Source organism: Lolium rigidum, chromosome 3, assembly GCF_022539505.1.
Source record: "Lolium rigidum isolate FL_2022 chromosome 3, APGP_CSIRO_Lrig_0.1, whole genome shotgun sequence".
NCBI classification, from domain to species: Eukaryota; Viridiplantae; Streptophyta; class Magnoliopsida; order Poales; family Poaceae; genus Lolium; species Lolium rigidum.
Window position 1 is genome coordinate 133523548 of NC_061510.1, and position 72089 is coordinate 133595636.

Here is a 72089-nt window from a genome sequence, read left to right on the forward strand (position 1 = left end):
GTCCAATAACAGCACCTACTGCAAAATCACTAGCATCACACATAATTTCAAAAGGTAAATTCCAATCAGGTGGTTGAACAATAGGAGCAGTTGTTAAAGCTTTCTTTAAAGTTTCAAAGGCTTCCTTACAATCATCATCAAAAACAAAAGGGACATCCTTTTGCAGAAGATTAGTAAGAGGCTTTGAAATTTTAGAGAAATCTTTAATAAATCTTCTATAAAAACCAGCATGACCAAGAATACTACAAATACCTTTAACATTCCTGGGATAGGGCATCTTCTCAATTGCCTCCACTTTGGCTCGATCAACTTCAATACCTCTTTCAGAAATTTTATGCCCAAGACCAATTCCTTCATTAACCATAAAGTGGCACTTCTCCCAATTAAGAACAAGATTAGTTTCTTCACATCTCTGCAAAACTTTATCAAGATTGTGCAAACAATAATCAAAGGAGGTTCCATAGACGGAGAAATCGTCCATGAATACCTCCACAATTTCTTCACAAAACCATGAAAAATAGCAGACATGCATCTTTGAAATGTAGCAGCAGCATTGCACAAACCAAAAGGCATACGTCTATAAGCATAAGTTCCATAAGGACAAGTAAAAGTGGTTTTCTCCTGATCTTGCTCTTTAACCGCAATTTGAGTAAACCCAGAATAACCATCAAGAAAAAAAAGTGAGTCGTTTTAGACAACCTTTCTAGCACTTGATCAATAAAAGGCAAAGTATGATGATTCTTCTTAGTAACTCTGTTGATTTTTCTAAAATCAATGCACATTCTATAACCAACAATAATTTGCTGAGGAATAAGCTCATCATTATCATTCGGAACAACAGTAACGCCTACTTTCTTAGGAACACAATGCACAGGACTAACCCATCTACTATCAGCAATAGGATAAATGATGCCAGCTTCAAGGAGTTTTAATACTTTAAATAATCTTTCTTCTTCATATCCTTACCACTTCCTTCATCTTAGGAATTAAACGGCGTTGATGTTCCACTACTGGCTTTGCATCGGGCTCCAAATTAATAGCATGCTGACATATAGTTGGAGAAATTCCCTTCAAGTCATCAAGAGTATATCCCATAGTTGCATGATGCTTCCTTAATACTTTCAATAATCTTTCTTCTTCATATCCTCAAAGTTTAGAGCTAATAATAACAAGATATATTTTCTTATCATCTATATAAGCATATTTAAGATCCTCAGGTAAAGGCTTTAAATCAAAAACTGGATCCTCTTTAGGAGGCATAGTGGTACCCAAATCCTCCACAGGTAGATCGTGTTTAAGTATCAACGGTTGACGAAGAAATATATCATCGATCTCATTTCTTTCCTGCATAAAAACATCACTCACATGCTCCTCCATGTATTGCTGCAAGGCATTGTTAGGAGCAAGAGCAATAGAAGCAAGTTGTTTAACTTTAAAATCTTCATTAGGTAAATCGACTTCCAAAGGAACTTTAGTAAACGTGGAAAAATTAAACTCATAAGACTCTCCATTAAATTTAGTATGAATTTTCTCTTTCCTGCAGTCTATAATAGCACCGTAAGTGATCAAGAAAGGTCTACCAAATATAATAGGGCAATACTTACTAGAAGCCTTCCCAAGCACAAGAAAATCAGCGGGATATTTAACCTTACCACATAAGACTTCCACATCTCTCACAATACCAATTGGATAAATAATTTCCCTGTTGGCGAGCTGAATAGCCACATCAATATCTTCCAGTTCACACGGTCCAATTTCATGCCTAATCTCCTTGTAAAGATCATAAGGGATAGCACTGGAGCTCTCTCCAATATCACATAATCCATAATAACAATGATCACCTATCTATCTATCTATTATATAATTAAAACACAAGACAAATAATGACTGGGATTAGCTCGGACTAAGCAGAAAACAGTTATCGGTCCTGATTAGCTTGGCCAAAAAATAAAAAAATGCATAATCGTAACCATTTTGGAGATATAACAACTAAACGTGTGAAAATAGAAGTCCTTACTATATAGTTCCCCCGTCCCGCACGACGAAAGAAGAAGAGACGCCACACATGGTACGTCTATCCCGATCTGGCTTGCTGCGGCGCCGCCGTTAACCGTCCCCTATGGCGGTCGAGCCCTTCTGCTCAACCCCTCTCTCGCTGCTAATCAAGTCTCAGGTAGCCAGAATAGTGGGGCTGGAAAATAGCAATGTCTGAGATCTGTTGAGTCAGGCCTAGATCGGATGATCGGTGCTGGAGACGCGCGCGACGCGCGGCGGATTTGCGCCGGCCAGGGAGGGCACGTCATGTAGTGTACCCAATCGCTCTCTGCGTCATCTGAGTCCCGCGCCCGCAACCCCATGGTGCTCCCAGCCAACTTCTGCCTCCGAGAGTCAAATTTTATTGCTGAAGCATTCTATCGGAGACAACGCACAAAAGAAAGATGGAAAGATGGCAATGCTGCTTTGAAGCGTCCATGTCCCGGGGATGGTCAGCTCGCCGGCGTTGCCGAATCCATCGCTCCCAGCCAACTTCTGCCTCCGGGAGTCAAATTTTATTGCTGAAGCATTGTATCGGAGACAACGCATAAAACCAAGATGGAAAGATGCAATGCTGCTGTGAAGCGTCGATGTCCCGGGGATGGGCAGCTCGCCAGCGTTGAGTGAGGTGTTGCATGCTGATCTGAACATGAGAGAAGGGTTCCTGCCCTGGCATTACATAGTTGGAGCCTGTCGGCAGTGAACACAAGTTAATCGATCATAGGAGGTGGACAGCATTGTGTTTATATCTAAATGACAGTACTTGCTGAATCCAAGAAAGGAAGAGTTTGTAATACAGGTAACTTTATCTTGGTCCTTTAAAAATGGAACGCTGAGTCGCCGACTGAGTACTTTCCAACGCAATTTTGATACAGGAATAGCTTCACAGATCGAAAGGCCAGTTTTACTTCATCCAATCGATGGCGCGCACAGGTCCTTCCATACATATCTCTTTTCTGATCCGGCAGCTGCTGCGCCGAGCATCATGCGCCCCACGAGAGGACAGGCCCTGTCGCAAAGCTCCAGCCTCCGCAGGTACAAACTCGATTTATTTACTTAAACGATTCTGGCGATTTAAGACCTCATTGTAAACTTCAGGATGCCAGCGAACTCAACACATCATGGGGCGACAGTGTTTTTACTAATAATTAGTGCTTTTACAGAAAAAAACATCCATCAATTTGAGTTGCAAGAAGAGCGATCCGACGGTTATATATGCATTTTTTGTGTTGTTCATCCTCCACAATACTAACAGTGACGCTGGAGGCTGCCTTGGACCTATGGAGGATGAAGAAAAATACAATCAATAACCGTTGAATAAATAAATGGTTATCCGACAGGGCTACCTGAAGAGTTCTGCTTATTAAACTAAGGTGTGTCACCGATGTAAGCGAGCAATAAGCGCGCTAGATCCTGAGAAAGAAAGGATAAAAAAAAAAAAAATCCTGAGAAAGAAGGATAGGTTAGCCGGTTGATTAAATTGGTATGTGCTCAAAATCTACAATTTTTTGAAGTAAAGTATCAATACGAAGGAGAACTAAATCGCATAACACCTTAGAGGAAAACAACATCATTAACTAAGTTTTCAAGGCAACACCATTTCAGAACATTGTTGCGATAAAGAGTTGAACTGTATCTTTACTATTAAAGTAAAATATGCAATGTCACACTTCACTTGATGTCACATTTCACTTGATGTCACACTTCCTCCTATTTCTTTACTATTAAAGTGAAAGATGCAATGTCACAATTCACTTGATGTCACATTTCACTTGATGTCACACTTCCTCCTATTTACAGATAAAAAGCTACCGCACAACTATATCCTTAAAAGTAGCCACCGCACCTTAAAAGTAGCCACGACGCTAGCTTCGAAACAAATTGCCTAACAACCAGCCTTAAAAAATTAGCGCACAATCAAAAGAAATCAGCGCGCAAGTCAAATAGCCAGCGTCAAAAAAGGAACAATAATCTCTACACGGATTGCACGCGTCAAATACGGAACAACCATCTCTATCTATACCTACCTAATAATAAAGAAAATAAGGTTTCTTGTTCGTCCGTCCTTACTTTTACCGTTTTACCCTCCCACCAAACTACATAATACCACCAAATTGCCACCTACCGGTTCGCTCTTCTTTTCTCTATTCACCCTGGAAAAATCCCCTTGTGCAGACTCCCAAGGACCTGCCAGGGCGACCGCGGTTGTGACGCTCGGCATCCAAGCCTCCCGTCGTCCTACCGGCTACCGCCGCCACGGTGTTCCTGCTCGTGGTCGGGCGGGCCTGGCCTAACGTATCCCGTCACGCGCCTGCCCTAGCACAGCCCGTCAAGCTGCTTGGCTGCCTGGTTGTGCTCCACGCTGACGTCGTGCATTGAGGGGAAAGATCAGGCGTGCGGTTTGATTACGATGCGGGGGTCGTAAAAGTTTGCTGCGCGTGCCTCTTGCAGTCATATGGTTGATATTTCAGTTCGTGGCCGCCATAAGTGGACTACCGAGTTTGCACCTCTTACCAAATTCGTGTTCCACGTAGCATCATCTTTAGATTACTTCATCTTCCTCCTAGCATTAACATGAATCGACTTTGGCCTTCGTGAGCTCAGTGGCTGACCTGGGGCTCTACATGCCAGTTGTGTATTTGTTTCAGATGTGAGGAGATAGAGACAGGTGGGGTGTGCGATTGACCTTGGAAGTTGCTGTGAAAGGTCTCTTATGTTGTGGCTCACGTCCTGGCCCTCGCCGGCAGCCTGCAGCTCGGACCTTCCTCCCAGCGGTACTATTCTCCTGGTGATTTTTTGTTGTGCCTGGTGAATTAATTGACATCCGTTTCGATGAATAAGACGCTTTGAAGATGAACTTTGACCGAAACAATTGAGCAACTAAACTTTGATTATATTATATGTAATTAGTCTCATTGGATTCGTAGTAAAAACACTTTCTAAGGATGTCAATTCTATATCAACAATATTTATATATTTTGAGTAATTTCTAATAAAAAATACATAAAATAGGACGCCTTGTTCATTTGAATGGAGGGAGTATTACTGTCCGTTGTGGTGAAAGAATCATGCATGGTTCATGCAAACCGAAAACAAAAAATACCATAACAATTTGGGTTGATCCGGTTAATTCTCATCCTGGATCCTTTGAGAAAATTTATCCCTTCGTTTAAGGTGAGGTGATGATCGCAGCGGGTGGCCAGGCTTAGCAGCGGGTAGACTAGGCTAAGAGCATCCCCACTCGTCTCCCCGAAAAGGCCCCCGAGCGCCGTTTTTCTCATCCGGCCGGCGAAATTCGGCCCAGTCGCGCCCCCGATTCCTCGTTTTCCCCGGATTTGGGCCTAAATCCATCCGGCGAGCCCACGCCATCCCCGGTCCCCCGAGGTGCGCTCGGGGACTCCGGACGAAGCGAAAGCACGCGAAACGCCGAGAATTCTCTCCCGCGCTTTCGCTTCGGCTTCGCCGCAGAGATGGACCCGGCCAGTCAGCGGCACACGCATCGTCTTCCGCGCGCAATAAGGGCTGCCGCCGGTCAGCTCGCAGCGGACGCGTAGCATCCACGCGGCATTTAATCGCCCAGTCCAGTCCCGCCTACATAACTCGCCGCGACGCGTAGCACCACCGAAACCCCAGCCAGAGACGAACCCTATCAGCCACTGCTCCATCGACGAGATCCATGGCGTTCAACGAGGAAGACGGCATGGCCAACAATGGCTTCCCCCGCTGGTCGCTCCACGCGTGGGAGGGGCACCTCCTCCACCAGGCGGGGTACCCCTGCCCGCCGGACACGAGGCCTCCCGGCGGCGGGTGGCGGCTAAGTGCGGGCGCCGTGCCAATCCCGCCGCCGCCCCAGGGACACGCCCTCGACATCGCCATCGAGGAGGTCCGGCTGACCGTGTTGGACCAGGACCGCGCCGAGCCACAGTTCCACCCCGACAACTACACGGCGTGGAATTCCTTCTTCCTACGGCGGTCGGAATGGGAGCTCGCCTCCTACGACGGACCGCCGCCTCCGCCTCCACGCAACAACGCCGCTGGGCGCCGGCGTTGGTGGAGCGCGCCAGGTCGGACGCTTGAGGCCGTCCTAGAACACATCGAGGGCGGCAACTATCCCGTTCTGACGATGCCCCCGCTGTCGAGGGTATCGGCCAGCCGTCACCGGGGAAGCAGTTGGCAGCCACGGCGCATGGCTGCCAGCTCGTCATTGTCCGGCTCGGCGTCGAGGTCCACGCCGATCTCCAGGTCGGCGCCATCATGGGCGCCGGTGAAAACGGAGCGGCCTTCCCCGCCGAGCAACCGCGCGCGCAGCATCGGCGGCGGGATCGTCATCCGCGAGACGTCGACGCCATGTGGCCACCTCCGCCTGGTTCGCCCCAAGAGCGAACCAGGCACCTCCAACGAGCGGAAGCGCAACCCGGCGAAGGTGAAGGTGGAGGAGGTCAACGACGCCGAGGACGCCGAAATCCTCGAGGCCGTCATGGCGAGGTCCCTCCAGGACCTCGTCCCCGCCGACAACGCCATGCCCCTCGACCAGGCCTGCGCCTGGTCGAGGGAGCAGTGGGAGAAGGAGGAGGCGGAGCGGCATGCTCGGCTCCTCGAGCAGGCCGCTCGCTACCTCCAGCCTGCGACTCCTCCATCTGGTGCCCCCGTCCCCGTCATCGACCTCGAGGAGTCCGACGACGAGTGGTACAAGCCATCGCCGTCCCCGCCGTGCAACGGTGGCCGGTGGGGAGACCCCGGCTAGGGCACCAGCAGCCAGGCGGCGGCGGCGCCGCCGCGTTTCGATGACGATGGCTCCGACGATGATGGCGGCGACGGCGACGGCGACTACACGGTGTTCTACCGCCATTTCGGCATGTGGAGCGCCGTGATTTAATATTTAAAGTTGTATTCCCCGGCCGAATTCGAAATATATTAGAATTCAGCCTCTATGTATGAACTTCGCCCTCTATATAGTAAATATCATTAAATTCAGTCTAAATTCAAACGTTTTTAGTCGTATTTCGTCAAGCTTTCATTTTTCGAAATTAGATCGGCGTCTTCGCCTGAGATCGCAGCTGGGAAACTGGTTCTCCCCACGCCAATTTTATATCCAATCCGGACGAAATTTACCTCGGATTTCGGCGTGGGGAGGCCAAATGAGTGAAGATGCTCTAAGGCAGCGCAACTGACCAGGGGACGCGTTGTGGGTGCGATGAAGTTGGTTGGTTTATGCATATCGTGGTTGTTCTAACGAAATCTTACTTTGTGTGTTCCACGGAAAATGTTCCTTTCCTTACCCGATGCAACGCACGGGCATTTTTCCTAGTCTTAGTTCAACAAGAATTCAAAATTCCACCGTTTCTGCGTCCGCCCGCTGCTTCTAGCTGCTGCTCCTATCGAGTTGCTCGACGTGCTGCTTTCTTCAGTAGAACTAGCTGGGTGGCCCACGCAAATTGCGCGGCTAGCAATAAAATTGTTTGAATCTTGACGTCTAATATATTTAAGTTCCTCTTTGTACCACTTTTTTTTGGAACATTTGAAGAGAAATAAGAAGTGAAAATAAATTAAGAATATGTATGATTTATGATACACAATTTGCACAGAAGTTCCTTACTGCTGACTTTTCCGTGTTTATTGGATAGCTTAGTATGAATAAGCCTGTAAAATAATGTGTAGCTAATGATCTATGAAAGTTTGACATGATTGAGCAAGGGGGAAAATCAAGAAGTAAACTCTATCCGACATCTGCGCAAATGATTTTCTTAAAATTATATTGCAATGTGTTCCACAAACCACCTTCTTAAAGGATCTGAAACCTGCAAAAGTGAAAAAGATATGAAATGCTATAAAAAAATAATGTATTGTTTTACATGAACTGAGCCAGTAGGCAGATGGCAAGCATAGTGGCAGCAATTTGGTTCTTGTGAAAAAAGAGATCGGTGGTAGTTTCCACTCAGCCCTCTGCAAGAAAGGGATCTTTATGTGCAATATATATACTAATAAAAAGTATGGTTGTTTTTATCAATGGAGTGATCTAAAAAAGTTAAAATAATATGTAATAAGTAGACAAAGAACAGATCAATTACACTTTATGGTGAACCCATATAGCTTCTGGTTATGATCTTCTAGCGTGCATCATGTCCACCCAACTCACCATGACTCATGTGAGTGTACATCAGATAGAAACTCAATAGTCAAGAAAAAGGTTTCGTTTTAATTAACTTATCGTGCTATCCATCTAGTCCTTGCATATAGTCAAGACAAAACATGTTATGCAAAAGTAAAATTTATTACTCCAACTGTTTATATTCAAAGTAAAACTTTGTGCAATTTTCTTGCCCATATTTTGAGATGTGCACCTGAATTGTTAATCTGTACTTGATTCCATGAATCATGAATGTACTTGGACCCATCGTTTGTGTTTGGGGGCCTTCTTATAGGAGAATGAAGTAAGTTGATGTCAAAGATTGAATATTTCCGCATGGCCATCAGCCCAACACGCTAGCTATGATGTTCGCCGTTCAACTGAAGACATGAACATCTCCGCGAGTGAGCCTCCTGAATGTTATGCTGCGTTCACCGAATCCTGCCTACTTACATATCATATATCCCCTTTCTTTTTTCCTGTCGAAGCAGAAATTTTATGTTGTCATATTCATCTACAAAAACCCATCTGGTCTTTTCTTAACGATTGAGGTTTGTTAGATTTGTGGTCGGATCTTCCAACGGGCCTTGAATCTGTTTCCTTTTCTATATATATTTTGTTACATTTCTTATTCTTCAATATAGACACTTTTTTTATGATAAAGACTCTCAGGTCTAACGAAGTCTGAACTTCTGGTTAAGTCAGGAAATCTTAACAGTGGGAAGTCTACTACTTCAGACCCACGCAGTTCGGTGGCTGGCACTGGCTATAGGAAGTTGTTGCATGATGGCTTTTAACTGAAGATTATGGCGTTTAACTGATTATATTGTTTCATGATAATGCGAAAAATCAAAATCAAAAGCACCATTTTAGGGGTGTTCTAGAGTAAGGTAATTTATCAAATTAATTTAATAATGAGGGAAATTGTTGAATGACATGATAAGTGCGTGAAAAGTGTAGAGTTGGGGAGCCATTAACATGGGATCGAGAGGGTATGTTGGCCAGAATTAGTACTGCATCAATCAAGCATAAATGTGAAAAAATGAAATCAATGGCATGTTTGACTTTTGTTTATATCAACTAAATTTGGGTGGCATTCTTAATAACCGTTCATCTGCCCCGATCTAACTGTGATAATTAGACGGAACCAAACTGACGGAACAAAAATTGCGGGACCGGAACCAAATTTGGTGGGACCGGAACCTCAAATATATTTTGCAAATATTATAAAAGACAAACGTCCTTTTAAGCGGCCAAATCATCTAATGATACTACACAAATCTTAAAACAAAAAATTGATCATATATGCACCTAGCAGCAGCAAGCAAGCGATCAGAGTATCAAATAATAGTGGTCATCATATATATGTTCTTTGCCTCCTATCAGCGAGACTTATTTGAGGGCCGGCGGATGGCTGTAACAGAGAATAGCCGGCAGTCGCGCATGCCCCGGATATGCAACAGCTGATTCTCCATTGATCCTGTTATCACCAGAATTTGACCGAGTCAGAGGTGGGCCGCGATCAAGATGGGTTTGAAGAATATACATGGAAGAATATACGTGAATCGGCCTTATATGCAAAGTTTGGGCTAGTTTGCCCGTGTATCTGTAATATAGTAGGATACGTATCGATTAGTTAGAGTTTGGCTCGTGCCCGGTTGGGATTATTCCCACGTTAGAAAGTCTACGGACTATAAATATGTATCTAGGGTTTATGAAATAAACAACAATCACGTTCACCACAAACCAATCTAGGCGCATCGCCAACTCCCTTGTCTCGAGGGTTTCTTCCGGGTAAGCATCATGTTGCCTAGATCGCATCTTGCGATCTAGGCAGTATAAGTTTATTCGTTGTTCATGCGTTGCTCGTACTTTGTTCATCGTATCATATGCTATCGTCGTGCAACCCTTAGACATCTAGCCGCCCTTACGCCTATCTTAGGTGTAAGGGCGGCACCCCGCTTGATCATTATTTAGTAGATCCGATCCGTCACGGTTGCTCCTTGTTCTTCAAGGATTAGTTTAATATCTGCATAGTTAGGCCTTACAAACGGGTTGAAGGATCCAGTGGCGCGTAGGGTGTAGTTTGCTAGCCCTAGACAGGATGTTCCGGGGATCAACCTCGTGTTGGTTTTTAGGCCTTGCCTAGGATTGGTTTACGATCACCGTGCGTAGCCGCCAGGCTCAATCACGAGTAGGATGTTCCGATTATGTGGTGAAAACCCTAAATCGTAGTAGGTCGTTTTAGCTTTATTCTGATCAAGCAGGACCACCATATATTCGTACACCTCGTGCGAATCATGGGTGGATCGGCTCTTTGAGCCGATTCACGGGACAACCCGAGAGCCGATCGAGGCTCGTATTTAATGTTTACGTGTATGCCATGCAGGAAACTAAGCGAGGCACATCCATCACCTTCCCGACCAGGTATAGGTCAGGTGGCACGCCCTTGCACCAAGCATCGGACGTGCGTGCCGAGTCTTTGCGGGCCGTCGCTCGGAGGGACCAGGGCCAGCCGCAGTCCTGGGAGCCTCCCGGCTCTACTGTGTTGCCCGTCGCTGCTCGCCGGTAGGTTTCTGACCGCAACACATTCTGGCACGCCCGGTGGGACGATCTTCGACATCAGCCGCATCGCCATCTACATCCGAGATGGTGGAAGGCACTCCCGTCACGTACGAGGATTTGACCGAGGAGCTCAAGAAGAAGTATGACGAGGTCAAAGCGATCCTCGTAGCCGACCTCATCGGCTCTTTTCACAGAACCCGCTCACATGGCGTCAGGTGGAAAGGGTTCTCACCTGAAGGCGCGCTCGATGGAGTGGACCTATCCGCCCCGTCAGAAGAACGCACCAGGTCTCTGCGTCAGGAGATTAACTTCATGGTAGCTCATTCGCTACACCGCCATTCTGAGAGCCTGGTGAACACTTTGGAGCGTGTCGCTCTTCGGGTGATCCAGGAGATCATGAGGCATCAGTACTCTCCGTCAGGACCAGCTCTCGGGACTTACCAAGGAGAGATGCCACTCCAGTCCCGTCCGCCGCTGCCATTCGCGTTGGCAGCACCAGAAGTGCCGAATTCACCGGCATACGTCGTCTACAAGATCGGTGGTGACCCTAGTGACTACCAGTTCTTGCATGAGGCGCCTAAGGAGATCCCTCACGGATCCCCGGCCGAATTCGAAATATATTAGAATTCAGCCTCTATGTATGAACTTCGCCCTCTATATAGTAAATATCATTAAATTCAGTCTAAATTCAAACGTTTTTAGTCGTATTTCGTCAAGCTTTCATTTTTCGAAATTAGATCGGCGTCTTCGCCTGAGATCGCAGCTGGGAAACTGGTTCTCCCCACGCCAATTTTATATCCAATCCGGACGAAATTTACCTCGGATTTCGGTGTGGGGAGGCCAAATGAGTGAAGATGCTCTAAGGCAGCGCAACTGACCAGGGGACGCGTTGTGGGTGCGATGAAGTTGGTTGGTTTATGCATATCGTGGTTGTTCTAACGAAATCTTACTTTGTGTGTTCCACGGAAAATGTTCCTTTCCTTACCCGATGCAACGCACGGGCATTTTTCCTAGTGACTACCAGTTCTTGCATGAGGCGCCTAAGGAGATCCCTCACGGATACACGTGCACATACGTGCCAGACTGCAGTAACTGGGCACTCACAAACCAGACTGCAACAGCAGGGACTTCTGGAACAACAGGATGAACTTCAGGAACAGATCTTGAGAAGCAGACGTGGCTAGCTAAGTATGCCACTCCGACAAACCTCCAGAGCTCAGCTCCTGCAGTTGGCTCAGAGCTGGAAAAGCAAGCATGGCTGGCTAAGTATGCCACTCCGGCGAATCTTCAAAGTTCGACTCCTACAGCCAGCACCGCGGATCATATCAGTACAATCCTGAGAGACCAGTTCGGCATGGTGCCGAAAAGGAGGACAATCGGCTATTCCAAGCCGTACCCCAACGAGTACGAGTTGATCCCGCTACCACCCAAATATCGGCTCCCTGATTTCTCCAAATTTAATGGATCAGATGGTTCCAGCTCCATCGAGCATGTGAGCCGATATTTGGCACAGCTGGGCACGATCTCAGCATCAGATCCACTACGCGTGAGGTTCTTCGCACAGTCCCTCACAGGATCGGCTTTCGGGTGGTACACTTCGTTGCCACCAGACTCGATCCGGACTTGGAAGCAGTTGGAAGAACAGTTCCACATGCAGTATCACAACTGCTTCCGAGTCTGGCATTGCCGATTTAGCACAAGTACGTCAGAAGCGCGGAGAAACAGTGTCAGAATACATCCAGCGCTTCAGGACCGTGAGGAACCGATGTTATTCGGCTCGTTTGACCGAAAAGGAAGCAGTCGAGTTGGCGGTGGTGGGTCTCGCATCACCGATCAAGGATATGGCTTCCCAAGCAGACTACCCTTCACTGGCGCACATGGTTCAGAAACTGTCATTATATGAGCAGCGCCACCCAGAGCTGTACCAGGACAAATTCAAGTGTGCGGTAGTCTTGGTTGAAGCAGATGAAGATGAAGGGTCCGCGGGAGATCAAGAGGTAGCAGTGGCTGAATGGACTCGGGGGGGCAACCCCCATAGCCTGCAAATGGGTTAAGCCATGATAGGTCTCCGACGTATCGATAATTTCTTATGTTCCATGCCACATTATTGATGTTATCTACATGTTTTATGCACACTTTATATCATATTCGTGCATTTTCTGGAACTAACCTATTAACAAGATGCCGAAGTGCCGCTTGTCGTTTTCTGCTGTTTTTGGTTTCAGAAATCCTAGTAACGAAATATTCTCGGAATTGGACGAAATCAACGCCCAGGGTCCTATTTTGCCACGAAGCTTCCAGAAGTCCAAAGAGGAGACGAAGTGGGGCCACGAGGTGGCCACACCCTAGGGCGGTGCGGCCCCCCCTTGGCCGCGCGGCCCTGTGGTGTGGGCCCCTCATGCCGCCTCTTGACCTGCCCTTCCGCCTACTTAAAGCCTCCGTTGCGAAACCCCCGCACCGAGAGCCACGATACGGAAAACCTTACGAGACGCCGCCGCCGCCGATCCCATCTCGGGGGATCCAGGAGATCGCCTCCGGCACCCTCGCCGAGAGGGGAATCATCTCCCGGAGGACTCTACGCCGCCATGGTCGCCTCCGGAGTGATGTGTGAGTAGTCTACCCCCGGACTATGGGTCCATAGCAGTAGCTAGATGGTTGTCTTCTCCCCATTGTGCTTCATTGTCGGATCTTGTGAGCTGCCTAACATGATCAAGATCATCTATCTGTAATTCTATATGTTACGTTTGTTGGGATCCGATGAATAGAGAATACTTGTTATGTTGATTATCAAAGTTATGTCTATGTGTTGTTTATGATCTTGCATGCTCTCCGTTACTAGTAGATGCTCTGGCCAAGTAGATGCTTGTAACTCCAAGAGGGAGTATTTATGCTCGATAGTGGGTTCATGCCTGCATTGACACCGGGACAGTGACGAGAAAGTTCTAAGGTTGTGTTGTGCTTGTTGCCACTAGGGATAAAACATTGATGCTATGTCTAAGGATGTAGTTGTTGATTACATTACGCACCATACTTAATGCAATTGTCCGTTGCTTTGCAACTTAATACTCGGAGGGGGTTCGGATGATAACCTCGAAGGTGGACTTTTTAGGCATAGATGCATGTTGGATGGCGGTCTATGTACTTTGTCGTAATGCCCAATTAAATCTCACTATACTCATCATAATATGTATGTGCATGGTCATGCCCTCTTTATTTGTCAATTGCCCAACTGTAATTTGTTCACCCAACATGCTCGTTTATCTTATGGGAGAGACACCTCTAGTGAACTGTGGACCCCGGTCCAATTCTCTATACTCGAAATACAATCTACTCGCAATACTTGTTCTTTACTGTTTTCTTGCAAACAATCATCTTCCACACAATACGGTCAATCCTTTGTTACAGCAAGCCGGTGAGATTGACAACCTCACCGTTTCGTTGGGGCAAAGTACTTTGGTTGTGTTGTGCAGGTTCCACGTTGGCGCCGGAATCTCTGGTGTTGCGCCGCACTACATTCCGCCGCCATCAACCTTCAACGTGCTTCTTGACTCCTACTGGTTCGATTAAACCTTGGTTTCTTACTGAGGGAAACTTGCCGCTGTGCGCATCACACCTTCCTCTTGGGGTTCCCAACGGACGTGTCAACCACACGCATCAAGCAAATTTCCGGCGCCGTTGCCGGGGAGATCAAGACACGCTGCAAGGGGAGTCTCCACTTCTCAATCTCTTTACTTTGTTTTTGTCTTGCTTAGTTTTATTTACTACTTTGTTTGCTGCACTAAATCAAAATACAAAAAAAATTAGTTGCTAGTTTTACTTTATTTGCTATCTTGTTTGCTATATCAAAAACACACAAAAAATTAGTTACTTGCATTTACTTTATCTAGTTTGCTTTATTTATTGTTGCTAAAATGGCCAACCCTGAAAATACTAAGTTGTGTGACTTCACAACCACAAATAATAATGATTTCTTATGCACACCTATTGCTCCACCTGCTACTACAGCAGAATTCTTTAAAATTAAACCTGCTTTACTGAATCTTGTTATGCGAGAGCAATTTTCCGGTGTTAGTTCTGATGATGCTGCTGCCCATCTCAATAATTTTGTTGAATTATGTGAAATGCAAAAGTATAAGGATGTAGATGGTGACATTATAAAATTAAAATTGTTCCCTTTCTCATTAAGAGGAAGAGCTAAAGATTGGTTGCTATCTCTGCCTAAGAATAGTATTGATTCATGGACTAAATGCAAGGATGCTTTTATTGGTAGATATTATCCCCCTGCTAAAATTATATCTTTGAAGAGTAGCATAATGAATTTTAAACAATTAGATACTGAACATGTTGCTCAAGCTTGGGAAAGAATGAAATCTTTGGTTAAAAATTGCCCAACACATGGACAGACTACTTGGATGATCATCCAAACCTTCTATGCAGGACTAAATTTTTCTTCGCGGAATTTATTGGATTCAGCTGTTGGAGGTACCTTTATGTCCATCACTCTTGGTGAAGCAACAAAGCTTCTTGATAATATGATGATCAACTACTCTGAATGGCACACGGAAAGAGCTCCACAAGGTAAGAAGGTAAATTCTGTCGAAGAAACCTCTTCCTTGAGTGATAAGATTGATGCTATTATGTCTATGCTTGTGAATGGTAGGCCTAATGTTAATTCTAATAATGTTCCGTTAGCGTCATTGGTTGCTCAAAAAGAATATGTTGATATGAATTTCATTAAAAATAACAATCACAATGATTCTAGGCCATATCCTGCTAATGATAACTCTTATGGTAGATATGTTTCACCTAATGAAGAAACAATGCTAGAAATTGAAAGATCCACCAAGAGCTTTATGCAATCACAATATGAGCAAAATAAATTGTTTACTAAAACTATGGATGAGCAATCTACCTTGTTGAAGAATATAGGGAATCAACTTGAAAATCTGAATAGGGAGATCTCGGGGTTGCAAACTAAACTTGCTAATGCTGAAAACCGAATCTCATACATGCCTGCATCACAATCTTCTTTAATTAATAAAATGGCTGCTAAACCTGAGGATTTAGATGATAAAATTGCTACTAAATCAAATGCCATCCAAGTTAGAATTAATGAGAATATAAGATTAATGGCTGAACTGCGTGCTAGGTGGGATAGAGAAGAAAATGAAAAACTAGCTAAAAAGAAGAATGTAGCTAAAGTTTGGACTATTACCACCACTAGTAATGCTAATGCTACACATGTTGCTGCACCTCCTACTATTAATAATAAAAGAATTGGTGTTAGCAATGTTTCCACTGCTAAAACTGCTGAAACTGCCTGTGATAAAGCTGCTGAAATTTTTTCCAACATTGGGGATGATGATCCCATTGCTTTAGATTATAATGGTTTGAATTTTGATGATTGCCACATCTATGAAGTTATAAAGTTCTTGCAAAAACTTGCTAAAAGTCCTAATGCTAGTGCTATAAATTTGGCTTTCACGCAACATATTACAAATGCTCTCATAAAAGCTAGAGAAGAGAAACTAGAGCGCGAAGCCTCTATTCCTAAAAAGCTAGAGGATGGTTGGGAGCCCATCATTAAGATGAAGGTTAAAGATTTTGATTGTAATGCTTTATGTGATCTTGGTGCAAGTATTTCTGTTATGCCTAAGAAAATTTATGATATGCTTGACTTGCCATCGCTGAAAAATTGTTATTTGGATGTTAATCTTGCTGATCATTCTACAAAGAAACCTTTGGGGAAAGTTGATAATGTTCGCATTACCGTTAACAATAACCTTGTCCCCGTTGATTTTGTTGTCTTGGATATTGAATGCAATGCATCTTGTCCCATTATATTGGGAAGACCTTTTCTTCGAACTATTGGTGCTATCATTGATATGAAGGAAGGTAATATAAAATATCAATTCCCTCTCAAGAAAGGTATGGAACACTTCCCTAGAAAGAGAATGAAGTTACCTTTTGATTCTATTATGAGAACAAATTATGATGTTGACACTTCGTCTCTTGATAATACTTGATACACACTTTCTGCGCCTAGCTGAAAGGCGTTAAAGAAAAGCGCTTATGGGAGACAACCCATGTTTTTACCTACAGTACTTTGTTTTTATTTTGTGTCTTGGAAGTTGTTTACTACTGTAGCAACCTCTCCTTATCTTAGTTTTGTGTTTTGTTGTGCCAAGTAAAGTCGTTGATAGAAAAGTTCATACTAGATTTGGATTACTGCTCAGTTTCAGATTTCTTTGCTGTCACGAATTCCGACCTGCCTCCCTGTAGGTAGCTCAGAAAATTATGCCAATTTACGTGCGTGATCCTCAGATATGTACGCAACTTTCATTCAATTTGAGCATTTTCATTTGAGCAAGTCTGGTGCCTCGATAAAATTCATCAATACGAACTGTTCTGTTTTGACAGATTCTGCCTTTTATTTCGCATTGCCTCTTTTGCTATGTTGGATGAATTTCTTTGATCCATTAATGTCCAGTAGCTTTATGCAATGTCCAGAAGTGTTAAGAATGATTGTGTCACCTCTGAACATGTTAATTTTTATTGTCACTAACCCTCTAATGAGTTGTTCTAAGTTTGGTGTGGAGGAAGTTTTCAAGGATCAAGAGAGGAGTATGATGCAACATGATCAAGGAGAGTGAAAGCTCTAAGCTTGGGGATGCCCCGGTGGTTCACCCCTGCATATATCAAGAAGACTCAAGCGTCTAAGCTTGGGGATGCCCAAGGCATCCCCTTCTTCATCGACAACATTATCAGGTTCCTCCCCTGAAACTATATTTTTATTCCATCACATCTTATGTGCTTTGCTTGGAGCGTCGGTTTGTTTTTGTTTTTTGTTTTGTTTGAATAAAATGGATCCTAGCATTCACTTTATGGGAGAGAGACACGCTCTGCTGTAGCATATGGACAAGTATGTCCTTAGCTTCTACTCATAGTATTCATGGCGAAGTTTCTTCTTCGTTAAATTGTTATATGGTTGGAATTGGAAAATGATACATGTAGTAATTTGCTATAATGTCTTGGGTAATGTGATACTTGGCAATTATTGTGCTCATGTTTAAGCTCTTGCATCATATGCTTTGCACCCATTAATGAAGAAATACATAGAGCATGCTAAAATTTGGTTTGCATATTTGGTTTCTCTAAGGTCTAGATAATTTCTAGTATTGAGTTTGAACAACAAGGAAGATGGTGTAGAGTTTTATAATGTTTACAATATGTCTTTTATGTGAGTTTTGCTGCACCGGTTCATCCTTGTGTTTGTTTCAAATAACTTTGCTAGCCTAAACCTTGTATCGAGAGGGAATACTTCTCATGCATCCAAAATACTTGAGCCAACTACTATGCCATTTGTGTCCACCATACCTGCCTACTACATGGTATTTCTCCGCCATTCCAAAGTAAATTGCTTGAGTGCTACCTTTAAAATTCCATCATTCACCTTTGCAATATATAGCTCATGGGACAAATAGCTTAAAAACTATAGTGGTATTGAATATGTAATTATGCACTTTATCTCTTATTAAGTTGCTTGTTGTGCGATAACCATGTTCACTGGGGACGCCATCAACTACTTTTTGTTGAATTTCATGTGAGTTGCTATGCATGTTCGTCTTGTCTGAAGTAAGAGCGATCTACCACCTTATGGTTAAGCATGCATATTGTTAGAGAAGAGCATTGGGCCGCTAACTAAAGCCATGATCCATGGTGGAAGTTTCAGTTTTGGACATATATCCTCAATCTCAAATGAGAAAATTATTAATTGTTGTTACATGCTTATGCATAAAAGAGGAGTCCATTATCCGTTGTCTATGTTGTCCCGGTATGGATGTCTAAGTTGAGAATAATCAATAGCGAGAAATCCAATGCGAGCTTTCTCCTTAGACCTTTGTACAGGCGGCATAGAGGTACCCCTTTGTGACACTTGGTTAAAACATGTGCATTGTGATGATCCGGTAGTCCAAGCTAATTAGGACAAGGTGCGGGCACTATTTGTATACTATGCATGAGGCTTGCAACTTGTAAGATATAATTTACATGATACATATGCTTTATTACTACCGTTGACAAAATTGTTTCATGTTTTCAAAATCAAAGCTCTAGCACAAATATAGCAATCGATGCTTTTCCTCTATGGAGGACCATTCTTTTACTTTTATTGTTGAGTCGGTTCACCTATTTCTCTCCACCTCAAGAAGCAAACACTTGTGTGAACTGTGCATTGATTCCTACATACTTGCTTATTGCACTTATTATATTACTCTATGTTGACAATATCCATGAGATATACATGTTACAAGTTGAAAGCAACCGCTGAAACTTAATCTTCTTTTGTGTTGCTTCAATGCTTTTACTATGAATTATTGCTTTATGAGTTAACTCTTATGCAAGACTTATTGATGCTAGTCTTGAAGTGCTATTCATGAAAATTCTTTGCTATATGATTCACTTGTTTACTCATGTCATATACATTGTTTTGATCGCTGCATTCACTACATATGCTTTACAAATAGTATGATCAAGGTTATGATGGCATGTCACTCCAGAAATTATCTGTGTTATCGTTTTACCTGCTCGGGACGAGCAGAACTAAGCTTGGGGATGCTCATACGTCTCCGACGTATCGATAATTTCTTATGTTCCATGCCACATTATTGATGTTATCTACATGTTTTATGCACACTTTATATCATATTCGTGCATTTTCTGGAACTAACCTATTAACAAGATGCCGAAGTGCCAGTTGCTGTTTTCTGCTGTTTTTGGTTTCAGAAATCCTAGTAACGAAATATTCTCGGAATTGGACGAAATCAACGCCCAGGGTCCTATTTTGCCACGAAGCTTCCAGAAGTCCGAAGAGGAGACGAAGTGGGGCCACGAGGTGGCCACACCCTAGGGCGGCACGGCCCCCCTCTTGGCCGCGCGGCCCTGTGGTGTGGGCCCCTCGTGCCGCCTCTTGACCTGCCCTTCCGCCTACTTAAAGCCTCCGTTGCGAAACCCCCAGTACCGAGAGCCACGATACGGAAAACCTTACGGAGACGCCGCCGCCGCCGATCCCATCTCGGGGGATCCAGGAGATCGCCTCCGGCACCCTGCCGGAGAGGGGAATCATCTCCCGGAGGACTCTACGCCGCCATGGTTGCCTCCGGAGTGATGTGTGAGTAGTCTACCCCTGGACTATGGGTCCATAGCAGTAGCTAGATGGTTGTCTTCTCCCCATTGTGCTTCATTGTCGGATCTTGTGAGCTGCCTAACATGATCAAGATCATCTATCCGTAATTCTATATGTTGCGTTTGTTGGGATCCGATGAATAGAGAATACTTGTTATGTTGATTATCAAAGTTATGTCTATGTGTTGTTTATGATCTTGCATGCTCTCTGTTACTAGTAGATGCTCTGGCCAAGTAGATGGTTGTAACTCCAAGAGGGAGTATTTATGCTCGATAGTGGGTTCATGCCTGCATTGACACCTGGGACGATGGATGAAAGTTCTAAGGTTGTGTTGTGCTATTGCCACTAGGGATAAAACATTGATGCTATGTCTAAGGATGTAGTTGTTGATTACATTACGCACCATACTTAATGCAATTGTCCGTTGCTTTGCAACTTAATACTGGAGGGGTTCGGATGATAACCTGAAGGTGGACTTTTTAGGCATAGATGCATGTCTGGATGGCGGTCTATGTACTTTGTCGTAATGCCCAATTAAATCTCACTATACTCATCATAATATGTATGTGCATGGTCATGCCCTCTTTATTTGTCAATTGCCCAACTGTAATTTGTTCACCCAACATGCTGTTTATCTTATGGGAGAGACACCTCTAGTGAACTGTGGACCCCGGTCCAATTCTCTATACCGAAATACAATCTACTGCAATACTTGTTCTACTGTTTTCTGCAAACAATCATCTTCCACACAATACGGTTAATCCTTTGTTACAGCAAGCCGGTGAGATTGACAACCTCACTGTTTCGTTGGGGCAAAGTACTTTGGTTGTGTTGTGAAGGTTCCACGTTGGCGCCGGAATCTCTGGTGTTGCGCCGCACTACATCCCGCCGCCATCAACCTTCAACGTGCTTCTTGACTCCTACTGGTTCGATTAAACCTTGGTTTCTTACTGAGGGAAACTTGCCGCTGTGCGCATCACACCTTCCTCTTGGGGTTCCCAACGGACGTGTCAACCACACGCATCAAGCCACCAGGTCCGCCCAGAGGGTTTGATTTCGACGTAACTAAAACTGAGCAAATTTTTGACCTCTTACTTAAGGAGAAGCAGTTGAAGTTACCCGAAGGCCTCAAAATCCCCTCGGTACAGGAGCTGAATGGAAAGCCATACTGCAAATGGCATAACTCGTTCTCCCATACCACCAACGACTGCAGGGTGTGGCGTCAGCAGATCCAAATGGCGATAGAACAAGGACGTCTAATTTTCAACCAGTACGCCATGAAAGTCGACACTCACCCCTTCCCCGCCGTTAACATGGTGGAGTGCACTTACCCTGGAGGGTGCCAGCCAGGATTCTCGTTCAGCATCAACATGGTAGGACCTGGACACCACTCGGGTAAGGACGGAGACGAGGGCAGCTGCTCTCATAGCAAGGACACAGAGGAAGCCATTCCACACGACCGGCTCCATCGCGATGGCAAGCGCTACATCACAGAGGGAGAAGTAAGGAATGTGAGATATCAGCGACCTCTCTCTGATCACCTCCTCAACAAGTATATGAGTCAATATGACCAACGCCGACGACCCAACGACGATGGCGAAAGAGATCGTCTGGCTAGGGACGCCAGGAGGCATCGTCGGCATGATCGCGATGAGGAGGAGTACGAGCGCCATGCCAAGGAAAAGTCAAGGTAGCAAGACGACAAGGATAGGCACTGAGACTGTCCCTTCTTCAGACACTGCTGGGATTCAGGAATGAGCCGATTGCCTACAATCGGCAACTGCCCAGAATGTAAACAGAAGAAGAAGGATGCAGCTAATGTGTCCGTGTTCAAACGTCTAGGGCCTCTCCCGCCTCGGAACAAGCACGCTGAGTCCTCTCGGGTGGAAGATCTCGAGGAATTGGAAGACGATGATGAAGAGGAAGATAAGTACCACCGGCCAAGGTGGTGCCCTGATGGACTCAGCCGTTCCCAAAAGCGTAGGGTTCAGCGACTACGTGGCTTGGAGGAAGCCGAAAGGTTATACCTGCACACGCTAAGGAAGGCGCGGCCTGATCTGGCCGCGAAAATTCAACGAACCCTGGATGAAGAGGGTCGACCACAAAAAATGGAGTGGCGCCCCAAGCAAAGGAAAGCCGATGATGAAACATCGGCTGGCACAAACATGGTGTTCATCCTTCCGACGGAGTTTAGCGCTCCAGGATTAGACGAAGCACCCGTGGCACAACTTGACTGCGGCCCAATGCCAGTTATCTTTGAGAAGCCACGAGAAAGAAGCTACAGACATCTGAAGGCCCTGTACTTGCGAGGTTATATCAATGGGCAGCCAGTCAACAAGATGTTGGTGGACACCGGAGCGGCAGTCAACATTATGCCATACTCCATGCTACGTCGGTTGGGACGCTCTAGCTCGGAAGGAAAACCATCCCTACGACGTTCTTTATTGTCGATAGCAAGAGCACCTATGTTGTCCTGCTAGGAAGAGATTGGATCCACGCCAACTGTTGCATTCCCTCCACGATGCACCAATGCGTAATACAATGGGATGGAGATGAGGTAGAGGTCGTCCATGCAGATGACTCAGCCGAGATTTTAACGGCTGGCATGAACGCTTGGGAAACAGCAGGCCAAGAGCCACTCTCAGGCATCAATTTGGATGACTGTGAGCGCATCGACGTGACAAAGGATGGGGTTAGGCTGGTCTTATCCACCGGCCTGACCGTGTAGCAAGAACAAACCTATGGACAAATGTGGCGAGGCCGATCCTTGGGATCGGCCCCAAAGATCTATGGAGGAACATTACAAAACCTTCATTGAGCGATTCAATCGACATGGAGGCCGATTCCAGCAATCGGCCAAAATTATCTTCACCACACATTCTGCCTGTATTCAACGTCGATCTAATGGGCAGCGGTTTTACGTCGGCTGATGAGAGTCAACATTAGTCCTAACGGAGCCGACGTTCAAATACAGTGCCTTGGCTAACTACGAGCCGATATCCGCAGCTACTCGACAGATTCGGCTCGGGGGCACCTAATCGGATGAACATGTGCGATACATGTGCAGTGAAATATTGGGGGCCGATAGAAAAATCGGCCAGTAAAAAAAATTCTCATGGTATAAAGCCGATGCACAGCCATCGACTCTAGTACAATTACACAGGATCTATCCACTGCGTATTCAAGACGCGGATTTTCACCAAGTCGGCCTTCAGTCCAGCTGTGAGGCCTTCTGCTTCCTCGAGGGAGTGAACGATGAGAGCTTCCTCAGCTGCAATGAGCCGATTTTGGTGCCCGAACCTTCTCTTCGAGGACTTCCAACCCTTTGCGCCAGTTCAGCAGTACTGTCAGAAGCGTCAGTTGTGGCATACAAGGCAGCCTTTTGTTCATTAAGCCGTTGGTGTTTCGTCTACAATATCGGCTTGCAACGGAAGAAAAGGCGATCGATGGGGGCAAGTTTGGCTGACTCTGCATGGTGGCTGTCTCGGAATTACTTGGGTTCAAAGCCCTTTGTCTGATCTGTGCATCCTCACCGCTATTCTCGCCTTGACTCAGGCTCGGGGGGCAGCTGGCCTGGTAGATGCTCTGTTTTTAGGAGCCGATTGGGGTGTCATCGGCTGATCCTTCGTCGCAACCTTCTTCAAAAAATGGTGAGTTCTTGCAGAAGAGGATCACTGGACCTGGTGGGAGGAATTTAAGGACTCTCTTGAAGACTCCACATTATCCACCAGATCTCAAAGCCATCAGTTGAAGAATTGAAGGATGGATTGTGAAGAACCGAGGCGTTGCTATCGGCTCATTGAGCATTGGCTAAGTTAACAATCGACAAAATCAGTATGAGGGGAAATCGGCTGAATTAGCTTAAAGGAAATCGGCAAAATCAAATTGGGGGAAATTCTTCATTGCTAAGCAGGATTTCTTACATAAAGAGCTGATTACTCTCAAAAGGAAGTACTAGGGGATACATTGCCCCATCTACCACTACTGATCCTATGCTAAGGGTCCTATCTACGGGCCGTGGCTGCCCTCGTCATCGCCGTCATCACCGCTGTCGGCGCTACTCCCGGCGGGCTCGTCGTCGCTGCTGCAGCGGCCGCCGGCAGGGCCCTCGTTGTCCTCGTCCTCCTCGTCAGCGTCGTCGTCGTCGCTGTCGAAGTCGCTAAGGTTCCCCGGCCAGGGGCAGAAGCGCTTGGCTGGCGGTTCGTCGTCGGAGGTGTCGTCCTCCTCCTCCTTCTCCTCCTCCTCCTCCTTGGGGGAGGTGAAGTCATCGCAGGAGAAGCGATCGTCATCGCTCTCCTCCTCTGTTTCCCCATCGGCGAGGAAGCGGAGGTCACTTTCCCCGTCGGTCGAGGACTTGTCGTCCTCAGACCAGCCGGAGAAGTCGTGACTGGACTCCTCCCCGGCTTCGATGGCACGGCGGATGTTGGCCGCATGGTCCTCCTCCGGGTTCCACTCCGACGTCGGCTCGCGGGAGGAGGAGGATTGGGTGGAAAGACCTGATGAGGCAGAGGAAGAAGAAGACATGGTGGCGCAGGAGGGCTTTTGGAGTGCTAATGCGAAGGGGATGAAGAAGCAAACTGTTTGGAGCGGTTAAATAAAAGGGGATATAGTGGAAATTCAATGCCACAGCAGTTTCCGAGGAAGAGGTGCCCAATAAAAAAAACAAGAATTTTGCCAGGACACGCGGAAGTGGAAGAGGCAAGGCATCATGATGAAGGATACTGCGACGGTTCTACCACGACATGACCCGACGAAGAAAAGCAGAGTGATTTTGGAATTATAAATTCCAAAACCAGGGGGGCATGTGTTATCACCAGAATTTGACCGAGTCAGAGGTGGGCCGCGATCAAGATGGGCTTGAAGAATATACATGGAAGAATATACGTGAATCGGCCTTATATGCAAAGTTTGGGCTAGTTTGCCCGTGTATCTGTAATATAGTAGGATACGTATCGATTAGTTAGAGTTTGGCTCGTGCCCGGTTGGGATTATTCCCACGTTAGAAAGTCTACTGACTATAAATATGTATCTAGGGTTTATGAAATAAACAACAATCACGTTCACCACAAACCAATCTAGGCGCATCGTCAACTCCCTTGTCTCGAGGGTTTCTTCCGGGTAAGCATCATGCTGCCTAGATCGCATCTTGCGATCTAGGCGATATAAGTTTATTCGTTGTTCATGCGTTGCTCGTACTGAAGCCTTTTTGATGGCGAGCAACGTAGTTATCTTAGATGTGTTAGGGTTAGCATTGTTCATCGTATCATATGCTATCGTCGTGCAACCCTTAGACATCTAGCCGCCCTTACGCCTATCTTAGGTGTAAGGGCGGCACCCCGCTTGATCATTATTTAGAAGATCCGATCCATCACGGTTGCTCCTTGTTCTTCAAGGATTAGTTTAATATCTGCATAGTTAGGCCTTACAAAAGGGTTGAAGGATCCAGTGGCGCGTAGGGTGTAGTTTGCTAGCCCTAGACAGGATGTTCCGGGGATCAACCTCGTGTTGGTTTTTAGGCCTTGCCTAGGATTGGTTTACGATCACCGTGCGTAGCCGCCAGGCTCAATCACGAGTAGGATGTTCCGATTATGTGGTGAAAACCCTAAATCGTAGTAGGTCGTTTTAGCTTTATTCTGATCAAGCAGGACCACCATATATTCGTACACCTCGTGCGAATCATGGGTGGATCGGCTCTTTGAGCCGATTCACAGGACAACCTGAGAGCCGATCGGGGCTCGTATTTAATGTTTACGTGTATGCCATGCAGGAAACTAAGCGAGGCACATCCATCACCTTCCTGACCAGGTATAGGTCAGGTGGCACGCCCTTGCACCAGCATCGGACGTGCGTGCCGAGTCTTTGCGGGCCGTCGCTCGGAGGGACCAGGGCCAGCCGCAGTCCTGGGAGCCTCCCGGCTCTACTGTGTTGCCCGTCGCTGCTCGCCGGTGGGTTTCTGACCGCAACACAAACAGAATCAGGACGGTAGTTTGTTAGATAGAGAATTAGGCGTTGATTTTCAGAGTAGATCCTTGGTCTCGGTGGCGAGGCTGTTTGTGCCCGTAGACGCCGATTTCCCCTTGTCCGGCTCCAATCACTCTCGTCCTTGTTAGACGACATAGCTGCCTGATCTCCTCGCTGGACACGCGCTCGGAATCGCGACTGCATCAGGTACGAATCAGCGGCGCGGATTGGGGATGCTCAGAATCGCTGCTGCATCTAACACGAATCGCTTGACGGTTTCCAGACGGCGCACAGATGAATTGCCAAAAGAGGATAAGTTTTCGGACGATACATGAACGAACATGACGACGGATGAAAAGAAACAACAAAGAAGGAACATGGAATAGATAGATATATATTATGATTTGATGAGTTGACCTTCAAAACGTTCGTTTAGAATTGTTAAAGTATTATAAAAATTACACATAGATTTAATCAACGGCTACACAAAAAATACATTAGACGGAACCCAGATTCAATTAGACGGAGCCAAAGTTCCGTGCCAATCACTGTAAAAGAGCTCTAACATTAAATAATTTTACGGTAAAACATGGGATACTAAGTACATGTCTGATGTTGAATCTGAGCATAGATTAACAGTTTAGAGGCAAAGTAAACCTGATGAAACTACTAATATGTTTGTGCGGGCACAAATCTATAATTTTGTGATTTGTTTCTTCCTTTAGATATATCACCACGGTTAGTTACCACACTTGTTTGTACAGTTCATCTCTCTCACGTCCTTGTATTTCTTGCACCATGTATTCCTCGTTAATATAGTGAAGCGGCTCTATTGTCTTCATATAAAAAAATGTAGGATCAGCAGCTTCATTTTCTTTAGGAAACAACATAGCTGTTTTTTTCATTATACTCAAAGAAGGTACAGCACAGCCTCACGAGTTTTAAGTACTGTGCCTGAATCCAATATCCTCTATTTCATTCTCTACTTATTTGCTTAGTTTTTTTAATGGTTACTAGTAAAAATGCCCGTGCGTTGCTACGGGTTATTTGAATTTTATTGACCTCCACAGCTGACATAAGTTGTAACTGGCCTCCCGTAGCTGCAAGTGCGCCGGCTCGACGCCATCGACGAACTCGATGAACTTGTCCGGGAGCCGCTTGATGCCGAGTGGGTCGTCGTCGATGCGGAGGAGGAATTCGAAGCAGCGGCCCTCCTGCGAAAGACGAGGAGGGCGCATGTGATGGCGACCGTGGGGCCGTAGCTGCTCCACAACGGCGGCCCCTGCCCCGGCCCCGGGGGCGCCCATGCTCGTGGCCTCGACCGCCTCACCGGCCACCAGGACCCGCCATGGACTTCCTCGCGGGCCTGGCTCCGTCGCAGGAAGACATAGACGGTGCTACGGTGGAGCTTGTGGCGGCTATGGTTTGTTTGGAGGAGTGGATGAGGAAGAAGACGCGCGCCCTCTTTATATAGGCCGCAGGCATGCGACGGTCGCGGGACGCATGGCGTCGCCATTATTGCGTTGGCGGAGGTGAACGGCGGCTGCTCGGCAAGCGAGACATCGCTATTAACATGGCGCAGACTGCCGAAACGACGCCTCAGCGCCAGTCGCTGGCGCGCCTGAGAAGATGCATCGACGCAGTGTCGCTGACATACGTGCACGACGAAATGTCCGCCAGACACGAGCAAACACTTTGCGCGTCCGTTCAACATCGGAGACGCATATTTAGATCAGATTTGCGTCACCATGGACGGCCCGATCACCTTGCATCGCCCCGCTGGAGATAGTGCAGACACATTTTTCGGCTCAACGGACATAAAGTACTGCACCATCCCGTGCCCAAGTAGCAAGTGAGGAAGTGAGGAATAGGCAAAAGATAATACGGAGTAAAAAGATTAATCTGCATTCTAGGGAGAGGGGTGACCAGACTGTTCCTCGTTGTCGTCGATTCAGAAGGAGCCTCTCGTGCTCTTCTGTCCTCTCCCGTTGTTCGTCTTCCTTCGCGCCCCGTCCCCCGGCGCGGACCGTCCCCTGCGCGGGCGCGGCCTGCTTCGCTTACCAGATCCCCTGTCCTCCCAGCCCTCGCCGCTGGGTAGAATTGCGGCGCGACCTTCTCGCTGAGTTGCTACCGGCCGCGCCCTCCGTATCCACTGAGCCGCAGGGTCCACGATGCCCTCTTCTGCCTGTTGTCTGGCACGCCGCCGCCCCAGCTGTTGCCCTGCAATTCCTCCGGTATTAACTATCCGGTCCTGCATTCTTTGATGCTTTCTTATTCTACTCCGTATTTTTTTATTTTCCCAATTCCCTGTGCCTTTGTGAGGATAGTCTATACGAGAGAATGTGTTCCCCTTCCATTGTGGTGAAGTTCTGTTACGGTAAAGAATTGAATTTTTGCTAGCGTTGTCGTTTGTCTTTGTATTTTAGCTGTATTTTTTCTTCAGCAAATATGAAAAGGTCGAAAGAGCTCTACCTTATCCTTATGCATCCGAAAAGTCTCCCTGGATGATTATTGTTACAGCTAGAAAAACTTAATTGTATCACAAGAGTGATCAGAGATTCAATAAGCATGAATTAATCAGTGTACACATAATAACGCGCGGTTTACTTTTCCTTCAGAAGGCTACCTAACCTATTTGGTTAGTACTTCCGTGTAGACAATATTCTTTGTGTACGTCTCGCTTGTACTTATTTCCATCTTCTTGTTCTTCTTCTGGTTCACCTTCTTCTTTTCCTCTTTCGTATTCTCATTCTCCTCTTCACATGTACCTATTAGTACCTTTATGTTTGATGTTGCAGTTGCTCTTGAAAGCGCGACATATAGTTGACCATGTGAGAAAACCGGTTCAGGTAGGTAGATGCCGACATTTGGTATTGTCTGACCTTGTGATTTGTTTATTGTCATCGCGAAGCTGAGCCTGACTGGAAATTGTTTCCTCTTGAAACGGAACGGAAACATTTCTTCGTCCGAGGGGCATAATGGTATTCGAGGCAAGAAAACTCGCATTCCAGAATGTTGTCCTAGCACAATCTCTGCGTCAATTGCATTTTTCTGGAATCCACGTACCACCAATCTTGTGCCATTGCAGAGGCCATTAGCGGGGTCGATATTCCTGAGTAGTATGATCGGACAATTAATCTTGAGCTTTAGCATATGTGGAGGCAGTCCGTTTGGGGTAAGGGCGTTTAGGAAGTCTTCTGGATAGTATCCATATGGGTCTTCTTCTACGGAATCGAAGCTGTAGTACACCATCTCCTCCCCTTGGAATCGATCAATCATTTTTAGGTTGATTTTGTCGACGCAATCATTCTTTGTTGCTAAAATTGCTCTTGATGTGATGTATTTTGGATCTTCTAGGGAGGAGCCTGGTGTTCTGTAGATATGGTCGATGAGTTTATCTAGGCCATTATGATTATTTGGCACGCATATACTTGTAGGTAAAAGTATTTCGCCACCCTCGTTTGTTTTCTCAGTTCCGTTTCCAATGCGCAGTAGGTATTCCGCGAACCCTGGGTCGTTCTGAGCCCTCATATTGCGCACAAGCTTCATTTGTCTCATGCATTTCCATAGATCTGACCTGGTTAGTGAGGCATCTACTATTTGAGCTCTTGTACCTTTTCGGACAACTGGGAGCACTTGTCTAAAGTCTCCTCCAAATACGACCGTTTTCCCGCCAAATGGAAGATCTGGTTTGTCCATTATGTCCCTCATGCTTCTGTCTAGCGCCTCAACTGCCTGCCTCTTTGTCATAGATGCTTCATCCCAGATTATTAGAGAAGCCACTTGCAGTAGCTTGGCTGTCCCGCTCTGTTTTGTGAATCCACAAATTGCTCCCTCATCTATTCTTAGTGGAATCTTGAACCTGGAGTGTGCTGTCCTCCCTCCTGGCATTATGGAAGCGGCAACACCTGAAGTGGCTGTCGCTAGAGCAATCTTTCCCTGACCGCGTATCGTGGCCAAGAGTGCTCTGTAAAGAAAAGTTTTTCCTGTGCCTCCCGGCCCATCGACGAAGAATATGCCTCCTCTTTTGTTGTCAATTGTTGCTAGGATTTCGTCGTAGGCCGCTCTCTGCTCTTTGTTTAGGCTCCCATGTAAAGATCTGTCCTCAACATTTACCTCGATCGACAACTCCTCGGTCATCTCTCTAGGTACGTCGTCTATCGTGTCATGTTGTTCATCAATCTCTGGTAGAGTAAATGACTGAATTTCCTTTCCCATTGATTGAAGTATGTCCCTGATATTTTTTAGTACCATCTGTTCCACAGTGTGCTTGCATTTGCAGTTTCTGCTGTAGTCTTCAGACATTGCCTCTAGGTGATTGTTCCAGAGGCCAAGGACGTCGCTAGGCTCGCAAAATACGAGGATTGTCGCGAATAACCTTCGTAGCGATGATGGCATCCTAAACAACTCCGCTTCTGTCATGCAATCATCTAGTGTGTCGTCTGCCTCAATGAGCCCCCTTTTTTCTGCAGCCTCACGGAAGTTTTGCATTAGTTGTCCATCAACTGTTTTTAGGTCTTCGTAGCTTGTGGCACCTGGCACGTGGTTGAGGAGAACTCGGAGATAGTATCGTTCTCCTTCAGCAGGATGTGCTGCGACGATCCTGCCAACCTGTAATATACCTTTTCGTGTTCTCTCTTGCCAAAACTTCCCTTTTGTTTGCCAAGTATAGTGTTCTAGGAAGTCCCTATATATTATACCACGTGCTTTCACATTTAGGTTGTTTGCTTCAAAGTATGCTGTCAACATTGACCTATCTGCTCCCTCACAGCTGATAACATTGTTGATATTTTCTTTGCCGTTATACGAGACCATATGCATATTTGGGAGATGTAGCTGCAATTGCAGGACAGATGGGTGTATTTTGCTTAGTTGGAAGCCGTATATTCTCCATAGTGCTTCTGGAGGTGTTACCCACCGTGCATCTCTGTACTGTCTAATCTCGTCGATTTCGGCTTCATTTAGTTTCTCACTCACGGATATAGATGCCCGGTCATGTCCCTTGTAGATGTACTTGAACAGGTACTTAACGGCTTTAATACTTGAGCATATCTCAACATTTATGTGGCAGTTGAACATCCTCAATAGATAGGGGTTGTAAGGAACGACCCACCTATTATCAAGAGTGCACTTTCGGACTGTTTCGGTCCGGCCGTCATTGCGTCTCCTATACACAGGGTAGGAGTCCTTCCCTTGAATTGTATTTTCGTTAAATGGTTTTGGATAATTGTTCTTGCATGTCTGGCGATCCTTTGTGCATGGACAGTTTCTATTCAGTGCACCGCAAGGACCATGCATCATATGCTTGATGACCATTTTGTATAGCTCTGGGTACTTGTGCTTGTTAGGGAGCTTAGCTGAGATGATTTTGTCATATTGATCTGGACTTGTGTACTTGTATTTTCCTGTCATGATCAGCAGGAAGTGTGCATGTGGTAGTCCTCTTTTCTGGAACTCGACAGCATACGTATATGCTGTAACGGTTCCAAGAATGCTCTTCTGAAATAGTTGCTTCTTCATCTCTTCTAGCTTTGCCCTAAAAACACGGACAACGATATCTGGGCGATCTTGTGGTGTTTGACCACGCTCTAATTCACGAGTAATTTCTTCCCGGTTGGGGTTGCAGGTCATCGTGAGGAATATGTCCGGCTTTCCGTATTTTCTAACTAAAGCCATTGCATCTAGGAATCTGTGTAGTTTATCTCGTGGCCCTCCAATAAATGATGAGGCGAGGATTGTTCGTTTTCCGACCGCATTTCCATCTTGTTCTCCTGCTCGAATGCTATCCAGAAGGCCTTGGTATAGATCTGCCCTTAATTTGTTCTGATGATGAAACATATAGTCTAGTCTAGAGCTCTCAATCTTGATGTATGTATCTACAACAAACTGTTGGAGCAGCCGTCCGCCATATAATATTGGGTTGAATATGTTTGGTCTCGTATGTAATTTATAGCAATAGTATTCTTTCATGGTTACCCACAGCCCACCGGTTGCATCTGTTCCAAGCATTGTGACATAAAAAAGTTAGTTGCATTTGTAGGAGTGTATAATATATAAACACTTAATTTTGAAAAGAGCAATATGTGAAATATTTACCTGGGTTCTCGTCATCATCATTATCTTGTGCAACATCAGCCTTTCTCACATCTTCCTCTTCTGTATTTGCCTTTGGGATCTTTCGATGCCAACCCAGTTCACCTCTTGGAAAGAACAGAGGATACGATAGCGGATCATAACACCCATAATATGCTTTAATGCTCTGTATTTCCTTGTTGTTTCCGTGTAGTACTACGTTCTTGACAAAAGTATTGTTTCCTTGATTTCCTTCGACCCACACTGCAGCTACCTCCGACGTGATTGGTGCGTTATATCTTCTCTGGTCCAATCTTTGGTCAAGGTTCAAGATGAGCCTATAGTCATCAAGGTTTTCGGCTTGTCCCAAACTCCTAAACTGTTCAGAGTATGGGTTGTCACGTAGAATTCCGGTTATTATGCGGACGACGTGTTTGTCTTGCTCATACGTTTCCTTGCGGCAACGCCGGTACCGATGTTCTAAGCTTGGATCATCGTCATAGAAATATAGCTCCAGATGCTTTGGGTCTGAGCGACTATTAAGAAATGAGTGTAGATTATGATAGATCTGACCATGAGCTCGAAAGGTGTAAATACCAGCCGTTCGAATGTCAGTTGTGTCTCTGTCAAGTTGGCAGTATAGAGTAGTAAACGAAAAGTGTCCGTTGAAAAATCTTATGTGGTCCCGGAAATATCTTGCGTCAGAGTCGTTGCTTGTCCAAAGTCTCATGAGTTCAGGTGTTGTCTCTGGATTGGCAAGTTTTATATTTCCATTCTTGCAGCATAACCCCTTCGTTTCGTACTGGAATTTTATTGCACCGCAAAATGTGCAATCCTTTTCAGTCTTGAGCATGTGTGTGGTTTTTGGTATGTTTCTGTAGACGTCATCATATGGATCAGGTTTGTTTCTTTTGTTGTCTTCTTTGATTTCGATTTCCAGTTCTGGTTCCCATTCTGTTTTGATTTGCATTATCAAAAGTTTAGTAAAGTAGTAATATAATGATTCAAGTATATTTGAAGTTGTATTGAGCATACCTTCACCAGAGAACATGTATTCATCCTCGCTTGTGTCTTTTTCATATATGACCTCATTATTTCCTGTGCATAAATCCAAATTTATATTATTGTATGCTTTCCATAATTATAATATATATGAAATTGATAACCTTACCATGATCATCATCATTGCAGAATGTTTGTGCTGGCGCATCTGCGTCTATGTTGGTTGGACACGCTGAAGAGGGGATATCTGTCCATGAAAGATGGTTAGTTGTTTATATTTTTTATTGTTTTGGGAATGCATGAGTATCATATATAAAATTATAATATTACCTTTAGTCATGACTGCTGGCTGCTTTAGAGTTTGTATGTCACCATTGCCCTTTTTCATCATGGCTAGTATGAGATCGATTGCCTTAGCATGTTCATCATCAGTGCTGAATGGTTGTGCTGGTGCATCTGTGTCTTTGTTTGGTGCACACAATGGATAGAGGATGCCTGTACAGCAAAGTTTGTTAGTTCATACTCTATATTGTATCTTGAATGTCGTAGTATTGTTTAAATTTTAGAATTACCATTAATCATGGCTTCTGGCTGCTTTAGAGGTTCCATGCCATCATTTTCACTGTTCATTATGCATGTGTCTCCTTCAGATGACACCAAGCGAGTTTTCCTTTGTTTTACCAAGAACTCTTCATTTCGGCGATGTAACAATGATTGTCTTTCTCCTGGCGACACAGGCTTTCTTTGTCTCACAGTTAAGGTAGATGTACCAACCTCCTGTTCTGTTGCTTTATATGCCGGGTTCATCATTGCAATTGATTCTTTGCATGGCGTGCCGCGCTTCAATACCTTGTGAGCTGTAATTTGTTGTACTCTAGCTTTCTTTTGTTCTGGCTGTTTATCTGCATATCTCTGTCTTTCCTGAGCGCATATTTTTGTCCGTTTCTCTGGCTCCAATTCTGCGTATTTCTTTGGCTCTTTAACTTTTTTTGTTTTGCTGATATGCTTCACGGCGTTTTTTCAGTTTTTCCTGCTTTTCTTCATCGGTCATCTGTGCATACTTTTCTCTGTCTCTTTTCCTTCTTTGTTCCTTGACATCCATGACTCAGATTCCGAAATGACCTACCTGCAACTTCAGTTAGCTTTCATAGATTTAAAGCTTTCACTAATTTTACCATTTATGTATGCTAGTGTCAATAAGGGTGGCATTACCGAATTTTTCGTGAAGGTGTTGAAGGATGTCGTATTGAAGGAGATGATGAAAATACCTGATGCCTCTTTCTTTCTTTTTGTCAGGACTGATACCGGGGAGTTGACGTGGAAAGCCACCTGTTAAGCAGGTTAGTCTAGCGAAAGGTAGCTGCAGCTTGCATAACCAGAAGTGATTGGTATGCAAGAACAGTAGAAACGCTGGTAGCTTGAGCAGAGCTGGAAACTGATGCAATGGATTCACGGGTGCCCTGGCGAGCTGTCTAGGACCTATTCTTGTATATTTATATATTAGAACTTGCTCTAGACTGAATCGGATTAGGATTCCCTTGCTGAGTAGTATTAGGATTTAGGACTCCTCAACTTGGTGTTTTATTTACAGAAGAAAATTCACAAAGCTAAGTCCGATTAGGATTCCCTTTTGTAACAAACGTGTGCACCAGTCAGTAGCCGAGTAGGATTCGTATCCGTATGCTCTAGTCCCTTTATTTTTTAATAATGCCCAATATGGCAAGTATTTTCCATCGCCTGTTTTAAATGTTCTAACGTGGTTATCTAGCTGACGGACTGATGGATTAAATTTGACTAAAACCTGGTGAGTTGGCCAAATAGAATTTGCATGTTCTATGCAGGTCTTGTGATAATTTTAAATTGCACCCGAGCAGCTGAACTCTGCAGGTGTCTGCAAGCAGCCTCACTGGCACCACTATTCGCAACGGAGAATGACTCGATTATTCAACGAACAGGCATCTCAATTAGTGAATATATACATATATTTACACAGTAATTGAAAATCAAATATCCCAAGTCCCAGAAAATAAGAACACAGGCCAAGAAGAAGAATAGTTAGCACAAGAAGAAATTGTTCACTTTGAACGTGCTACTAAACGCTTAAAGGTAATTACATGAATCCAGGGAGAAGCAAATGATTTCTTGATATATCATCATATTTCTATAGAATCAAATAAACTTGAAGTATCTTTGCCTCAATGAGAATTTTAAAATGATCATGCAACCAGTAGTCATTATTTACACAGTATTTGAAAAACAAATACTCCAAGTCCCAGAAAATAAGAACACAGGCCAAGAAGAAGAATATTTAGCACAAGAAGAAATTGCTCACTTTGCACGTGCCATATTATAAACACTTAAAGGCAATTGCATGAATCCAGCGACAAGATAATAAATTCTTGATATATTATCATATTTGACAAAATCATATATAGAATCAAATAAACTTGAAGGATCTTTGCGTCATTGGGAATTTAAAACAACCTAGTGCCACAACAAGTCGATATTCCGCAAGTATGATGTTTTCTATACAGAGCAAAACATCGCTATGGGCTAAACCTATGTCCTGAAAGCTTTATAGAAACTAAACTTTAGGAAAAACATCACTATTGGCTAAAAGAGTGATGACGCTTGAGGAGCAGCAGCTGGAGATAGAGTTGGAGATGCAGCCTCTTGATTGGTATCTCTTGGCTTTTCAGCATCAGGTCTTCATATTCATATTGTTTTGGTTAATCCTGATACAATTTATGAAACCCTTGACACCAGCCGGCATGTTGTCTTCACATATGTTCTCGTTCAACGTTAGTAGCTGCCCCAAACTTTGTTTCCTGAGTTCGTATCCATCCTGTGTACATTGTAAACGAATAAGATCAGTATCTCAAATGTAAAAGAGACGATGAATTAAATGCCTGTGATATTGACCTTTAGAAATGGAAAATTCACTTTTTCGTCTTTCCATGTGGACATGAAGAGGGTAACAAGATAACCAGACAGTTCCCTGGTATAAGATAAGAATTAGCAATCAATGCCAAAAATATATCATACACATCTAGTACATCAAATACTTAGTACGGAGTATATAGTATTTCTCTCATTAGAAATGTTACCTTTTGTGACCCGAAATATCATGTAGAATTTTTTGTTGCCATAGGAAAATATTTTCGTTCCACGTAGACCCAGGACATATCTTTGACATTGCTTTTGGTAAGTGTTCAGCAATCCATAACAGTCTGTGCACATATTTTGCAACTGGGTTGCGTTGGTAGGTGGGATCAATTGGAGTAGGGTCCAAAATATACACCGTTCTGGTATCTTTGTCCAGTATGAATAGAATAAATTCACCGTGGGATTGTACTGGAATATGAATCTGAAATATGCTTGATATTAGATGTATCAAAATTAATAACTTTCATGATATGTATAGTGAAGTTGTCTTACCGATTTGCATGATGAATTATATTTGATACCAGGCCAGCTACGAATAGAATATGCTAGTTGTTCGACATCTAACTTCTTCCGGAAGTTTGGATGTCGTCCAAAATCAGTAATCCTCTAGGATATAATAAAATAAGTGTTTAGAGAGGATATAAAATAATTAGTAAATTTGTGGACAGAAAAATATATATTGAATTTTAAGAATATAATACCTAGAACTGTGTGTCAAGATAATGCTTTGATATCAAGCCTTTCCTTTTTTTCACCGTTTGGATGTCGTCAAACATAATCTTCCGTACAACCAAATTGAAACAATCTTGGTCCATGGGCAACTCATCATTCAGCATATCTTTCAGATTCTTGAGAGTCAAGCTAATGGGATATGGATCACAGTTTTGTACCCAAACTTTGCTGTAAATCATTATCATAAATAAAAAATAAGATAATGCATTTAATGCATAAAATACATTATATGTAAACAGATGGCTTACTCTAAAGCTTCTGCAGAATTGACGGATTTGATGTAGTTACAAAGTCCACCTATTAACTCATGAATGTTCAGGTTAGAAACAACAGACATCAACGATTGGTATTTGTTTTCAGCAGATAAAGAGTTATTGTCATTTGATTGATTTTGATCAAAAGGTTTGTCTGACATTATAACATCATCCGGATGTCCCTCACTGTCAACAATTTCTTCAAACATTGTAGTCGGTGGCGCTGTGTTGTTTTTCCAACACAAGAGTATGGCAGCTAACTTATATCTGAAAGAAGTGATAATTTCCTGCACATCACCAACAAATATTAGCATATATGACCGATAAAATGGCACCAACCATATATGTTTATGAAACAAAGCAGTTAATTACCTGTGTAATTAGATGGGACAATGCATGTCCGGTCCAATATTCCATGAATTTAAGCATAAATAGACCACAAGATGAACTGCATAATTTAAAAAAAGAGTACTCCACATGAATCTCAATATTTTTTATATGTTTATTATGTTATAAAACATATGATCTCTATACCTGTCTTTCTGGATAGGCCTTTTTAGCTGTTCTGTAATTGTCCATTTAGTAACATCAATGTTTTTCCATTTACTCAAATTTTCTTGAGTATTAATAATGTCCAAATGATATTGTAGTCCTTGCAGCTGTAAAATGATTAGTTATCAATACAACATTTTACAGAAAGGATTATAAATTTTATAGTAGCTTACCGTAAGAGTGAGGTCATCTCGGTTGTGTTCCCAACACAATGAGTCGAGTACTTGTATCTCGGATTTCTCAAAATTGATGGAAGCTAAATACCAATGCGAGACCTTGATATTTATTGGAAGATGTATCTATAATAATGAGCACAAAAAGTTACTTGTAGACATGTAAAATTAGGAATTAATAACTTGCTAAATATAGAACTTGAAAATTATGGATATGTATGTTACCATGTCATGGTTGAGATAGTTTTTGACAATATTTGTCACTGAGGTAGGCCCATGTATTCCAATTTCACCATCCCGTTTCAAAAGTCTAGTAACAAAGGGATTCTCAAAAAATACGGTATCATCATTCTGATTTTGCGCGTGCGCTTGTTCCTTTAGACAACATATGTATGCGCTGATTACCTATAAATAAATATTAAAAAATACATTACTGATGGGTATTAATAATCAGAAACTATTTCATTGTTAGAAAGGGGTACTTACTTCATCGTCTAGCCATTTGTCTTTATCTAGGAGGCACACCAAATAGCGTTGTTTGACAGATACGTCTTCTATCTTCACCAATATTTCTTCTTCCGAAGAGAATAGTATAACATCATGAGCACATTCATCATCTCGGGTAATTGTGTAGTCTGCAAATAAATAAAGATAAATCAAATATATGTTGAATAAATACACATACATAATAAGTGAATAAAATAAAATTACCTTGTGGGATATACTCGTATATCACGTTATTTATTATATGTTTAGGTTTGTCTGGTTGCTCTGCTGAAAATGTTTTATTCTCACCATCTTCTAAAATTGTTTCTTCATTGTTCAATTGAGAAACTGGAGATAATGCTGAGTTGGTTGTTTTAGGTTCATCTGGTTGCTCTGCTGAAGGTTTGTCTGGTTGCTCTGCTGAAAATGTTTTATTCTCACCATATTCTAAAATTGTTTCTTCATTGTTCAATTGAGAAACTGGAGATAATGTTGAGTTGGTTGGTTTAGGTTCATCTGGTTGCTCTGTTGAAAATGTTCTCTCAGAATCTTCTAAAACTGTTTCTTCATTGTACAATTCAGAAACTGGAGATAATGTTGAGTTGGTTGGTGATGGAGGTGATGGCAATGGCTCATCCGGAACGGTTGATTCAGAACATTTTGGTTTTTTTAAAGGACGGTTATCAAAATCATCAACAATGTTTGTTTCAACGCTGTGATTCATTTTCTGCAAACAAAAGGAAAAGTAAAAGTTAGACACCTGGTATTAAAATTGTTCAAATGATTATTTCAAAATTAATGCATAGAGTGTGACATTGATAATGTATTAAACGTGATAGAAGATATGGACAATTACCTCCTCATTGCAAGAAATTAATCTCTTGGATTTCCTGCGGCCTCCCATCGCGTGCCTGCTCCTCCCTTACTTCTCTGCAAAAAAGGGACAATAGAAGGTTCAGTGTTTGTCAGCAAATACAGGTTGAGATAGCAAAAAAATATTGGTATGAAAAGAGGGAGGAAAACGATGTTTTGCACGTGGGAACCATAAAGACCTGGTGTACAACAGACACCACTTACCCGCCTACTGCATATTACTCGTTTTACTAATCTCATAAGGAATCTGATGACAAACAATTATCTCTGCCTTTGACAACAATACCAGGAGAAAATATATATTAGTGAATGCATTACTCTCGTTTTACTAATCGGATGACAAAGAATTATCTCCGCTTTTGACACCAAAATAGCACGAGCAAATCTGAAGCATCAATTTACTTCGTTCCCCACGTACCCAAGCACGAGCAGTGTAGAAGTGAGAGTTCAGGTCAACACACAGCAATGTACTTACAAATAAAATAAACTCACAAAATATATGAGCCTTTCCCCGCCTGATTCCTATGCGGCAGATTCCTGGGCAGCGTGGGGGCAGGTGGTGTGGGTTTCAGAAACTCAGAAAGGGACAGGGGTGGGGATAGAGAGTACACATGGTTCAATCTATAAATTCAGATACGTGAATCTCACTGATCTTGCAGGAAATTCAGACCAGCACACATGAGGAGAGAGGAGAGGTGATTACCGTATCGCGGTTGCAGGCGATACCAGACCAAGCAGTTGAGACGGAGAGCTCCGGCGATGTAGCGAGACGGCGGCTATGTCGAACGGAGGCGGAACTTCGTATGTGGCGATTCCGGAGGGACGGGATTCGATCTGGGGTGTCGATTTAGATCGATATCGAGGGGCTGGAGTCCTTTTATGATGATTCCCCATCGTCGCGTGGTCAAGCATAGTTCGTATCGGAGCAGTCCAGTAGAATCCGTATTCGAGCGATGTTCTAATTGGAGACAGAAGGAAGGGCAAGGGAGGCTACGATGGTTGCAGCGGCCAGCCGGTTCAGGTCTGCGGCCACGCAGCGACCACTGGTGGACTCCGGTCAGGGGAGTCATCGCCGGCCAGGGGCAAGAAGAAAGAGGAAGTGAGGAATCTGGGCTGAGAATTTGTGTCCCTACCGGAGCGCGCTGGGCGCGTGGGTCAACGGATTAGTGGAGGACTCGTGAATCTCGCGGGTCATCCAGTCGAATCGTTTTTTTAACTTGGCGGTGGCACTTTTGGTAAATACCAGTCTGGTGAAAGGGCAAATCAGTAAAAATCCGGACGGACCAACAAGAAACCTTATTTTCTTTATTATTAGGTATAGATATAGATTTGCTTAGTTTTATGTTGCCAATTCCTATAGTACGAAGTAGTAAGAAGCAAAATACTTCACCTGAAGCAATATATACAGACTCGAAGCAAAATTATAAGTGGTACATACGGTATATGATGGTACGACCTGCAGAGGACAATGAATATCTTGTTAGCTTGAACAGATCCAACAGAATTACACTTACATACAGATATTCAGTCAGCCAGCATGCAAGACCTTAAAGTTGCATTGAGACTGAGAGTTTGAGACAATCATGTCACGTACCTTGAATAAAGTGAAAGTATTAGCTGGAAGTACAGGTCTTCTATTTCTTCAAACTGTAATACGATTCAGTTGTCGCTCGCTTCTCCTCATACTTTTATGTTTCAAGTACATTGCGAGTGTACGAATTAAGCATTACTAAACTGAAGACTGGAGCTTCCGCTAGATGCTCAAACCCTGCAAGTTAAAACAGTGTGGAATAGCTGACAGAAACATCACAAATTAGCGCATTCTCACCAAAAAGATCGGTTGTAGTAGCCAATCTTCAAGTAGGGACTATTACCTGCGGATAGTTTTGTGCAACGTACCAAGAAAGTGTAGAGATTATTATGAAATTTAATATCATTGTCACCGGAGTGATTTTAAAGGTAGAAAATCAGGAAAAACATGAAGAGGATAACCTGCCATGAAGAAATTGTTACTGCCTCGATACACTCTTTAAAACAGTACTTATCAAGAGGCCACCTTCTGGATATCTTGAATGCATATTATTCTTTCTCTAAAGAGATTACTACCAGAAGCTTCATAGTTTGTGATTTCCCAAGATACTCATATCCTATTCAATGAAAAAAATAGCGCGCTATTTCACGCTAATAGCGGTGCTATAGCGTATTTGCGAGTTGGACGCTACGCTATGCATTCTAGGCACGCTATGACGCTACCGCACTAAAGACGTGTTATTTCACGTTATTTGGCGCTATTCGCTATTCCGCATAGCACGCTATTTTGCAGAGTAGTTTTTTAGTAGCTCATTCCATATTTTGACCCACTTGCGTATCCTAAATTTCTAATCAATGCAACCCTAGACTAAGAAACTCAGATCGCGCACTCCCCAACTCCTTGTCACCTGCTCCGCCCGGCGAGCGACAACGTGACCGCGCAGCTCCGCCCCCTTCTCCTCTGTCAATCTAGGTGGTAAGCGGCCACGCCTAGCTTCACCTTCACGCCTTCACCCCGTGCCTCCTTCCTCTTCTCCTCCTTCAGGACATATCCTTCTAGTTCGGGACAATGTGAATATGAACTATGGTATGTGATTTTGAGACTATGTCATATCAAGTTATGGACTATGTGAACTATCTCTGGTTGATGTTTGGCTGCAAATATCATATCCAAGATTTTATAGCTGCAGAGTGCTATATCTATTATTATATATATATGCTGAAATCCTGAATTTTTATTTTTTTTGTTAAGTGCTATTTTGAAAAATAGCACGCTATTAGCACGCTATAGCGTCTATAGTGTTTTTCTGAAGCCCACGCTATTTATGTTAGCGCGCTATTTTTTTCATTGATCCTATTGGATCATTGGGGGAGAGTAAACTGAAAGTAATGATCTAGTAAAGAAAACCCGAGTAATTTGCTTGAAATAGAGAATATCTTCCGTTGAGCTGAATCTTCTAACTAACTCGCATTGAACTCGTGAATCTCTTCCGATGCCGTACTCTAGAAGTAGAGATCCGATCTCGGAATTAAAGAACGCACATCAATCATACATAGCCAGCTTAGAAGTAGAGACTCCGTCACGAATTAAGGAACGCACATCAATCATCTAGTGAAACACCCTAGTTGTCGTAGGCGTCCCTGTCGGTCATCCTCGTGATAGTTCCGTTCCTCCTCGTACTACGGCCATTTGAATAGCCAGTGGACAAAGCCGTAAGTACTTCAAGTACTTGCAAACTAATACTATTGTAAAATGCCCATTAAAGAAACTAAGCTCTATTTTAACTTGCATAAGCCATATTTTAGTTCACAAGTTTGGATCATGTACTAACTAACTTAAGTGGGAACATTAGTGTCATTCCCACCTCATTTGTTCAAATACCCAAAGAGTCACCAAGTCACCATTCACATTTACTAAAGCTTTCAAAAATCTGACACCGGAAACTGTATGGCCCTTCCAACCGTCCGTAACCGTGGACACGGCTATTCGAATAGGTTTACACTCGCAGAGGTTGCACACTTGTGCCACAACATTTGATTTCATCCGTCTGAATAACTCCGAGTCACCGTAACACGCACGCGGATCATCAACCATAACCTTTCACTTACACATCCTAGTATGAGCACCTCTCCCCATGAGCTTGGCCTCCCAAATGAAAACCAACCTGTTAACCCGGGAACCGCACAGTGGCTTGGCCGTACAATTTCACCTCAATTCACATCCTTTCTCAACAACGGAGGCAGCCTCGGCATAACCCCTATGATGTGTGTTCGTAGGAACTCATACTAAAATCTATAAACTTCCGGCTAAGCCCTACCCATAATCAGTATTGTGGGGGTACTCAAAAATTGGAAAGGTATCGCATTCAAACCAATATCAGGTTTTTATCAAAAATCACCATCTTCTCTTGTTCACCTCCAAACCAAACTCTTCAATGGAATGCTTCATCATCCCAAGGTTTCAAATTCAACCATTCACATGCTCCCATCTAATGTAGTCAAATTTTAGTACTTTAGCACTAGCACTAATCATGAGGGGTGCTACTTTGCTTTGCTATCTCTACTCATCTAGTAATCTTGTTCTCTATCCCAATTTTAACTCCTCTTTGGAAAACACAACAAGTAGAACTTGTATGGTGTACACAAAAGATAGGCTTGTATAAAGAAAAGTAAGTATCATGGTGCCTTGCTCAAGGTGAGCTTTGCACTTTGCAAGAGTATTATCTTGCCTTGGTAGTTCTCTAGGTTTTCTCCTTCTTCTTCGGGTAGAATTCTCCTTCCTCTTGGTAATCTCCGGTGCTAGCGTCTAAATTTAGAATACGAAGTATAATCACCAAACAAGCTCAACGGCTATACTAAACACATCATTATTTCACACAACTATACTAAGCACACACATAAAATAAGTAAGTGGATTGGTGGGTGACTTGAGGAAAATGCTTTCCTCTTATTCATATGTGATAAGTAATGTTCATATAGTGTTTTGGGGAATAAATTCCTCTCATTGAAATCTTCTTAAGATTTAATTTCTCAATAGCAATACATGAATGTTATGTTGACCCAAGTCAACCATTCATCATCATTATTGAAGAAAATGATTTAAATGAGGTAGACCACCTCATACTATTTAAATCACCCTATATTTGATTTAAATCTCAAGTAATTCATATAAGAGAGTTTGAAACCAGGGGTCCAAACATCCCATGAATTCATGTGAGACAAGTTTAAATGAAGCATACAACTCCACAAGATTTACTTTAATAGTTTTGGATAATATCAACTAGTTAAACTAGTCAAATGATCCATTAATTAAACTAGGGCATGATCATGCAAAGTGACCACACCATTTTCTTGCAGAAACAATTAGTGTAAGTCATATGTGAGCTACTAGAGTTGGAATTAACTTAATATCTATTTTGGTTGATTTTTAATAATTATTTGAATAAGTAAAAGTCCCTGTCTTGTTATTTTTATCACATTTATTCTACCAAGTATCTGACCAAGGTACCAGTGGCATTAGTTAGATCTTTTTCTTAGCTTTCCAACAACATAAAGTTCATCAAATTTGGTTTAGCCAATTTCAATCTATTGAATTTCAAAGTTGGAACCAGTATTGAGATTAAATGAATTTGGATAATTCAAATTTGAATTACTGGGCCACGCGGGAAAGCTAACTGGGCCCAAAGGTTTAAAAACGGCCCAAACCAACCCAGTTCAGCCCAACCACGGTCCACAGACGCGCGGCGTGCCGACGAGGTGGGGTCCGCGCGTCGCTGACTCCGGCCACCGAAACGGTATGGGGCGGGGTGGTGCGTTGGATTAGAACATGGATCAACGGCTCGCATTCATCGTCGTCTCCGACGAGAACCCGACGTGCGGCGGCGGCGAGTAGGGGGTCGGCGAGCTCACCGTGGCTCCAGCCTAGGGTTGGCAAGTGGGCTCGACGAAGGTGTAGACGACGGCGAGGCAGCCTCGTAGCAGCGGGCGAAGCTCGAGGCGGCCCGGATCGACGGCGATTTCACCAGAGCTTCCGCGGCTCCGATCGCTCGATTGAGCTTGCTCCGGCGACGATTGAGGTGGCTAGCGGTGCGAGGCGAAGCGGTGGTGAGAGGTAGTCATGGTGGTGTGCTTGGTTTGGTCCGGGGAGTGCTCTATTTATAGGAGGGAGGGGGTGCTGCGGGCGCAGGAGCAAGTCGTCGTGGGCGCGACGTCTCCGGCGAGCTAGAGGGCTAGGCGGTGACGCAGCGACGATCGCAAGGGTACGGCGAATCCGAGAGCGTCCATGGCGAGTTAATGCGAGGCGTACGATGGTCGGGGCCGTGCGTGTACTGTCGCGACCATGGCGGGAGGAAGCTTCCTCTCCGGCGACGGTAGGCGCTAGGGGTGACGCGAGCATGTCCGGCAAGCTCCGCGTGGCGAGAGAAGTACTACGGCGCGCGGATATGGTCGGGTACGGCGAGATCCGGCGAGCGCCGCGTGGACGTGTCCGTGCACCGGTGACGTCGCCATGCCGTTGGCGGCGTACCCGGAGCGTACCGGGCGCGGCGATGGCGGGTCGTGGCGTCGTCCTCTCGTTCAACGGCGGGTACGGGCGATCTTCTGGGATCGTGGGCGACGCGTTTGACAAGGTTGCTTAGGCTGGAGAGGCAGGGAGAGAGGAGTGGGCGTCGAGGGGCGACGTGACCGGCATGGCCATGGCCGGCCATGTTCTGGTCGTGTCCATGGTGTGTTTTTGCATGGGCTAGGTAGAGGAAGGTCCCATGCATTGAATTGAGCCAAGAATTGACCAAGGAGTGGTCTGGTTTGATCCATTTCAAAAATGTGCTGATCTTGTTTTTGTTAAAAAGTCTCTACTTTGCTTGATCCTAGTTCGTGATCCAAGATGAATTTGGTATGGTCCACTTTACAAAAGTTGTTCATTGTGTTGTATACTTGGATGGCATGCAAAGAGTTGGAGGTGTTTAGTTTAGAAATTTTGAAATAGAGAGGCTCAAAGTGAGGACCAGATTATAATTGTCAAAAATGACCATTATCTTATGTGAGTAAGTTTTAATTCTTAGCTTTGATTTAATTGAGGTTTCTTTGATTCTCAAAGTTGTAATAACTATTTAATAACCTATTACCACTAGTGGTGAAGACTAATTGGATCTAGGGTCAAAGTTTATAAAAATATCATATGTCATATGTTAGGGTTTTTAGGGTTTTATTCTTATTTGATTTCTTTCTCTTTTTCATTTATTTGTTTGGTGATCATCATGGGATCACTCTAGGGTTGTGGAGTTTATCACATACACAAAATAACACTCATCATGGCATAGCACTCAAAATGCACAAGTCCTATGCGTGGCACTATATGAATTTTGAAAAGTTTTTGTTGGTTCTCAAATTTGGATAATTGGATTGGTTCTTCTTCCTTTATTTGAAATTTGAGGTGTTACAAACCCTTCCCCCTTACAAAAGATCTCGTCCCGAGATCTAAAAGAAAAAATAAAGTTTATTGATTAAAGAGATCTGGGTACTCTTTCTTCATGTCTTCCTCCCGCTCCCAAGTGGCTTCATCTTCGGTATGGTTGCTCCATCGTATCTTCGAAACTTGATGCTTCGAGTGCGAGTGGTTCTATATGCTTCTTCCAAGATGCGAATCGGCACTTCGCGGTATGTCAGGTCTTGATTGATATCCACCGAACGGTGATCGATGTTCTTGAACACTTCCGTCTTCTCGGGGACTTGATACGTCTCCAACGTATCGATAATTTCTTGTGTTCCATGCCACATTATTGATGTTATCTACATGTTTTATGCACACTTTATATCATATTCGTGCATTTTCCGGAACTAACCTATTAACAAGATGCCGAAGTGCCGTTCTTGTTTTCTGCTGTTTTTGGTTTCAGAAATCCTAGTAAAGAAATATTCTCGAATTGGACGAAATTAAAGCCCGGAGGCCTATTTTCTCACGAAGCTTCCGGAAGTCCGAAGGAGAGACGAAGAGGGGCCACGGGGTGGCCAAACCCTAGGGCGGCGCGGCCCCACCCCTGGCCGCGCCGGCCCGTGGTTTGGGCCCCCGTGCCGCCTCTTGACCTGCCCTTCCGCCTACAAATAGCCTCCGTGACGAAACCCCCGCATCGAGAGCCACGATACGGAAAACATTACCGAGACGCCGTCGCCGCCGATCCCATCTCGGGGGATCCTCGGAGATCGCCTCCGGCACCCCGCCGGAGAGGGGATTCATCTCCCGGAGGACTCTACACCGCCATGGTCGCCTCCGGAGTGATGAGTGAGTAGTCTACCCCTGGACTATGGGTCCATAGCAGTAGCTAGATGGTTGTCTTCTCCCCATTGTGCTATCATTGTCGGATCTTGTGAGCTGCCTATCATGATCAAGATCATCTATATGTAATTCTATATGTTGCGTTTGTTGGGATCCGATGAATAGAGAATACTTGTTATGTTGATTATCAAAGTTATGCTTATGTGTTGTTTATGATCTTGCATGCTCTCCGTTATTAGTAGATGCTCCGGCCAAGTAGATGCTTTTAACTCCAAGAGGGAGTACTTATGCTCGATAGTGGGTTCATGCCTCGCATTGACACTCGGGACAATGGATGGAAAGTTCTAAGGTTGTGTTGTGTCTGTTGCCACTAGGGATAAAACATTGATGCTATGTCTAAGGATGTAGTTGTTGATTACATTACGCACCATACTTAATGCAATTGTCTCGTTGTTTGCAACTTAATACTCGGAGGGGGTTCGGATGATAACCCGAAGGTGGACTTTTTAGGCATAGATGCAGTTGGATGGCGGTCTATGTACTTTGTCGTAATGCCCAATTAAATCTCACTATACTCATCATGATATGTATGTGCATTGTCATGCTCTCTTTATTTGTCAATTGCCCAACCGTAATTTGTTCACCCAACATGCTGTTCGTCTTATGGGAGAGACACCTCTAGTGAACCGTGGACCCCGGTCCAATTCTCTTTACCGAAATACAATCTATCGCAATACTTGTTTCTACCGTTTTCTCTCGCAAACAATCATCTTCCACACAATACGGTTAATCCTTTGTTACAGCAGAAGCCGGTGAGATTGACAACCTCACCGTTTCGTTGGGGCAAAGTAGCTTGGTTGTGTTGTGCAGGTTCCACGTTGGCGCCGGAATCTCCGGTGTTGCGCCGCACTACATCCCGCCGCCATCAACCTTCAACGTGCTTCTTGGCTCCTCCTCGGTTCGATAAACCTTGGTTTCTTTCCGAGGGAAAACTTGCTGCTGTGCGCATCATACCTTCCTCTTGGGGTTGCCCAACGAACGTGTGAAATACACGCCATCAAGCTCTTTTTCCGGCGCCGTTGCCGGGGAGATCAAGACACGCCGCAAGGGGAGTCTCCACTTCTCAATCTCTTTACTTTGTTTTTGTCTTGCTTTATTTTATTTACTACTTTGTTTGCTGCACTTATATCAAAATACAAAAAAATTAGTTGCTAGTTTTACTTTATTTGCTATCTTGTTTGCTATATCAAAAACACAAAAAAAATTAGTTTACTTGCATTTACTTTATCTAGTTTGCTTTATTTACTATTGCTAAAATGGCCAACGCTGAAAATACTAAGTTGTGTGACTTCACAACCACAAATAATAATGATTTCTTATGCACACCTATTGCTCCACCTGCTACTACAGCAGAATTCTTTGAAATTAAACCCGCTTCTATCGAATCTTGTCATGAACCATCAATTTTCCGGGTGTTAGTTCCGATGATGCTCGCTGCCCATCTCAATAATTTTGTTGAACTATGTGAAATGCAAAAATATAAAGATGTAGATGGTGATATTATTAAACTAAAATTGTTCCCTTTCTCATTAAGAGGAAGAGCTAAAGATTGGTTGCTATCTCTGCCTAAGAATAGTATTGATTCATGGACTAAATGCAAGGATGCTTTTATTGGTAGATATTATCCCCTCGCTAAAATTATATCTTTGAGGAGTAGCATAATGAATTTTAAACAATTAGATACTGAACATGTTGCTCAAGCTTGGGAAAGAATGAAATCTCTCGGTTAAAAATTGCCCAACCCATGGATTGACTACTTGGATGATCATCCAAACCTTCTATGCGAGACTAAATTTTTCTTCGCGGAATTTATTGGATTCAGCTACTGGAGGTACCTTTATGTCCATCACATTGGGGGCGGCTACAAAACTTCTTGATGATATGATGATAAATTACTCTGAATGGCACACGGAAAGAGCTCCACAAGGTAAGAAGGTAAATTCTGTCAAAGAATCCTCCTCCTTGAGTGATAAAATTGATGCTATTATGTCTATGCTTGCGAATGGTAGATCTAATGTTGATCCTAATAATGTTCCGTTAGCTTCATTGGTTGCACAAGAAGAACATGTTGATGTAAACTTCATCAAAAATAATAATTTTAACAACAATGCTTATCGGAACAATTCTAGTAATAACTATAGGCCATATCCTTATAATAATGGCAACGGCTATGGTAATTCTTATGGAAATTCTTACAACAATAATAGGAATTCACCCCCTGGACTTGAAGCCATGCTTAAAGAATTTATTAGTACACAAACTGCCTTTAACAAATCTGTTGAGGAAAAGCTCAATAAAATTGATATTCTTGTTTCTAGAGTTGATAGTCTTGCCTCTGATGTTGATCTTTTGAAATCGAAAGTTATGCCCAATAGGGACATTGAAAATAAAATTGTTACTACAGCAAATGCCATCCAAGTTAGAATTAATGAGAATATAAGATTAATGGCTGAACTGCGTGCTAGGTGGGATAGAGAAGAAAATGAAAAACTAGCTAAAGAGAAGACATCTCTCGATGTTACTTGATACACACTTTCTGCGCCTAGCTGAAAGGCGTTAAAGAAAAGCGCTTATGGGAGACAACCCATGTTTTTACCTACAGTACTTTGTTTTTATTTTGTGTCTTGGAAGTTGTTTACTACTGTAGCAACCTCTCCTTATCTTAGTTTTGAGTTTTGTTGTGCCAAGTTAAGCCGTTGATAGAAAAGTAAGTACTAGATTTGGATTACTGCGCAGTTCCAGATTTCTTTGCTGTCACGAATCTGAGCCCACTGCCCTGCAGGAAGCTCAGAAAATTATGCCAATTTACGTGCATGATCCTCAGATATGTACGCAACTTTCATTCAATTTGAGCATTTTCATTTGAGCAAGTCTGGTGCCATTTTAAAATTCGTCAATACGAACTGTTCTGTTTTGACAGATTCTGCCTTTTATTTCGCATTGCCTCTTTCGCTATGTTGGATGAATTTCTTTGATCCACTAATGTCCAGTAGCATTATGCAATGTCCAGAAGTGTTAAGAATGAGTGTGTCACCTCTGAATATGTCAATTTATATTGAGCACTAACCCTCTAATGAGTTGTTTCGAGTTTGGTGTGGAGGAAGTTTTCAAGGATCAAGAGAGGAGTATGATGCAACATGATCAAGGAGAGTGAAAGCTCTAAGCTTGGGGATGCACCCGGTGGTTCACCCCTGCATATATCAAGAAGACTCAAGCTGTCTAAGCTTGGGGATGCCCAAGGCATCCCCTTCTTCATCAACAAATTATCGGGTTCCTCCCCGAAACTACATTTTTATTCGGCCACATCTTATGTGCTTTTTCTTGGAGCGTCGTTTTGTTTTTGTTTTGTTTGAATAAAATGGATCCTAGCATTCACTTTATGGGAGAGATACACACTCCGCTGTAGCTTATGGACAAATATGTCCTTGGTTTCTACTCATAGTATTCATGGCGAAGTTTCTCCTTCGTTAAATTGTTATATGGTTGGAATTGGAAAATGATACATGTAGTAATTGCTATAAATGTTTTGGGTAATGTGATACTTGGCAATTGTTGTGCTCATGTTTAAGCTCTTGCATCATATGCTTTGCACCCATTAATGAAGAAATACATAGAGCATGCTAAAATTTGGTTTGCATATTTGGTTTCTCTAAGGTCTAGATAATATCTAGTATTGAGTTTTGAACAACAAGGAAGACGGTGTAGAGTCTTATAATGTTTACAATATGTCTTTTATGTGAGTTTTGCTGCACCGTTCATCCTTGTGTTTGCCTCAAACAACCTTGCTAGCCTAAACCTTGTATCGAGAGGGAATACTTCTCATGCATCCAAAATACTTGAGCCAACCACTATGCCATTTGTGTCCACCATACCTACCTATACTACATGGTATTTTCCCGCCATTCCAAAGTAAATTGCTTGAGTGCTACCTTTAAAATTCCATCATTCACCTTTGCAATATATAGCTCATGGGACAAATAGCTTAAAAACTATTGTGGTATTGAATATGTAATTATGCACTTTATCTCTTATTAAGTTGCTTGTTGTGCGATAACCATGTTTACTGGGGAACGCCATCAACTCATTGTTGAATTTCATGTGAGTTGCTATGCATGTTCGTCTTGTCTGAAGTAAGGGAGATCTACACTGAGTTGAATGGTTTGAGCATGCATATTGTGAGAGAAGAACATTGGGCCGCTAACTAAAGCCATGTTCCATGGTGGAAGTTTCAGTTTTGGACAAACATCCTCAAATCTCTAATGAGAAAAGAATTAATTGTTGTTGAATGCTTAAAGCATTAAAAGAGGAGTCCATTATCAGTTGTCTATGTTGTCCCGGTATGGATGTCTAAGTTGAGAATAATCAAAAGCGAGAAATCCAAATGCGAGCTTTCTCCTTAGACCTTTGTACAGGCGGCATAGAGGTACCCCTTTGTGATACTTGGTTAAAGCATATGTATTGCGGTGATAATCCAGGTAGTCCAAGCTAATTAGGACAAGGTGCGAGCACTATTAGTACACTATGCATGAGGCTTGCAACTTATAAGATATAATTTACATGATGCATATGCTTTATTACTACCGTTGACAAAATTGTTTCATGTTTTCAAAATCAAAGCTCTAGCACAAATATAGCAATCGATGCTTTTCCTCTATGAGGACCATTCTTTTTACTTTTATGTTGAGTCAGTTCACCTATTTCTCTCCACCTCAAGAAGCAAACACTTGTGTGAACTCGTGCATTGATTCTTACATACTTGCTTATTGCACTTATTATATTACTCTATGTTGACAATATCCATGAGATATACATGTTACAAGTTGAAAGCAACCGCTGAAACTTAATCTTCTTTTGTGTTGCTTCAATACCTTTACTTTGAATTATTGCTTTATGAGTTAACTCTTATGCAAGACTTATTGATGCTTGTCTTGAAATGCTATTCATGAAAAGTCTTTGCTTTATGATTCACTTGTTTACTCATGTCATTACCATTGTTTTGATCGCTGCATTCTCTACATATGCTTTACAAATAGTATGATCAAGTTTATGATGGCATGTCACTCCAGAAATTATCTTTGTTATCGTTTTACCTGCTCGGGACGAGCAGAACTAAGCTTGGGGATGCTGATACGTCTCCAACGTATCGATAATTTCTTGTGTTCCATGCCACATTATTGATGTTATCTACATGTTTTATGCACACTTTATATCATATTCGTGCATTTTCTGGAACTAACCTATTAACAAGATGCCGAAGTGCCGATTGCTTGTTTTCTGCTGTTTTTGGTTTCAGAAATCCTAGTAAAGAAATATTCTCGGAATTGGACGAAATTAAAGCCCGGAGGCCTATTTTCTCACGAAGCTTCCGGAAGTCCGAAGGAGAGACGAAGAGGGGCCACGGGGTGGCCAAACCCTAGGGCGGCGCGGCCCCACCCCGGCCGCGCCGGCCCGTGGTCTGGGCCCCCTGTGCCGCCTCTTGACCTGCCCTTCCGCCTACAAATAGCCTCCGTGACGAAACCCCCGCACCGAGAGCCACGATACGGAAAACATTGCCGAGACGCCGTCGCCGCCGATCCCATCTCGGGGGATCCTGGAGATCGCCTCCGGCACTCCTGCCGGGAGAGGGGATTCATCTCCCGGAGGACTCTACACCGCCATGGTCGCCTCCGGAGTGATGAGTGAGTAGTCTACCCCTGGACTATGGGTCCATAGCAGTAGCTAGATGGTTGTCTTCTCCCCATTGTGCTATCATTGTCGGATCTTGTGAGCTGCCTATCATGATCAAGATCATCTATATGTAATTCTATATGTTGCGTTTGTTGGGATCCGATGAATAGAGAATACTTGTTATGTTGATTATCAAAGTTATGCTTATGTGTTGTTTATGATCTTGCATGCTCTCCGTTATTAGTAGATGCTCCGGCCAAGTAGATGCTTTTAACTCCAAGAGGGAGTACTTATGCTCGATAGTGGGTTCATGCCTGCATTGACACCGGGACAGATGATGAGAAAGTTCTAAGGTTGTGTTGTCTTGTTGCCACTAGGGATAAAACATTGATGCTATGTCTAAGGATGTAGTTGTTGATTACATTACGCACCATACTTAATGCAATTGTCCGTTGTTTGCAACTTAATACTTGGAGGGGTTCGGATGATAACCCGAAGGTGGACTTTTTAGGCATAGATGCAGTTGGATGGCGGTCTATGTACTTTGTCGTAATGCCCAATTAAATCTCACTATACTCATCATGATATGTATGTGCATTGTCATGCTCTCTTTATTTGTCAATTGCCCAACTGTAATTTGTTCACCCAACATGTCTGTTCGTCTTATGGGAGAGACACCTCTAGTGAACTGTGGACCCCGGTCCAATTCTCTTTACTCGAAATACAATCTCTTGCAATACTTGTTTCTACTGTTTTCTCTGCAAACAATCATCTTCCACACAATACGGTTAATCCTTTGTTACAGCAAGCCGGTGAGATTGACAACCTCAACTGTTTCGTTGGGGCAAAGTAGCTTGGTTGTGTTGTGCAGGTTCCACGTTGGCGCCGGAATCTCCGGTGTTGCGCCGCACTACATCCCGCCGCCATCAACCTTCAACGTGCTTCTTGGCTCCTCCTGGTTCGATAAACCTTGGTTTCTTTCTGAGGGAAAACTTGCTGCTGTGCGCATCATACCTTCCTCTTGGGGTTGCCCAACGAACGTGTGAAATACACGCCATCAGGACTTCCAGGCACTTTCGCAGGAGTGAGATGTGAAATACGTCGTGCACAGCTGACATTTCTTCAGGTAATTCTAATTGATAGGATACTTCGCCTCGGCGACTCAGAACTTTGAAAGGTCCGACATATCTAGGGGCAAGCTTTCCTTTTAGCTGAAATCTCTGCATTCCTTTCAGGGGGGATACCTTGAGATAGACAAAATCTCCGATCTCGAAGGTCATCTCTCGGCGTCTCTTGTCGGCGTAACTCTTCCGTCGGGACTGAGCGGTCTTGAGGTACTCTCGGATCTTGTGCACCTTCTCTTCGGCTTCACGAAGAACATCAGGTCCAAAGACTTGGCTTTCTCCTACTTCCGAGCCAGTTCAGGGGGTACGGCACTTCCTTCCGTACAAAGCTTCAAAGGGGGCCATCCGTAGGGCTGGCTTGGTAACTCGTTGTTGTAAGAGAATTCTGCGTAAGGCGGACAATCTTCCCACTTGGATCCGTACTCCGGTACACATGCTCTCAACATGTCCTCTAGTATCCGGTTGACTCTCTCAGTCTGTCCATCGGTCTGCGGGTGATAGGCGGTGCTGAAGTTCAGACGGGTTCCCAGGCCTTCATGCACTTTCTGCCAGAACCTTGAGGTGAACTGTGATCCTCTATCTGACACTATCGACTTCGGGGTTCCGTGCAGGGCGACTATTCTGGAGATGTACAGCTCAGCTAACTTTGGTCCTTGATAGGTGGTCTTGACAGCGATGAAATGGGCTACTTTGGTCAATCTATCCACCACTACCCATATAGAATCGTTGCCTTTGCTGGATTTGGGTAAACCGAGTGATAAAGTCCATTCCTACCGAGTCCCACTTCCATTCCGGTATCTGCAAGGGTTGCAGCAGTCCTGCGGGTCGCTGATGTTCAGCCTTGACTCGGCCGACGGATATCACACTTGGCGATGTAGCTTCCGATCTCCCTCTTCATTCCATGCCACCAAAATTGTTCCTTCAAATCTTGGTACATCTTGGTACCTCCGGGGTGAATAGAGTATAGGGTGTCATGGGCTTCCTTCAGGATGACTTGCTTCAGATCTGAATCCGATGGTACGCAGAGACGTCCTTTGTACCAAAGAATTCCGGCTTCATCCACAGTGAATCCTGGAGCTTTTCCTGCGACTATCTGGGTCTTGATTCCGTCAATGCTGGCATTTCCCTTCTGAGCTTCCTTGATCTGACCAATCAAGGTGGGTTGTAGCTCCATGCTGGCTAGGAATCCTTCACTGACTAACTCCATTCTAAACTGTTCAAACTCCTGATACAAACTGGGTTGTTCTTCTGCTATCATTGAGTTCAACTGACACGGCAATCTACTCAACGCATCCGCTACCACATTGGCCTTGCCGGGGTGGTAGTGGATCTCCATATCATAATCCTTAATCAGTTCTAACCATATTCTTTGTCTCATATTTAGCTCCTTCTGGGTAAAGATATACTTCAGGCTCTTGTGATCCGAATAGATCTCGCAGCGATTACCCATGAGGTAATGACGCCACACCTTTAGTGCTAAAACTACAGCTGCGAGTTCGAGGTCATGGGTGGGGTAGTTCCGCTCATGCTTCGCTTCGATCTGTCGGGACAAATAAGAGATCACTTTGCCTTCTTGCATAAGCACACATCCGAGACCAATCTTGGATGCATCGCAGTAGACATCAAAGGGTTTGGTGATGTCCGGCATGATCAAAATTGGGGCTGTGGTCAGTCGAAGCTTGAGTTGTTGAAAACTCTCTTCACATTTGTCCGTCCATTCGAACTTCTTATCTTTCTTCAGCAATTGGGTCATTGGTCGAGCGATACTCGAAAAACCTTCTACAAATCTGCGGTAGTATCCGGCTAATCCAAGGAAAGCACGGACCTCGGTCTGGGTGGTTGGGGCTTTCCATTCTGCAACAGTCTTGATCTTGGCGGGGTCTACGGCAATTCCTCCTGCGGACAAGATATGCCCCAGGAATCCAACTTTCTTTAACCAAAACTCACATTTACTGAACTTAGCATACAGCTTATGCTCTCTCAGGGTCTCTAGGACAGCTTCTAGGTGTTGCTCATGTTCTTCCTCGGATTTGGAGTAGATTAGGATGTCATCGATGAAAACGACAACAAACTTATCCAAGAAGTTCATGAAGATCTTATTCATGAGATTCATGAAATAAGCAGGGGCATTGGTTAATCCAAATGACATGACATTGTACTCGTACAATCCATATCTGGTGGTAAAGGCAGTTTTGGGAATGTCCGACGCTCGGATCTTCAGCTGGTGATATCCAGTCCTGAGGTCAATCTTTGAGAACACTATGGCTCCGGTTAGTCGATCAAACAAATCTTCTATCTTCGGCAAAGGGTATTTGTTCTTGATGGTGACATCGTTAAGTTTACGATAGTCCGTACATAAACGACTGGCACCATCCTTCTTATCCACAAACAAAACGGGGGATCTCCAAGGTGACGCACTTGGTCTAATCAGACCTTTGGCTAACAATTCATCCAATTGCTTCTTCAGTTCTACTAGCTCCGCTGGGTTCATGCTGTAGGCTCTCTGGGCTATAGGTCCGGTTCCGGGAATTAACTCGATGATAAACTCGATATCCCGATCTGGGGGCATACCGGGTAAACCTTCGGGAAACACATCAGGGTATCGACAAACGACCTCGATTTGATCCGGAGTTGGCTTGGCTACGCTCGCGGTTGCGGGTAAACTTTCTAGGTAGTAGTTCGGAGACATGTTCCACTAAGATACCGGTGCTACTGGTCATGGTGATGGCTTTCTTGGCACGATCAATCATTCCATGATGTTTCGCCATCCAATCCATTCCCAAGCACTACTTCCAAACCTTTGGTTCCCAAAATTATCAAATTGGCATAGAACTCTACTTCATGAATTCCGATGGGTACATTTTTACAAAATTTTCTGGCTTTAGTGGTTGATCCGGGGATTTGAACTATCATGACATGTTTCAAACTGAGGGGTTGAATTTTACTTGTTGATGCAAAGTCTTCGGTGACAAAAGAATGAGATGCTCCGGAATCAAACAACACTCTGGCAGGTACTGAGTTGACAGGAAACATACCCAGTACAACATCTGGTGCTTCCTGGGCTTCTTCGGCATTCATGTGGAAGAGACGGCCGTTGCGGTTATTGGGGTTGTTGGGGGCGAACTTCTTTCCAGTGGAAACGCGGCGTTGCTGCTGAGCAGGTGCAGCGGTGTTGCCGGCGAGCTTGGCGAGTCTCTTGGGACACTCGTTGGAGTAGTGCCCCACCACTCCGCACTCATAGCAAGTGATAGTGGACTTGTCCTTGGTGGCGACAGGAACGGCGTTGCTTCCAGTCCTTGGAGCGGTGTTGGTGTTGTTGTTGTTGTTGGGAGCTCTGGGCGGAGCACGGTTGAAGTTGTTGTTGTTGTTGTAGTGGTTGGTGTTGCCTCCTGGCCTGGAGTTTCCTCCACTCCGGTTCTGATAACCGGGGCGCGAGTTCTGCATAGGGGGCTTGTTGTTGTTCCTCGGAATGAAACCTCCGCTTGAGCTGGGGCGATACTTCGGGGCATTGCTAGGCCCACTCTGGTGCATCATTCGACGTTTGCGGTTTTCATTGGCTTGGTTCAACTTGCCCTCCATCTGAATGGCAGAGTCAACAAGGGCTTCTAGATCTGCAAAGGGGATGTTGACTAGGACCGTCTGCATCTCATCATGCGGTCCATTCAGGAATCTCTCTTGCCTCTTCTCGGTAGTATCGGCCTCATCGGGGCGTACCTTGACAGGGTAAGGAACCTGTCGCGGTATTCTACCACCGTCATGCGACCTTGCTTCAGTTCACGGAACTCATCCCTCATCTTCTTGATAAGACCCGGGGGTACATGGTACTTGCTGAACTTGAGCTTGAAATCTGCCCAAGTCATGAACTGACCTCCATTCATGGCACGTGTGCTAATCCACCAGGCTCGGGCAGGTCCTGCGAGGTAATGAGTGGCAAACAGAACCATCTCGTTGGGTTCTACTCCCGCTACCTCCAGATTGTTTTCCATGGTTTGAAGCCAGTCATCGGCATCGAGGGGTTCCTCCGTCTTGCTGAACACCGGAGGGTTGGTATTCTGAAAGTTCTTGAGCTTGGATCCTGGATGATCATGGTTTCCATGGCCTTGGTTTGCAAGATTTTGCAGTGCAGTGATGTTGGCTTGACGTTCAGCTCTTTCAGTCTCCCTGTCTTGAAGCAGGGTTTGCAGCAGTTGCATCATTGCATCGTTGTTGTTGCGATTGGGAGGGGCCATCTGAACATACAGGAGATTATAAGATAAGAGGGAATTTTTATGGTTTATTTTGAATGAGTTCAAGACTTAAGAAAAATTTGAATGCTTTGAATGACACACACAAACATTCATTCATTCCACATAACACATTACAAACTACATGCCATTCCTCCCATGGTTTTAAGAACCATTTTTCAGACTACGATACAAGGAATGAAAACACACTCATACCCAAGGGTTTTAAGAACCCTTCATGCTACGATACATGGGACGGGATACAACTCACACCTACTTCAGTGCTCAAGTGTGACTACCCTCATCCTTGATGTCAATGGGAACGACATCATCAGGTCCTGGCTCCAGGAACTCGTAGTCCTCCTCCTCCGTGAACTCGTCCTCCTCAAAGTCGTCGTCGTCACTCAGGAAGGCGTCTCCTCCCTGAATATCGATACCGACCTCGTCTTCCTCTATCTCCATCAGCTGCTCCTCCTGGGCCTTGACGGTGGCCTCAAGTGATGCTATCTGTGCGCGAAGGCGTGTAATGGTGACATCCTTCTTCGCACACTTCAGGCGAAGCTTGTTGCGGCACCGGGACAGATGCTTGATGGCATCTCCATGTGTAGCCAGCGCGAGGTGAGTCTGGTTTGCATACATCCGGGCGTTATCCAGATCCAGCTGAGTGTGATACAGCATGAAGTCTAGATGCTCGGCGTGATGCCTCAGCTCAGGGTGGGACTGCAGATCCATAGGTACTCCGTTGGCATCACGCTTCACTAGGTGAGCGAAACGGGACGCAAGCAGACGTACCGTGTTCTGTCCGCAAAGGCGAGCCGGTGCCTCCTGCGGAGCCGCGTGCCGATCCATCGAGCCGGTTGCTCTCACGGAAAGAGAACAGGATCCCGTCCGTGGTAGGAGACTCCATGTTCCCCCTCAGATCCACCGTAATGATCCACTGTAGCTCTCCGCCAGGCTGATCATCCATCTGGATCCCATGGAACTCGGGCTGGAGGCGCCCCAGAAAGTTCGAGACCGCGGTGAGATCGTGCTCGAAGATCAAGCTGCCTCCGTTACCAAGTTGGTAAAACTTGGTGTTGACGGGTGCGTTGGGCTCCATCTGAAAGTGAATTAGGAGAGTAAGTTAGACATTTGATCAAGTGTGGCAAAGTTTTAGGTAGACATAATAATAAAGAGCATGTTTTTATCAAGTTTTGAAAAAGCCTCCAAGACAAGAATATGACTAACTTTTCATAAATAACCTTTTCCTTTGTATTTCAAAGTTATGTTTTTATGAACGCCCATTCTAACTAAGGTTTTCTAAGGTCAAACAATGGCTCTGATACCAACTTGTCAACACCCGGATTTTTAAGTCCAGATGCCTATTATATCATTCATCGCAATCCCGGGATAATGTTGTTGCGAGGCATAATAGTCGAATATCACGATCATTATTTATTACAAGCCATAATGTCTTACAATCTTGAATCACATGATTCATATTACACGAATAGTTGATCTCACAATCAACAACATACACAAGTTCATACATAGCGGAAGCGTAATAGTAACGGAACTCTCTAGTCCACAGGCCAACATTTTGACGTCAGAAACCCCTAGTTGTCGTAGGCGTCCTGCTGGTCATCCTCGTGATAGTTCTGTTCCTCCTCGTACTCTGGCCATTTGAATAGCCGGGGACAAAGCCGTAAGTACTTCAAGTACTTGCAAACTAATACTATTGTAAAATGCCCATTAAAGAAACTAAGCTCTATTTTAACTTGCATAAGCCATATTTTAGTTCACAAGTTTGGATCATGTACTAACTAACTTAAGTGGGAACATTAGTGTCATTCCCACCTCATTTGTTCAAATACCCAAAGAGTCACCAAGTCACCATTCACATTTACTAAAGCTTTCAAAAATCTGACACCGGAAACTGTATGGCCCTTCCAACCGTCCGTAACCGTGGACACGGCTATTCGAATAGGTTTACACTCTGCAGAGGTTGCACACTTGTGCCACAACATTTGATTTCATCCGTCGGAATAACTCCGAGTCACCGTAACACAAGTACGCGGATCATCAACCATAACCTTTCACTTACACATCCTAGTATGAGCACCTCTCCCCATGAGCTTGGCCTCCCGAGTGAAAACCAAGCTGTTAACACTGGGAACCGCACGGAGGCTTGGCCGTACAATTTCACCTCAATTCACATCCTTTCTCAACAACGGAGGCAGCCTCGGCATAACCCCTATGATGTGTGTTCGGAGGGAACTCATACTAAAATCTATAAACTTCCAGTTAAGCCCTACCCATAATCAGGTATTGTGGGGGTACTCAAAAATTGGAAAGGTATCGCATTCAAACCAATATCAGGTTTTTATCAAAAATCACCATCTTCTCTTGTTCACCTCCAAACCAAACTCTTCAATGGAATGCTTCATCATCCCAAGGTTTCAAATTCAACCATTCACATGCTCCCATCTAATGTAGTCAAATTTTAGTACTTTAGCACTAGCACTAATCATGAGGGGTGCTACTTTGCTTTGCTATCTCTACTCATCTAGTAATCTTGTTCTCTATCCCAATTTTAACTCCTCTTTGGAAAACACAACAAGTAGAACTTGTATGGTGTACACAAAAGATAGGCTTGTATAAAGAAAAGTAAGTATCATGGTGCCTTGCTCAAGGTGAGCTTTGCACTTTGCAAGAGTATTATCTTGCCTTGGTAGTTCTCTAGGTTTTCTCCTTCTTCTTCAGGGTAGAATTCTCCTTCCTCTTGGTAATCTCCGGTGCTAGCGTCTAAATTTAGAATACGAAGTATAATCACCAAACAAGCTCAACGGCTATACTAAACACATCATTATTTCACACAACTATACTAAGCACACACATAAAATAAGTAAGTGGATTGGTGGGTGACTTGAGGAAAATGCTTTCCTCTTATTCATATGTGATAAGTAATGTTCATATAGTGTTTTGGGGAATAAATTCCTCTCATTGAAATCTTCTTAAGATTTAATTTCTCAATAGCAATACATGAATGTTATGTTGACCCAAGTCAACCATTCATCATCATTATTGAAGAAAATGATTTAAATGAGGTAGACCACCTCATACTATTTAAATCACCCTATATTTGATTTAAATCTCAAGTAATTCATATAAGAGAGTTTGAAACCAGGGGTCCAAACATCCCATGAATTCATGTGAGACAAGTTTAAATGAAGCATACAACTCCACAAGATTTACTTTAATAGTTTTGGATAATATCAACTAGTTAAACTAGTCAAATGATCCATTAATTAAACTAGGGCATGATCATGCAAAGTGACCACACCATTTTCTTGCAGAAACAATTAGTGTAAGTCATATGTGAGCTACTAGAGTTGGAATTAACTTAATATCTATTTTGGTTGATTTTTAATAATTATTTGAATAAGTAAAAGTCCCTGTCTTGTTATTTTTATCACATTTATTCTACCAAGTATCTGACCAAGGTACCAGTGGCATTAGTTAGATCTTTTTCTTAGCTTTCCAACAACATAAAGTTCATCAAATTTGGTTTAGCCAATTTCAATCTATTGAATTTCAAAGTTGGAACCAGTATTGAGATTAAATGAATTTGGATAATTCAAATTTGAATTACTGGGCCACGCGGGAAAGCTAACTGGGCCCAAAGGTTTAAAAACGGCCCAAACCAACCCAGTTCAGCCCAACCACGGTCCACAGACGCGCGGCGTGCTGACAGGGTGGGGTCCGCGCGTCAGTGACTCAGCGTCACCGAAACGGTATGGGGCGGGGTGGTGCGTTGGATTAGAACAGGGATCAACGGCTCGCATTCATCGTCGTCTCCGACGAGAACCCGACGTGCGGCGGCGGCGGTAGGGGGTCGGCGAGCTCACCGTGGCTCCGGCTAGGGTTGGCGGTGGGCCTAACGAAGGTGTAGACGACGGCGAGGCAGCCCGTAGCGGTGGCGAAGCTCGAGGCGGCCTGGATCGACGGCGATTTCACCGGAAGCTTCCGCGGCTCCGATCGCTCGATTGAGCTTGCTCCGGCGACGATTGAGGTGGCTAGCGGTGCGAGGCGAAGCGGTGGTGAGAGGTAGTCATGGTGGTGTGCTTGGTTTGGTCCGGGGAGTGCTCTATTTATAGGAGAGAGGGGGTGCTGCGGGGCAGTGAGCAAGTCGTCGTGGGCGCGACGTCTCCGGCGAGCTAGAGGGCTAGGCGGTGACGCAGCGACGATCGCAAGGGTACGGCGAATCCGAGAGCGTCCATGGCGAGTTAATGCGAGGCGTACGATGGTCGGGGCCGTGCGTGTACTGTCGCGACCATGGCGGGAGGAAGCTTCCTCTCCGGCGACGGTAGGCGCTAGGGGGTGACGCGAGCATGTCCGGCAAGCTCCGCGTGGCGAGAGAAGTACTACGGCGCGCGGATATGGTCGGGTACGGCGAGATCTGGCGAGCGCCGCGTGGACGTGTCCGTGCACTGGTGACGTCGCCATGCCGTTGGCGGCGTACCCGGAGCGTACCGGGCGCGGCGATGGCGGGTCGTGGCGTCGTCCTCTCGTTCAACGGCGGGTACGGGCGATCTTCCGGGATCGTGGGCGACGCGTTTGACAAGGTTGCTTAGGGCTGGAGAGGCGGGGAGAGAGGAGTGGGCGTCGAGGGCGACGTGACCGGCATGGCCATGGCCGGCCATGTTCTGGTCGTGTCCATGGTGTGTTTTTGCATGGGCTAGGTAGAGGAAGGTCCCATGCATTGAATTGAGCCAAGAATTGACCAAGGAGTGGTCTGGTTTGATCCATTTCAAAAATGTGCTGATCTTGTTTTTGTTAAAAGTCTCTACTTTGCTTGATCCTAGTTCGTGATCCAAGATGAATTTGGTATGGTCCACTTTACAAAAGTTGTTCATTGTGTTGTATACTTGGATGGCATGCAAAGAGTTGGAGGTGTTTAGTTTAGAAATTTTGAAATAGAGAGGCTCAAAGTGAGGACCAGATTATAATTGTCAAAAATGACCATTATCTTATGTGAGTAAGTTTTAATTCTTAGCTTTGATTTAATTGAGGTTTCTTTGATTCTCAAAGTTGTAATAACTATTTAATAACCTATTACCACTAGTGGTGAAGACTAATTGGATCTAGGGTCAAAGTTTATAAAAATATCATATGTCATATGTTAGGGTTTTTAGGGTTTTATTCTTATTTGATTTCTTTCTCTTTTTCATTTATTTGTTTGGTGATCATCATGGGATCACTCTAGGGTTGTGGAGTTTATCACATACACAAAATAACACTCATCATGGCATAGCACTCAAAATGCACAAGTCCTATGCAGGGCACTATATGAATTTTGAAAAGTTTTTGTTGGTTCTCAAATTTGGATAATTGGATTGGTTCTTCTTCCTTTATTTGAAATTTGAGGTGTTACAGTCTCGCTATCCCATATATACGCCCCATGTGTTAGACGTACTAGATGGTACCCCGCACGTTGTTGCGGGAAATGTTTGATTAAAGGAGTACCATTACTAACAAAAAAAAGACATAATTGAACAACAATTAGACTGAAGCTGAGAAAAGGCATGTTTAGTAAATGTATGAAACATAAATAAAAATATTTACTCATATATTTTGATAGGCAGAAGTTGGTATCTCAATACTGCAGAACAGTGAAGGTACTTGAAGAAAACAGCAATGGTGTGACAAATTATATGCTTGTGTCCAATTAAACACCCCCATATAAGCAATTCAATAATGAGCATATCACATTACACCATCGTACGAAAGGAACGGTTGGGACCACAGACAGAGAAAACCTCAGATGGAAGAAGCTAGGATATGTGTACTAAAAAATAAGATATCAAATTTTTGGACGAAGGATGTCCTCAGCTCGACTCTTCAATCTGTCAATCGTTGCTGACTTGTTGAGTATCCAAGTTCTAGGAAAACTGAAAGGTCACAAATAAAGTAATCTGGATTAATTAGTTGTGTGTTTGGAAGGATGCATATGCATTTCGGACATGAATCAATCAAGCTATTATGTAGCTTAAGTGCTTGACCGCAGTCCCTTGTACACATCAAAATATCTTTTTACAGCCTATTGTGTTTTATCTGCTTCTGCCTTTTCCTCCCTAATATGCAAGAGGAAAAAACGGCAGCTATGCTCAAACTAAATAATACAATCTGAATGGAATATTGTTTTCATATCAGAGTTACTATTTTGTCGATTAATAGGCAAGAATTGATGCTTTTGACCAGCTAAGACAGTTGTTTATTAGATCCATGACCAAGCATCAATTCAGATTCCTCTTTTTCATGCATATTCAAATCAAATATTCATTAAATTCATTTTGTCCAAGAGAAATAACAACTGAAATCTTTTTGTGATACCTTGTACATCTGAATCGAGGAAATGTGAAGAAAACAAAGAAGGGATGAATGTAGCTCTAGTGGCTTGTCAGGCCATGAAAATGAGGATTCAGTCAGCAGTTCAGCATATAAAAATCAAAATATTAGATAAACATCATGTATTAAATGACTTTCTTACATAACTGATACAAAAAAGAAAGACATCGAACTACTTCTATTTGAACCTTGTCTGCTGGCTAAATGAGAATGCGTGTGTTTAGTAGCAGCAAATCTCTGTACTTCCACTTGGACTGGGTGTCTTCTTTGCATTGAAGTTAGAATTCGGCACATAATACAATAAATAAAAATGCAACCCGAAACCCAACTACATCGGACGATGAGAGCTCAGGATTGTATTTGTACATCACAATAAACATACCTGACCTGGAATCCCAATTTGAAAGCTAGATTGAAATCAACAACGGGATCTAAAGATAAAGAACTCCAATCATCTAACCGTATGCATGGCAGGACACTCACCAAAAGCAGAACCCAGGATGAATCTACCGCAGAACGCGAGAGGGTGAAGCCAAAGACAATATCCTGGTAGGCGAGACACACACTGCTTGCCTGCGTAGGAATCGATTGTTGCAGCTTCCATCTTGAAGGGAGGCCTGCTGCATGGCACGAAAAAACGAAATTAGACGAAGAGAAGGGAGGAAATCAGTTCATTTTTTAACACATGATCAAAGTGCGAGGGATCTTTATATGGGGTGGAATGAGAAGAGGAAGAGGAGGGGATCAGGAAGGAAATGAACACGCGATCTAAATGCGAGCGAGTTAACTGAAATGAGGAGAGGAAGGGTTGGACGGGGAGATTTAATTCTTTGGTAGGGAGACGAAGGGGCATTTATTTGTTGGTAGATCAGGAAGGGGAATAGGCAGGCCCTGCTGGGCTGCAGTTACAATATGGAAAATTAACTCCAATTAGTGGAATATAAAATAGTGGCAAGTTTGCTTACGTGGGAGACTGCATGATGTGGCGCGTTAGGATTGCTCAAGGTTGATTGATAAGGTGGATAGATTGCATGTGAAGAGAAATGGGATCACCTATTAAGAATAGAAAGATTACCTTTGTTCTTGTTTCAATCGACGGGTGGATATGCATACTTCCTCCACTAGCTAGCTTTACTTCGCGTCGATTATATCCGACGGAGGAAGTACATGGCTTAAATTATGTTGACCACCCCTACATCCGTTTCACACGTAAAGGACCATTGAGGTTCGGCCCTATCATGGTACCAAATATTTTTTGGTTTCTCTTCTCGTGCGCAAGATTAAAACCTAAGACTAGTCACAATGCATAGTATCATATAGAAGTATCATGTATATGATACTACTACATGTTACTATCTCCACAATGCATGGTATCATATACTAGTATCATAGTCTTCATATATTAATTGTTTTGTAGAATCTCAATGCAAATAGATGTACAAGATTTACTTGACATTAATTTTTCTAATAGTATGTGCTATGATACTGTATCTACCTATGATACTAGTATCCTCTCTCTCCTCCTTAATAGCACTGCCACATCAGTATTTTGCATGCATGGAATGCATGATACTACCTATGATACTCCCATTGTGGGTAGTCTAAGACTACCCACAATGGAAGTATCATAACTAGTATCATGCATCACATGCATGCAAAAAACTGATGTGTCACATCAATAAATGAAGAAAGAGATGATAGTAGTATCATAGGTAGATACTGTATCATAGCACGTAAAACTAGAAAAATTAATGTCAAACTAATCTTGTACACACTTTTGCATTGAGATTCTACAAATCACTAAATATAATTAATCTATGATACTACTACATGATACTATGCATTGTGAAGATAGTATCACACACTAGTACTAGTACCATATGTATGATACTACTATACTACCTCCGATTCAAGGAATAAGGCGCCCTCGTTTTACGTGCTTTTCGTTTGACTAAGAATTACTTTAAATATATAAAGATTATTTGTATGAAATTAACATCATTAGAAAGTGTTTTTCAATACGAATCCAACGATACTAATTACATACTCCCTCCGATCCCAAAAAAGAGTCGGAAGGGATAGTATAATCACATTTTACAATTAACTCCTTCCAAATTAATCAAAAGAAACACAACGCCACCCGATCGCCCAGCTCGCCACCGCGAACACGAACGGCCCAGCTCGGGTCCCCAATCAGTCTCCAGCTCGCTCCAACTCGTCCTGGCCGATCTGATCCTACCTTGGCCGATCTGCCCAGCTCGCATCATGGGGCATGGCGGGAGGAGACCCAACTCTAGATCCACGCGAGCGCCTACTCCGGCCAGATCGTACTCCTCCATGTTTCCTGGCCCGACGCGTGGCCGTAGCTAGTGGGCGATTGGCGCCGTCTTTGTCGTCGTGGGAGAAGGATCCGGTGTGTCCGGCCTTGCGACCACTGGATCCGGCTCGTCCAGCCTCGCAGTCAGCGAATCAGGACTCGCCGGCACCGGATTCGGCGGTTCTCGCCGGCTTGGCTAAAAATCAAGCTTTTTGGTGGAGGAGGGCTCGCGCTGAGCGATGGAAGGTGGAGGGGAGCTTGGCGAGGTGAGGGAAGGCAGCGCGGCGCAGCGTGGGGAGACGGCAGCGCGGCGAGGGGATCTTGGCGGCGACGCGAGGCTAGGATCAGAGCGAGCGGGTTGCGGGTGCGAGTGGGGCGACCGGGTGAAGGTTTCGTGCTCGTGACGACCGCACACAACTTGGGAGTGCGGGTTGACGAAGGAAAAAACTTAAGGGTTGTTTTGCAAAAATCCTTTTCCGACTCTTTTTTGGGATCGGAGGGAGTATAATATAATCAAGATTTTGTTGCTCAATTTTTATGGTCAAAGTTCGTCTTGGAATGCGCGTGCGCCTTATTTCTTGGGACGGAGGTAGTATGATACTCCCTATTGTGACTAGTCTAAGCTAATTAAGCTACTATATTTGGATAATGGTATCCATTCATCCATTACTAAAATTAAAATCATGACTCCGCAAACATCATAAAATCATAATTATGTTGGAATGGGCAATACATGATAAATAGCACTCCTCCCTTACTCCCTTAGGCAGTACTGTAAATATTTCAAGGCACATGAGCCATGCGGAAACCGTGGCAGGAAATACACTCCCACTACAAATTTCTTTTTTCCTTCTCAAATAATTATGCTGGCAAAAATATAAGAGTTTCAATAGCACCTCATCAGCCACCCTTTTGCAAGAAGCCTCCCCCAACGATTTACATTTACGGTTTTGTCAAGTTCTACACTGTTCGTACTTAGTCAAGTTCTACACCTTTCGATTGCATCGTGATTTGTGCATATGAGTTACATGTTGAATTGCAACTGAGTATTTTTAGTTGCAACTGGGTTTGCAACTGAATTTGTTTTCACTTGCGAGTGGGGATACAACTAAGAAAAATGCTACAAACCGTTAGATTTGCTTCATGATTCGTGCTAGTCATGAGTTGCAATATAGGTTGCAACTGAGATTTGATGACATCATCTGACTGAGAACGTAATTAGTTCTCAATCGACTGAGAACTAGTCACAACCTTACATTTATAACCTTCTTAGTGTGGGATGCAGTGTCACCTCATCTATAGATCATTGGCATTCTATTCTCCCGATTGCCTCCAATGGTTTAGTGGAAGTTACTCCTTCAACCACCTATTACGGGTCCGATGTCTTTGTTGTGGCTCAACAGACAGCACAAGTTTATTATCTGTCGGACACATGCTAGAAAGAGAAATTAAAGGACTGGGAAGTTGTGTTGAAGGTATCGCCACATGGTAAGTACCCATGCCAAACAAGGCGATTGCAACAACATAAACCCCATCACATACGAGGGATATTTCTACCAAGAGGAAGAGGACGGCAGCTACTTTGATGTATTATGGGTGGTGTTAAGGACCTTGAGTATGATGCACAAATTTGTAGTGAGGCAGATGTGAATATAAATGACATAGATATACTCTCCAAGTTATATCTCGACGAAAGTGGCAGTGATGATGATGAGCATGCACTGTTCAAGGGCCTACTTTACTTATCACGTGATAGTGATAGTGATAATGATAACGAGTGATGATTCACAGTGAGGGTCTATGTCTCCTTTTAGTACACTTCTTAGTTGCATCTATATTTCATTATACCTACTAATTGCTACCATACTTATTTATTGGCATCAAGATTTAAAATTTTCTTACTAATTGTTTACATGTTCTCAATGCAGGTGACTGAACCATGAGGAAGAATTCCATAAAAAGTGTGATTAGCGGGATGTACACCTAGAGTAAGCCAGGAACAACTGCTCGAAGTAGAAGACCTCCTATTCGCTTCGATGATGAGGAAGGAGGAGGGGAAGAGGGTCTACCTCCACGAAGATGACCCTGGAGGACCACAGTTGAGGAGGTGGCACCTTCAGTGAGGACACGAGGTCCCGGGACTAGCCTACGTGCGGAGGCTATCTGCAGCTTCACAGAGGGTAGACGGTGATGGCGTCCTTTGACGCCCTCACTTAGTCAGGTACTAACTACTATTATGCCTACTAATTGCTCCTATATCTACTAATTACTATCATGCCTACTAAATGCTAATATGTTTAGGTACTCTCCCGCTAGTGGGGCCTCAACTTCCAAGGAGGAGGAGGGGGTGTTGAAGAAGAACCCCCCCCCCCCCCCCCACACACACACATGACGAGAAGCTCCACTCTTTTTAGGAGCAGCACCAAGGCGAGGAGGAGGTACACTCTTTATTCCTTTTTCTCACTTCCTTATATTTACTTATAGTTAATTTGCATTGTAATTTTAATTTGCACCATGATACGTCTCCAACGTATCTATAATTTCTTATGTTCCATGCTAGTTTTATGACAATATCTACATGTTTTATCCATACTTTATATTGTTTTGATGCATTTTCCGGAACTAACCTATTAACAAGATGCCACAGTGCCAGTTTCTGTTTATTATGTCTGTTTATTGCAGAAAAGGCCCAAAAACGAAAGTGCTCGGAAAAATCCAGAAAAATCACAGAAATTCTATTTCGCCAGAAGACTCACGGAGCCAGAAGGGCCAGGCCAGAGGAGGCCCAGGGCCTCCTCCCCATCAGCCGGCGCGGCCAGGAGGGGGGCCGCCCCACCCTATGGTGTGGGCCCCACGGGACTCCACCGACGCTGCCCTTTCGCCTATATATTCCTCGCGACACGAAAACCCTACATCAATCAATCATACTCCAGAAAGACTCCAGGGGCGCCGCCGCCATCGCGAAACTCCGTTTCGGGGGACAGAAGTCTCTGTTCCGGCACGCCGCCGGGACGGGGAATTGCCCCGGGAGTCATCTCCATCGACACCACCGCCATCTTCATCGTCGTTGCTGTCTCCTATGATGAGGAGGGAGTAGTTCTCTCCCGAGGCTGAGGGCTCTACCGGTAGCTATGTGGTTCATCTCTCTCTCCCATGGTGTGATCTTTATGTGATCATGAGCTTTGTATCACTATTAATCTATGTGCTGCTCTAGTGATGTTATTAAAGTAGTCTATTCCTCCTCCATGATGTAAAGTTGACAGCTGTGTGCATCATGTAGTACTTGGCGTAGGTTATGATTGTAATCTCTTGTAGATTATGAAGTTAACTATTACTATGATAGTATTGATGCGATCTATTCCCCTTTCATAGCTATTGTTGACAGTGCGTATGCTATGTTAGTACTCGGTCTAAATTGCAACGGTCTATTATGCACTCTAGATGTTACTTTAATATGAACTCTGTGAAGTTGTGGAGCTTGCTTACTCCGGCTTGAGGTGTGCTCTTGTAGCCCTACACAATGAATGGTGTTTGTTATCCAACAAGAGAGTGTTTGAAGTAGCACAAGTGAAGAGAAGTTATTTATTTATGTGATCATTGTTGAGAGTGTCCACTAGTGAAAGTATGATCCCTAGGCCTTGTTTCTAAGCATTGAAACACCGTTTCCAACAAGTTCGTTACATGTTTGCTTGCTGCCATCTTTATTTCAGATTGCAATTACTACTTACAATCATCCATATTACTTGTATTTCACTACCTCTTCGCCGAACTAGTGCACCTATACATCTGACAAGTGTATTAGGTGTGTTGGGGACACAAGAGACTTCTTGTATCTTAATTGCAGGGTTGCTTGAGAGGGATATCTTTGACCTCTACCTCCCTGAGTTCGATAAACCTTGGGTGATTCACTTAAGGGAAACTTGCTGCTATTCTACAAACCTCTGCTCTTGGAGGCCCAAAACTGTCTATAGGAATAGAAGCGTGCGTAGACATCACACCACCATGAGGAGGAGGAGGCGGGAGACGAGAACGAGGAGGAAGCACCCTCTTTTGAGCAGCAGGAGAGCGGTCAAGGAGGCTAAGAGCATCTCCAGCCGTTTGGGCTCCCCAGGCCGAAATCCGGCGCTATTTAGCGCCGGATTGGATGAAAGTTTGGCCTGGGGAGGCCCATTTTCCCGGCGGAGAGCCCAGGATGGATGAAAGTTTTTGACAAAATGCGGCGAATTCGGACAGAAGTAGGCAAAACTCGTGCGAACATAAGCGAAACTTAGTGATTTTTAACTTATATAGGCGAGTTCATACATATATAGGCCGAATTCGTACATATATTTGAATTCGGCGACAGGGAAACATTAACTTAAATAAATAGCGGCCTTCTACATGCCGAAATGGCGGTAGAAGGTGATAACGCGTGAAGCACACGTCCGTTGGGAACCCCAAGAGGAAGGTGTGATGCGTACAGCAGCAAGTTTTTCCTCAGTAAGAAACCAAGGTTATCGAACCAGTAGGAGATGAAGGCCACGTGAAGGTTGTTGGTGAAGGAGTGTAGTGCGGCGCAACACCAGGAATTTCGGCGCCAACGTGGAACCTGCACAACACAATCAAAATACTTTGCCCCAACTTAACAGTGAGGTTGTCAATCTCACCGGCTTGCTGTAAACAAATGATTAAACGTATGGTGTGGAGAATGATGTTTGCTTGCGAAGAACAACAGAGAACAGAGATTGCAGTAGATTGTATTTTAGATGTAAAAGAATGGACCGGGGTCCACAGTTCACTAGTGTTATCTCTCCAATAAGATAAATAGCATGTTGGGTGAACAAATTACAGTTGGGCAAATAGAGAGGGCATAACAATGCACATACATATCATGATGACTACTATGAGATTTACTTAGGGCATTACGACAAAGAACATAGACCGCTATCCAGCATGCATCTATGCCTAAAAAGTCCACCTTCGGGTTAGCATCCGCACCCCTTCCAGTATTAAGTTGCAAACAACAGACAATTGCATTAAGTATGGTGTGTAATGTAATCAACACAAATATCCTTAGAGAAAGCGTTGATGTTTTATCCCTAGTGGCAACAACACATCCATAACCTTAGAACTTTCTGTCACTGTCCCAGATTCAATGGAGGCATGAACCCACTATCGAGCATAAATACTCCCTCTTGGAGTTACAAGTATCAACTTGGCCAGAGCCTCTACTAGCAACGGAGAGTATGCAAGATCATAAACAACACATATATGATAGATCAATAATCAAATTGACATAGTATTCCATATTCATCGGATCCCAACAAACACAACATGTAGCATTACAAATAGACGATCTTGATCATGTTAGGCAGCTCACAAGATCTAAACATGATAGCACAAGAGGAGAAGACAACCATCTAGCTACTGCTATGGACCCAAAGTCTAAGGATGAACTACTCACGCATCAATCCGGAGGCGGGCATGATGATGTAGAGTCCTCCGGTGATGATTCCCCTCTCCGGCAGGGTGCCGGAGGTGATCTCCTGAATCCCCCGAGATGGGATTGG

General features: G+C 44.1%; 1 protein-coding gene across 1 annotated transcript; it reads right to left on the bottom strand.

Moving 5' to 3' along the window:
- Positions 1 to 35411: 35411 nt before the first annotated feature.
- LOC124698250 lies at positions 35412 to 39983 on the bottom strand. Its single transcript, XM_047230756.1, has 14 exons — positions 39665 to 39983; positions 38945 to 39018; positions 38314 to 38815; positions 38089 to 38237; positions 37828 to 38007; positions 37603 to 37728; positions 37412 to 37536; positions 37250 to 37325; positions 36872 to 37164; positions 36593 to 36791; positions 36384 to 36497; positions 36053 to 36312; positions 35868 to 35943; positions 35412 to 35790 (listed from the first exon to the last, which is right to left on the bottom strand). The coding sequence occupies exons 2-10, from the start codon at positions 38990 to 38992 to the stop codon at positions 36593 to 36595; spliced, it is 1698 nt and encodes a 565-aa protein (XP_047086712.1). The 5' UTR covers positions 38993 to 39018; positions 39665 to 39983; the 3' UTR covers positions 35412 to 35790; positions 35868 to 35943; positions 36053 to 36312; positions 36384 to 36497.
- Between the last annotated feature and the right edge of the window lie 32106 nt (positions 39984 to 72089).

What these genes read in the sequence shown, in the direction of transcription:
- LOC124698250 (XM_047230756.1), bottom strand. Translation starts at nt 38,992, where the DNA reads ATGGGAGGCCGCAGGAAATCCAAGAGATTAATTTCTTGCAATGAGGAG. An exon ending in TGTCCCATCTAATTACACAG is followed by an intron (nt 37,165 to 37,249) that starts GTAATTAACTGC and finishes GGTGATGTGCAG; the next exon opens with GAAATTATCACTTCTTTCAG. An exon ending in AATTCTGCAGAAGCTTTAGA is followed by an intron (nt 36,792 to 36,871) that starts GTAAGCCATCTG and finishes AATGATTTACAG; the next exon opens with CAAAGTTTGGGTACAAAACT.